This window comes from Leucopleurus acutus, assembly GCF_964270905.1.
Source record: "Leucopleurus acutus genome assembly, chromosome: 3".
NCBI classification, from domain to species: Eukaryota; Metazoa; Chordata; class Mammalia; order Artiodactyla; family Delphinidae; genus Leucopleurus; species Leucopleurus acutus.
The window spans coordinates 10061968-10134056 of NC_139145.1; the positions used below are offsets into that span (position 1 = coordinate 10061968).

At 40.1% G+C, this 72089-nt stretch overlaps 1 long non-coding RNA gene across 1 annotated transcript; it reads right to left on the reverse strand.

The window, feature by feature from the left end:
* Positions 1-23958: 23958 nt before the first annotated feature.
* Positions 23959-40757, reverse strand: LOC309958823. Its single transcript, XR_014326058.1, has 4 exons — positions 40688-40757; positions 27007-27133; positions 26747-26807; positions 23959-26366 (listed from the first exon to the last, which is right to left on the reverse strand). It is a non-coding gene; the product is annotated as an uncharacterized lncRNA (long non-coding RNA).
* Between the last annotated feature and the right edge of the window lie 31332 nt (positions 40758-72089).

Here is a 72089-nt window from a genome sequence, read left to right on the forward strand (position 1 = left end):
TGCCAACTTTTAAGAATAATATTCTTTTCCCATTCTTGGCATTGTGTTTGAAAACCAGTTGACCACAGACGGATGGGTTTATTTATGAAATCTCATTCTATTCCAATGATTTATATGTCCATCCCTGTGTCATTACCACACTACCTTCATTACCATTGTTCAGCAGAAAGTTTTGAAATAAGGAAATGTGAGTCCTCCTACTTGATTTTTGCTTTCATTGTTTTGGTTATTCTGGATACCTTGCAATTCTATCTGAATTTTTGAAACAGTTTAACAATTTCTATAAAGAAGTCAGTTGGGATTCTGACAGAGATTGCACTCGATCTGTGGATCATTTGGAGGAGTATTGCCATCTCAAAATATTGTCTTCCAATGTATGTACATGGGAGGTTATACCATGTAATTAGATCTTTAACTTTGCTCAATGTTTTGTGGACTTTGGAGTTTTTGCTTGGTATCTCTTTTGTTAAATTTAGTCCTAACTATTTTATTCATTTTTATTGCGGTACAGTTGATTTACAATGTTGTGTTAGTTTCAGGTGTACAGCAAAGTGAATCAGTTATACACATACATATATCCACTCTCTTTTTAGATTATTTTCCCATATAGGCCATCACAGAGTATTGAGCAGAGTTTCCTGTGCTATACAGTAGGCTTTTATTAGCCATCTATTTTATACATAGTAGCATTTAAATGTCAATCCCAATCTCCCAATTTATCCCTCTCCCCTATTTTATTCATTTTTATGCTCTTGTGAATGGATTTGTTTTTTAAATTTCATTTTCAGATTTTTTTGTTGCAAGTGATTAGAAATAGAATGTATTTTTATATATTGATCTTGTACCCTACAACCTTGCCAAACTCGATTATCATTTCTAATATTTTTTTTTAAAAAGTGGATTCCTTATAGAGTTTTCTATTTACAGGATACATCATCTACATGTAGAGACAGCATTACTTTCTCTTATCCAACCTGGATTCATTTTATTTCCTTTTCATTCATTTTTTTTTTTTGCTGTACGCGGGCCTCTCACTGTTGCGGCCTCTCACTGTTGCAGCCTCTCCCGTTGCGGAGCACAGGCTCCGGACGCGCAGGCTCAGCGGCCACGGCTCACGGGCCCAGCCGCTCCGCGGCATGTGGGACCCTCCCGGACCGGGGCACGAACCCGTGTCCCCTGCATCGGCAGGCGGACTCTCAACCACTGTGCCACCAGGGAAGCCCCCTTTTCATTCATTTATTCATTGCACCCTGGCTAAAACCCCCAGGGTATTGTCAAATAGAAATGATAAGAGCAGATATCATTGTTTCCTTCCTGATATTCAGGGGAAAGCATCCAGTTTTTCACCAATTAAATATAGTATCAGCTGTGATGTTTTTCATCGATGCTCATTTTCATGTGAAGGAAATTTCTATCAATACCTGGTTTGCTGAGGGTTTTTATCATGAGAGGGTGCTGTAGGTTGTCAACTACAGCTGACCCTTGAACAATGCAGGGGTTAGAGGTGCTGTCCCCAGGCAATCAAAAATCTACATATAACTATTGACTCCCCCAAAACTTTATTAATAGACTACTGTTGACCAGATAACATAAACAGCTGATTAGCACATATTTCGTATGTAATATGACTGTATACTGTATTATTACAAGAAAGTAAGCAAGAGAAAATAAAATATTATTAAGAAACTCATAAGGAAAATACATTTACAGTACTGTACTGTATTTATCAATACCATAAGTTTGTCTTCTGTTTACAAGATGAATTGTCTATCAGTACTCCATCAATATTGTCTTATATGATACAAAACGCTGTGATGTTATATGTATTACTAACACGACATCAAAAATGAAAAGATAATGTGAAAAAGAAATTCATAATTATAATGATTCATGCACTGATAATGAAGAAATGGCAATATGATTGCTTTATGGTAGCCTCGTGTAATGGATACAGTTGCTTCATGGTATCCTAGCCTATAACTAATGAATGAATCATTATAAAATTTTTATCATGTATTATGGTCATATTCATAATACAGTATTGAAAACATTGTTCCATTTTTTGAAAAAACCACTTACCTGTGATCATAGGCTGATACGCAGTTTCTCCAGTTACGAGAGAGAAGCATACTGTATGGTAATGTAATTCTTTGAAAGCAAAGTTATAAAACAGTAATAAAATTTACACATCACTAATTTTATATTAAATATCACTCACTTTATACCTAGGTAAGGATAGGTTTTCCACTTCCTTACAAGTCTTGCAGATGATAATAATTAAGAGATGATGACAATAATGACACAAAAACACCTCATAGAGTTCTTGCCACACAGTTATTAGATTTTCACATGAAGTCATTCACACATATATACAATAAAGTTGATTAACTGTACAGTATGATGAATATTTACTATTCATTAAGTAGAAGTGAATCATCATAAAGGGTCTTCATCCTTGTCTCCACATTGAGTAGACTGAATAGGAGGGGGTGGTCTAGCTCTCTGAGGGATGGCAAAGGTGGAAGAGGTGGAGAAGGTGGAAGGGAAGGCAGGAGAGGTGTAATTTTATGGAAATACACTATAATTTCTGTCTGACTCTTTTGCTTATTCATTTCTCTAAAAATGTTTCATTTCTCTAAAAATATTTCATTCATTTCTAAAAAAATGTTTCTATAGTACCAGTTCTTCTTCCACCATTTGCTTTAGTTTCAGTGCCTGTATCATAGAAAGGTCCATGTCAAAAAGAAGTCAAAAGCAGTCTTTTTTTTTTTTTTTTTGGCTGCGTTGGGTATTTGTTGCTGAGCGTGGGCTTTTCTCTGGTTGTGGCGAGCAGGGGCTACTCTTCATTGCCGTGCGTGGGCTTCTCAATGCAATGGCTTCTCTTGTTTTAGAGCATGGGCTCTAGGCACGGGGGCTTCAGTAGTTGTGGCGTGCAGGCTTAGCTGCTCTGCAGCATGTGGGATCTTCCCAGACCAGGGATTGAATCCGTGCCCCCTGCATTGGCAGGAGGATTCTTAAGCACTGCACCACCAAGGAAGTCCAAAAGTAGTCTTGAATAACTGAAACTCTTTGATTGTCTAATGTCAGTTTGTTTCTGGCACTGCTTCTATATCTTCATCGTCTGGCAATGATTTGGAAGCACTCATCTCCATCAATTTATCTGTTAATTCCTCTGGTGTGGTGTCTACTAGATCTCGAATTTCTCCAAAATCCATATCTTGAAACCCTTCACCCCCCCCACCGAATTTTTTTTGCCATACCCACAATCTCTTTCATGATTTCCTTGATTTGCTCTGTCGTAAATCTTGTGGGGTCATGCACAACATCTGGACACAGTTTTCTCCAGCAGGAATTTATTGTTTGGGATTTCACAGCTTTTTCTATAACAATGATGGCATCTTTGATGGTGCAATACTTCCAAGCTTTCATTATGTTCTCTCTTTTGGAGTTCTCTTCCATAGCATTGACAATCCTTTTCATAGAGTGGTGTGTATAATGAGACTTAAAGGTCCTTATGGGGACTTTCCTGGTGGTCCAGTGGCTAAGACTCCGTGCTCCCAATGCAGGGGGCCTGGGTTCGATCCCTGGTCAGGGAACTAGATCCCACATGCCACAGCTAAAGATCCTGCAGGCCGTAACTAAAAGACACTGCATGCTGCTATGAAGATCCTGCGTGCCGGAACTAAGACCTGGCACAGCCAAATAAATAAATAGACATTAAAAAAAAAAGTCCTTATGACTGCCTGATCTAGAGGCTGAATTAGAGACCTTGTGTTTGGGGGCTAGTAGACCACTTTGATGCCCTCAGTGTTGAACTCGTGGGGTTCTGGGTCATCAGGGGCATTCTCCAATACCAAAAGAACTTTAAAAGGCAGTCTTGGGACTTCCCTGGTGGCACAGTGGTTAAGAATCCACCTGCCAATGCAGGGGACATGGGTTCGAGCCTTGGTCTGGGAAGATCTCACATGCTGCGGAGCAACTAAGCTCGTGCGCCACAACTACTGAGGCTGAGTGCCACAACTACTGAAGCCCACGTGCCTAGAGCCTGTGCTCTGCAACAAGAGAAGCTACTGCAGTGAGAAGCCCATGAACGGCAACAAAGAGTAGCCCCTGCTCGCCACAACCAGAGAAAAGCCCACGCGCAGCAACAAAGACCCAATGCAGCCAAAAAATAAAATAAAATACAATAAAATAAATAAAAAAAAAAGTATTTCATAAAATGTGCAAGATTTCCATACCTGCTGGCATAGTGGCAGCAATGGCTTAAGGAATACCCTTCTCTCTTTTTTTTTTTTACTATGGTCCTTATGTTGGACTCATTTATCCTGAAATGGAAAGCAACTGCAGCTACAGACCTAAATTACAATATATATCAAGCAATTCAACTTTTTCTTGTAATGTCATGATATAATAGGGAAGAACAAATCTGACTCCATATTGGATCTGTTTCTTTTACTTTTACCTTGCTATTCTGTTGCTTTTGCTACAAGTTAATCACTAAAGGGATGTTGCCTACAAGCTTAAAGTATACATAATGGTCCATCTCTGGGAACCCTGCCTCCCATGTAATGAGTATTAAGCTAAAATACCTTTGTTTAGCTCACAGAAAACATCCTGGCAAGGCTTACCTGTGAATGGATGCAGGGAGGAAGAAGTTAACACATTCCCTTCAGAGTCTGACTGGAACCAGGAAACGTTTGAATTTATCCCCTTCCCTTTTCGTGTAAAAGAAGCCTGAATTCTAACTCAGAGAAGATGGTTCTTTGGGACACTAGTCCACCATCTTCTTGGTCTGCTGGCTTCCAAAATAAAGTAGCTATTCCTTGCCCCCACAACTAATCTCTTGATTTGTTGGCCTGTCGTTTAGCAAGCAGTATGAGCTTGGACTTGTTAACAGTGACTTTTCTCTGCTTCTTGGGAGCACTTCCAGCATCATTAGTGGCACTTTCCATGGGTCCCATGTTATTATTCAAGGTTTACAGTATTGCACTGAACATGATGAAAAATACTCAAGAACCAAAAAAGAACACTTTTTACTGCCATATGCAATTCACTGGAGAGACAAACTGCACATGTGGAGATGATTAGCATAAGTTTTTTTATTTTTGGCTGCACCATGCGGCTTGTGAGATCTCAGTTCCCTGACCAGGGATTGAACCCAGACCACGGGTTCAATTCGTTGCAGTGTAAGCAACGAATCCTAACTACTAGACCACCAGGGAACTAGCATCGCATGACATTTTATGGATACTCACATCACTTGAGCTCACCAAAATAGCATCAGGAGGTGGCTACAAAATTATTCAAATAGTATATACTACAGTTAATTTTATGTAGTTTTAATATGGCATGTTTCTGTTTGTTTACATTTCTCTCAATTGCAAATGGTGCTATGTATGGTCTGTGTGTGCATAAGGTTTTTTTTTTTTTGTATTACTAGTCTTTTTAAAAAAATTTATTGGAGTATGGTTGATTTACAATGTTGTGTTAGTTTCAGGCATACTGCATAAGTTTTGATAAGTTTTAACATTTTATAATAGATGTGTGTATATTTTGTGGTAGTAAATGATAAAATAGACTAGTATCTACATTTAATAGATTCGTGACATACGTAGCTTTTCCTTAATTTTTTCAATATTTCCAGGCTACATGGTTCATCTGCAAGTTTTTTCAAATTGTTGCAAATCTCCAAAGTTTTTTCCAATATATTTTTTGGAAAAGATCTGCATATAAGTGGACCTGTGCAGTTCAAACCTATGTTGTTCAAGGGTCAACTGTACTTTCTATGAGTCTACTGAGGTGATCATGACATTTCTGCTTATTACGGTATTAATACATTATATTGCCTAAGTTGATTTTGAGATATTAACTCAACCTAGCATCCCTAAAGTAAATCCAACTTAGTCACGCTGTATATTTGTGGTTAGATGATGCTGAATTGGGTTTTCTAGTATGGTTGATTTTTTTGGCATCCATTTTCACAAGGAAAATTGGTTTCTTCATTTTTTAATAATACCTTTGGTTTTAAAGTAAGAGTAATACTGGTCTGATAGAATGAGTTTGAAGTGTTGTGTTGATTCTATTTGTGGGGAGGGTTTCTGAAGAATCATATTAAACCTATGAATGATTCGGAGAATTCTATGGTGAAGCCATTTGGGCCTGGGCTTTCCTTTGGGGTAGTTTTTGCTTAGTAATTCAACCACGTCACTCGTATAGTCAGAAACTCTATTTTTTTCTTGAGTTATTTTCTGCAGGATGTATATTTCTAGGAGTTTGTCTATTTCATCTAAATTATCTAATTTGTTGCCATACTGTTTATTGAATTCCTTTATAATCCTTTTTATTGCTGTAAGGTTGGTGGAATAGTCTTTCCTTCTGTCCAATTTTCGGAATTTGAGTCTTCTTTTTCTTTCAGTCAGTTTAGCTAAAGATTTGTCAATTTTATTAATTTTTTTCAAACACCTCACTTTTGATTTCACTGATTTCTATATGCTGTTTTCTATTCTCTATTTTCTGCTCTTTTTTATTTCCTTCATCTCATTGGGGGAGGGTGTGTTGGTGCCCATCCTTTCAAGTGTGATAAGGTGGAAGGTGAGATTATTGGTTTGAGACATTTCCTCACTTCTGTATGGATTTCTTCTTTGACACATTGGTTATTTATGAGTATTTTTTTTCATATTTGTGAATTTCTCCAGTTTTTCCTAAGTTATTGATTTCTAATTTCATTCCATTGTTGTCACAGACCATAAAAGTATTTATTCTTAGTATTTTAAATTTAGTGAAGTTTATGTCCTAGCATTTGTTCTACCCTGGAGGTTTCATATGCACTTCTGAAGAATATATATTCTGTTGTTGTTGGGTGCAGTGTTCTGTAGACACGTAAGGTGTACTTAATTTATAGTGTTTTACAAGTCTTTTATTTCTGTGTTGATATTTTGCCTAGTTGTGTATATAATATTCAAAGTGAGATACTGGAGTCTCCATTTACTGTTGTTTTTCCCTTCTTTTCTCTTTTGCTTCATTTATTTTGGCACTCTGTTATTAAATGCACATATAAATGTTATAGCTTCCTGATGAATTGACCTTTTTCATGATACAGCCTTCTATATCTCTAGTAATATTTTTTCTTTTAAAGTCTTTTTCCCTCCTGGTATTAGGAGAGTCTCTCCAGCTTTCTGGTGGGTGTATTTACATATATATCTTTTTCTGATCCTTTTACTTTCTATCTTTTTGCATCTTTGAATTTAAAAGCATTTCCTATGGAGAGCATATAGTTGCCTCTTTTTTTTTTTTGTCTTAAACATACGGTGATAAATTCTGACTTTTTTTTCTGACTCTTGATTGGATTATTTTACCCATTATATGAGTATTTATATTACACCTGCATTTTACCTTTTTCCCCCCAACAGTTCTCATGACATTTCAGTCCCAACTTCGCTTCTTTATTGATTTCTTTTCCATTAGGTTGAATATGTTGAATGTAGTATTTTGCTTTTTAAAATAAATTTTTCATAAACAAACAATAGGACAGGCTTCACATAGTCCCTGAGGCTTAGGCCAGTGAGTGGGGTTGCAAGGTCTGGAGAGAAGAGGTGAGGAGGTAGGTAAGCCAAGCCTGAGGACCAAGTCTAGAGACAGCCTTAGAGTCAAAGGCACTGCTTTGGAAAAGGTCCTTTATGAACACAGGAAAATGGACAGATTTAGTGCTGTAAACAAGGAGGAAAGAAGCTTAGGGCTTTGTGGCATTTTAGGGTCCAATGGGGTCTGTGCAGTCCTGTGGATTTTCCCCCATGTTTTATTATTGTGGTAAAACACACATAACATAAAATTTACCATCTTAACCATTTTCAAGTATATAGTTTATTGGCATTTACATTTATACTGCTGTACCACTATCACTACAGATCTCCAGAACTCTTTTCATCTTCCAAGATTGAAATTCTATGTCCAGTAAACAACTACCCCCTCCATTCTGCTCGCTCCCCTGCAAACCACCATTCTACTCTCAATCTCTATGCATTTGACTTCTTTAGGTACCTCACATAAGTGGTATCATACAGTATTTGTCTTCATATGAATGGCTTACTTCACTTAAAATAATGTCCTCAAGCTTTATCCATGTTGTAGCATATGTTGGAATTTCCTTATTTTTTAATGTTGAATAATATCCCATTGTATGTATATACTACCTTTGATCATCCATTCATAAATCTATGTACATTTGAGTTGCTTCCACCATTTGCCTAGTGTGAATAAATGATGCTAAAAAGATAGGTTTACAAGTATATCTTAGAGATTCTGCTTTCAACTGTTTTGGGTATATACCCAGAAGTGAATTTGCTAGATTATATGGTGATTCTGTTTTTAATTTTTTGAGGAACTACTTATCTTTTTCCATACTGATTGTACCATTTTTATATTCCTACCAACAGTGCACAAGTGTTCTAATTTCTCCACATTCTTTCCAACACTTCTTATTTTCTGTTTTAGTGTTTTCTTATATTACTTATCTTAATGTGTGTGAATACACCTTTATTTTAATAGGAATCATTACTGTTGCCCTCACAAATGCTGGATGCTGTCTGTATCACACCTACTATTTATATTCATACCTGAGCAATTCCTGAAACAGTGTTAATTTAATTTGTATTAGATGGTGGCAACATAAATAATTCCTGATGACATCCTTAATCATGGAGACCTCTACCCTCCATAGAGGAAATACAAAACACACCTCTGGTTCCCCTGTTATCTTACATTCATTGTGAACTTTCCTTCAAAGCTCTTATTTCTGATTGACTGACTGATTGATTGGACGCTGTTTTTTTCTTTCCTTTATTATGCTTCCGTGAAAGGGAGAGCAATAGATACAAATAAGGCCATGTCTATAAAGCTAAAGACAAATTGAACTGGCTCCAAAAATTCATTTTAATGACATTGCAACAGAGTCAGATGTTCAATGGGGCCATAACAGTCCATCTACATGTTTTCATAAGGTTTTTGCCCAGGGCTTGAAATGGGAGAAAGAAAATATCACTGGTTTTAACAATAAATCTCCTCCAAAAGTAACTTTTTTTAAAAATTAATTAATTAGGTTGCATCAGGTCTTAGTTACAGCAGGTGGGCTCCCTTGTTGCGGCTTGCCAGCTCTTTAGTTGTGGTATGCAAACTCTTAGTTGTGGCATGCATGTGGGATCTAGTTCTCTGACCAGGGATCAAACCCCAGCCCCCTGCGTTGGGAGCACGGAGTCTTAACCACTGTGCCACCAGGGAAGTCCCACAAATGCAAGCTCTAATTCCCTCTCTTTTTTTTTTTTGCGGTACACGGGCCTCTCACTGTTGTGGCCTCTCCCGTTGCGGAGCACAGGCTTCGGACGCGCAGACCCAGCGGCCACGGCCCATGGGCCTAGCCGCTCCGCAGCATGTGGGATCTTCCTGGACTGGGGCATGGACCCGTGTCCCCTGCATCGGCAGGCAGACCCTCAACCACTGCGCCACCAGGGAAGCCGTAATTCCCTCTTTTAAGTAGCAAAAGGTATTATCTCCTTTTACTTTCTACTCCTAACCAAAAATATCTAAACAAGTCGTAATTACTGATAACCCCAACTGTATCATGCAGACAGACAATGCAATGACAAAATCCCAGCATCCACAGAAGCTTCTGAGCAAACCAGGTTCTTCCTCACCCTTAAATATACACAGACCCTCACAAGATGTTGCCAAATGTCAAACGTTATATGGGAGTCAGAGTATGTTACTTTCAAATAGGAAAAGAGATGAGGCAAAATATTAAAAATGAATATTGTATGTGGGGATACTGAATCTTTTAATATCTTACTTCTGATTTATAAACTAAATTTTATTGTTTGTTAACAGTATTTCTTTCCCCACAAACCTAAAAGCACCAGAATTGTAAGAACTTGTTTCATGCTACTATATCCAGACCATAGAGTGCCTTGATTAATTCTGTGCTTAATTACATAAGTTTTGACGCTAGAGTGCTGGGTAGAAGAGGGATGGTCAAAAGTTAACATTAAAGACTAGGTCCCTCAGCACTGGACAGCTACATGTAAAACAATGAGATTAGAACATTTCCTCATACCATATACAAAAATAAACACAAAATGGATTAAAGACCTACATTTAAGATCTGAAACCATGAAACTCCTAGAAGAGAACATAGGCAAAAACTCTCTGACATAAATTGTAGATATATGTATTTTTGGATTTGTCTCTCAAGGTAAAAGAAATAAAAACAAAAATAAACAAATGGAACCTAATTAAACTTAAAAGCTTTTGCAGAGGAAAGGAAACCACCAACAAAATGAAAAGACAACCTACTGAATGGAAGAAAATATTTGCAAATGATATGACCAACAAGAGGTTAATATTCCAAATATATAAACAGCTCATACAACTCAGTATCAAAAAAACCCAAACAACCCAATCAAAAAATGGGCAGAGGAACTAAATAGACATTTCTCCAAAGAAGACATACAGATGGCCAAAGGCACATGAAAATATGCTCAACACCAGTAATTATTAGAGAATGCAAATCAAAACTACAATGAGGTACCACCTCACACCAGTCAGAATGGCCATCATTAAAAAGTCTACAATAACAAATGATGGAGAGGGTGTGGAGAAAAGGGAGCCCTCCTACACTGTTGGTGGGAATGTAAGTTGGTGCAGCCACTATGGAAAATCGTATGGAGGTTCCTTAAAAAACTAAAAAGAGAGCTACCATATGATTCAGCAATCCCACTCCTGGGCATATATCCAGAGAAAACTCTAATTTGAAATGACACACATACCCCAATGTTCATAGAAGCACTATTTACAATAGCCATGACATGGAAATAACCTACATATCCATCAACAGATGAATGGATAAAGAAGATGTGGTACATATATACAATGGAATACTACTCAGCCATAAAAAATGAAATAATGCCATTTGCAGCAACATGGGTGGACCTAGAGATTATCATACTATGTGAAGAAAGTCAGAAAGAGAAAAACAAATACCATATGATATCACTCATATGTGGAATCTAAAATATGACACAAATGAACTTACCTGAAATAGAAACAGATTCACAGACATAGAGAAAAAACTTGTGGTTGCCAAGGGGGATGGGGGTGTGGAGGAGGGATGGATTGGGAGTTTGGGATTCGCAGATGCAAACTATTATATATAGAATGGATAAACAACAAGGTTCTACTGTATAGCATGGGGAACTATATTCAATATGCTATGATAAACCATAATGGAAAAGAATATCAAAAAGAATATATATATATATATATATATATATATATATGACTGATTCACTTTTGACTTTTGGTGATCTCAGCAGAAATTAACACAACATTGTAACTCAACTATACTTCAATTAAAAAACCCCCCAAAAAACAAAACCCCCAAAGAAACAGCCTGCTTTCCTCAGCTACCGCTAAGGTGGCTCAGCCCTTCAGAGGAAGCTAAGGTCCGCATTGGGGACCAGCAACTAGCATCACGCCAGGCAGTACCACACCTAGCACTCACTTGCACTGTGGCCTCCACTGCCTTGTAGCCCACCTGCACCTACTCCTGCACCTACTCAGCCCTCATCCTGCATGACAATGAGGTGAAGATCACGGAGGATAAGATCAATGCCCTCAATAAAGCAGCCGATGTAAATGTTGAACCTTTCTGGCCAGGCTTGTTTGCACAGGTTCTGACGCATGTCAACATGGTGAGCCTCATCTGCAATGTAGGGGCTAGTGGACCTGCCCCCTCCACCACTGCCACCCCAGCTGAGGAGAAGAAAGTGGAAGCAAAGAAAGAATAATGTGAGGAGTCTGATGATGACATGGGCTTTGGTCTTTTTGACTAAACCTCTTTCGTAACATGCTCAATAAAAAGCTGAACTCTTAGAAAACAACAAAAACAGCACAATCAAAAAATGGGCAGAAGACCTGAACAGACATTTTCCCAAAGACATACAGATGGCTAACAGGCACATGAAAAGATGCTCAGTATCCCTATTTATTAGATAAATGCAAATCAAAACCAAAATGAGATAGCACATCATACCTGTCAGAATGGCTATTGTCAAAAAGTCTACAAATAACAAATAGGATGTAAAGAAAAGGGAACCCTTGTACACCGTTGGTGGGAATGTAAATTGGTGCAGCCATCATGGAAAACAGTATGGAGGTTCCTCAAAAAATTAAAAACAGAGTTGCTATATGATCCAACAATTCCACTCCTGGGTATATATCCAGAAAAGACAAAAACACTATTTTGAAAAGATACATGCACCCCAATGTTACAGTAGCACTGTTTAAAGTATGGAAGCAAGCCAAGTGTCCATCAACAGACGTATGGATAAAAAAGATGTGATATATATATATATATATATATATATATATATATATATATATATATATGGAATATTACTCAGCCATAAAAAGAATGAAATTCTGCCATTTGCAGAAATATGGATGGACCTAGAGAATATTATGCTTAGTGAAATAAGTCAGATAAAGACATATACTGTATGATATCACTTATGTGTGGAATCTAAAAAATAATACAAATGAACGTATATAGCAAAACAGAAACAGACTCACAAATGTGGAAAACAAACTAGTGGTTACCAGAGGGGGAGGAGAGGGGGTAGGGGCAACTTAGGGGTATGGAATTGAAAGATACAAACTACTATGTATAAAATAGATAAGCAAAAAGTATGTATTACATAGCGGAGGGAATTATAGACATTATCTTATAATAACTTTTAATGGAATATATACTATAAAAATATTAAATCACGATGCTGTACACCTGAAACTAATGTAATATTGTAAATCAACTATACCTTAAAAAAAAAACACTAGGTCCCTCAGCAAGAAAGGCCTGATTTGAACAGTGGTCAGTCTTTGTCCCTTGCTAGCACATATGTCTGACATTTAATCTAAACGCATACACCTCAGTTGACTAAATGTGTTAAAATAATCAAAGAGAAGAGTTTAGTTGATCTAAGCAAATTTATTTCATACATCATGAAGCAGGTGGTCTCTACTCTCAAGAGTCCAGAGAACTGCAAACCAAGGAACAGGGCTGCAAGCTTTTGTAGAGAAAGGCATTCAGGGAATAAGGAAAGAGTATGTGTGTTCAGTTCATTGGCGGGGGTTGCATATCTGAACTTATATGGAACAAAGTAATTGTTATAGATTCTTGGCAGTTAGAGATTGGCTGGCTGGCTGTACTGCATTTCCAGTCAGGTAGTGCATTTACAGGGACAGGAAAGTTATCTCAGTCTTGGTTTATGTTTTGAGGTGGCAGCTCCAAATTGGGCCTAGAAATTTACTTCCACAAAACATAATGAAAGCACTATGGAGTCTGCTAAGGAGTGAATTTGTATATTATGACAAAGCTACTGTTTGGAAACAGTTAAAAAGCATCAACTACACAGTAAGAAACGTCTAAATGTTTAGATAACATGTAAGAAAGGAAAAACAGCACTGGACTGGCCCACTCAACAGTAAATCAAGTCTTACTCTGTTGAAGGGAAAAAAGTCACAAACCTCCACCATCAGACAATGCTGTTGTGTGACCATGCTTGATAAAACAAGATCAAGGAAACTTTATAATCATTTCTCTAAAATGGTAAAAGAGAACATAGTATCTACAACAAAGATGACCAAATTCTCAACGATTATGATCACCAATCACAGAATTACATTTACCTTCTCACAGCATCCAATAGAGAGCAACGTCTTGCTTCATCAAACATCAAATCACTAACACTAGTCCAAATGCTATAAGGGTGCTCAAGGCACCCTCTTACCTGTAAGCCCAGTCATTTATCGGTTGTGGTCATGCCTATTACTACAAGTCAACACATAACTCTCTGTGACTACAGGTGTGTCCTGGTTTTCTTTGGCAAGAGGGTACTGACAGAAACGTGTCTGTGATATTATGAGTGAATGAGAAGTTAGGTTAATCACAAAAATTTAAACTATATAAGAACAAAAATAAATTTTCCTGAGAATAAATTTCCCGAACTTGTATTACATGCTAGTATTGACTCAGAATGTATAATGATTAAATGAAGAAAATTAGAGTGGATCTTAAAATCCATAATTGAAGGGGGATATTTCAACATATGCTCCCAGTAAGTGAAAAATAAAGATAACATTTGTTAGTATACAGTAATTTGTAAACACAGCTAATAGAATATTTATAAGAAACATCCACATACGGTTTTGACCAAAAAATTGCATGTTGTTATTGGTGTTTTTTACAGTATGAGAGGTAAGTTGAATTATTCTTATGATTTTGAATTTTGTCCCAGGCTTTTTAAAAGTTTTTTCTTGCATTTTTACTTATTTATTTATTTACTTTTACTTTTTTTTTTTTTTTTTTGGCCACACTGTGTGGCATGTGGGATCTTAGTTCCCCAACCAGGGGTTGAACCCATGCCCCCTGCAGTGGAAGTGCAGGGTCCTAACCACTGGACCACCAGGGAAGTCCCTAAGGCTTTTATTTTTGCACCTTATCTGCTTATAACATTTGAAGCAGATATTCATTTTCTCTTCAAATGCAGATGTACATATAAAATGTCTATCTTTAATGCTCAGATCCAACACTTACCTGTCTTCTGGTTGAAATTCCAAGGTTCGGATAATGTCTGATCAGGGAACTTGAAATTTGAATACTGTTTATGGAAAATAAGATGAATATGGTTTATGGAAAAATGAAACCAAAACAATTTTAACAAAGTGAAACCAAAATGTTTATGTTTCATGTAAAAATGAAACAAAAACAATTTTAACAAAAAAGTGAAACCAGGGAGCACATGTTATTTAATTTCCACGTTTCTCAATTTTCACAAGATATGAGGTAAATAGGCCTTCAGTGTGACATTCTTTTTTTTTTAAAATAAATTTATTTATTTATTTATTTTTGACTGCGTTGGGTCGTCATTGCTGCGTGCAGGCCCTCTCTAGTTGCAGCGAGCGGGGGCTACTCTTTGTTGCAGTGTGCAGGCTTCTCATTGTGGTGGCTTCTCTTGTTGTGGAGCACAGGCTTGGTTGCTCCATGGCATGTGGGATCTTCCCGGCCCAGGGCCCGAACCCGTGTCCCCTGCATCGGCAGGCGGATTCTTAACCACTGCGCCATCAGGGAAGCCCCCAGTGTGACATTTCTTAAATAGGAATTTTAATGTTTGCCCTAGCTGTAGGTTGGGGGCTTTAATATCCTCCAGTGTCCTTGTGTTTTTCTCCCCTGCTGTGTCTGGGTATCTCTAGAAACTCATTAGTAAGTAGAGTCTGGGTCTTGCATCTGTTTTTTTAATCCACTGTTTTTCTACTGGAGCCTTGTTGATATGGTGGGAAGGTATGCGGGTGGGAAAAGGTTCTTCTATGTTAGGATTAAATCTGTAATGTTTTGGTGGGACAGAATCCCTGGACTATGAACTTCAGAACAGGCTCTTAGCATGTATTCCTCCTTTTTGTCAGAGAAGAAACCTGAAGGGTCAGGGAGTTGTCTGACTGCTCTTTCTCCAATCAGATTAGGCACTGGCAAATCAGTTTCCTTTGAGGAACCACATAAGTTACAGAGAATGGAACGCTTTGTGAGTATATCAAAATGCTTCCCTCCAATTCCTGCATGAGACAATTTTTGCCAATCTTCTCAGGAGAACCTATTTGGACTCCTGCAAGAAAAATTCACAAACTTTGTGTGGGGGGTAGTGGTCCCTTAACTTCCTCCTCTTAGAGCTCAAGCTAGTTCATATTGTGTCCATCAATTTATCTATTACAGTTTATATGTTCCCAGAGGATGCTGGCTCCAGTGGCTTCTCTTCTCAGTAACATAATTCTCTATATCCACCAATCACTTGTTTTTGGAGCACTGGTTTGCCATATAACCTCAAATATCTCATGGATATATGAAGAGGTGTTGATTTTCAGTTTCTTCAGCATTTTTTCTTGTTCTAAAGATGAGAATGTTGACTCCAAGGTCTTTACTTATCAGAACAGAAACCATCCATTCACTTGTGTTGCTCTGTATTTTTCTCTTGTGAGATGATACCATTTTCACATAGACTGTACTGCAAGTGACCATGTAGGTGGTTTCCTTGTGAGCAATGCATTCAAAAACATTATCACACTGGGATCTCTGCATTTGGATGTCTTATCCTCATCTTCTCGAAATTCCCTCTCCTGTCACCTCTGCATCAATAAAGACATTTTCCATGGGTTACCTTCCGTTTTACCATTGCCCTTTTGGGGGTCAGGATTAATACCCTACTGAAAATGTCACCACATGCATCAAGGTAATAGAAATATGTTTACTACTCAAAGGTACTTACTAAGGAGAGTAGGGCAAGGGTAAGTGGGTTGAGGTGACTTGTGCAAAGGTTAATGGCTTGGCCCTTTAAGGTGTATAGGGGTAGAGGCTACAGGTCTTCACAGTTTGACCCTCGTACCCACTTACACAAAAATAAAAGGGGCATGGGTCACCTTTCCTAATTTGTTTACCCCTTGTGGGCCAAGCAGGGTGAGCAGGTATCTGGAGCCAATTAAGAGTCAAACAACAAAAATGAGGTCAGGGTCTTTATTAAAGTTCACTCTTAGCTTTGTTGACTGAATGATGCCACATCTCATTTAAATGATTTCGAATCTGAATATTAATTAAAAGTACATTAATATGTACTTGTATAAAGCACAAGTACATATTACAATTAAGATGACAAAACTTCAAAAGAACATTTGAATCCAGTTGTCCCAGTGTACTGGAGAGATCCAGTAAAGTGTTCAAGTATGATTCCAGAACTACATTCAACTATTTTCATAAGGTTATTTAATTTGTCTCATTTGTTATTAGTGGCACCTTGCCAGTGTAGCCAACATACACACTGCAAGCAGCCCTTTTAGGGCAACAGAATTCTCTGGCTAATAAACAGTCCAAAGCCAAGTGTTCATCAGCTACCATGGCTGCCAGAGAGCTGTCCTTCATGGAAAACATCTCAAACATTACCTGTATGCTACATGTATTTTGAATAAGTTTTGGACATTTCACGATTGGCATTAACAATGTATTTGATATCATGTGTGCATAGGTCAGTACCAGTGACTCCCATGACATTGAGCATGTGAGTACAAATGGTAGGAAAACAGCACATCTGTGTTGGATGGGCCAGAGTAGTTTTAAAGGAGTGCACCTAAAATGAAATACTGACCTGCAGGGTACATGATACAGGTGATGCTGGGAGTGGGATATAAATGTGGTGGCCAGGGTACACTATTACAATAAAACAAAGACAGAAATGTCTAGTATAGAAGGGCCTCTACTTCTCTACTTATAAGGTGCCAGTAGATTTAATGATCAGAATGAAGTAGTTGGCTCCAAAGACTTGGGATTGAATGTAACTAAAGCCTAGCGCAGCAGAAAGACCTATTTAGAAGTAAGATTTGTCTCTGTAAACTATTAGGCCATCTTCTGAGGGTTGTAGCTGGGGATCTTAAGAGAGGTACAAGGTCCACTGAATACTTTTTTCAAGAGTCCAGTGCTTTGTATTTTGAAAAAATGAGTTGATACTATCAGTATTTTCTAGAGTGTCTTGGTGAGTCCTTAGGTTTTGGCTTCAGCAGGTTATTTATAATAGAATGAATAATTTGTCTATATACAGTTTCTTAAATGGTCCCATCATAGCAAGTAGTCCAGCAGAGGGGGTAAGGGGCCCTACAGAGTCTATTTGCTGTCAGCTGTAGGGAACACTTCCTCAGCCTGGACAGTAGATGCATCAAAATTATATTAGCAGTGGTGCCTTTTCTTTTCTTTTATTGAAGTAGAGTTGATTTATAAGGCTGTGCCAATCTGCTGTGCAGCAAAGTGTCAGCAGTGGTGACTTTTCCTACATCAGGCGCATTAGTCAGTCACTAAGTTAGCCACGGCAAAGGAGGGAAGTCCCTTGAATTTTTATTTATTTAATTTATTTATTTTTGGCTGCATTGGGTCTTCACTGCTGCACAAAGGCTTTCTCTAGTTCTGGTGCGTGGGCTTCTCCTTGTGGTGGCTTCTCTTACTGCGGAGCATGGGCTCTAGGGACGCGGGCTTCCGTAGTTTTCACTCGCAGGCTCTAGGTGCGCAGGCTCAGTAGCTGTGGTGCACGGGCTTAGTTGCTCCGCGGCATGTGGAATCTTCCCCGACCAGGGATCGAACCCAGGTCCCCTGCACTGGCGGGCGGACTCCTAACTGCTGCGCCACTAGGGAAGTCCCGTCCCTTGAATCTTGCTTAAACTTTATGCTAGAGACCTCTAAATCGTTACTGATTACAGGAGCTCACAGGGCCAAGATTAATACTGTAAGATCTCAGGTGTAGGTATGTGTCTCAGAAATATGAGTCAATTTGTCATCCTGAACAATGAAATGAGCCTCTGCAGACTGAGGCAGTATGTGTAGCGTAAGCAGTGACCTTGATTTGTACTTAGGTATTTGAGGTGATACAGTCTCAGAGTTCTTTTGCTCAAGAGGGTGACCTTGGATAAGTTGTTGCTATTGGATGGATGAGACAGCTAGATCATTGTCAATGGCCAAAGAATCTGTAATAATGTGCAGATGAGTTTGATTCTTGGCCAGGGAATTCTCTAGTGCTAGTGCAATGGCCTGGAGCTTGACTAATCCATCTGATGCTTGGGCCCAGTTTTTGATCACAGGTGCCTCTTTGATCTAAAGACAGAACACAGCATCTCTGTAGTAGACTCCATCAGATTTGGTGGCAGCACAATGTCCATAAAAATATGAACTCCATGGTAACTCATGTGCTTCTGACTGATTCTCAAAGACACCAGTATATCTAGAAAGGTGACATCTTCCAGAATGGATTACATCAATCAGAGGACAGGGGAACACACATCCTCTTCAGGTGGGATTATGTTGGAGGTGCCAATTTTGGCTCTGTTTTGTAAGTACCAGTTTATGTTCAGTGAAGAGGCTTCTGGTTAGAAAGCATGAGGGGTCCTGCATTTATGACCCAAGGACAAGTGAAAAGCTGACTTTGGAGGATCAACTCCGTTTACAAAAAGACTCTGTCAGTTGCTAGTAGTGGCTTCTGTACTTGTGTGCAGCAATGGCTGAGAATAGTTTCTGGTACAAGAATGCCTCTGGCAATTTAAATCCACCATGGGTGATTTAAAGACTCTTAGATACATAACAGGAGGCTGCAAAAGCCTCTATGGTAAAGGAGTGTGGGGAGGGAGACAGGAATGAACTGTTAAGTTTGAAAAATACTAGAGCCATTTATTTCCCAACTGTAAGTGTTTGTGAACAAGTAAGCAAGCATATCTGATAAACATGTGATGCCTGTGGTCTCTGTGGCTGATGGAATGTGCCCATGACATGGGTTCTGCCAATTGCTTCTGTCACCCTCTCAACTCACAGCCCCAGGTATTGTCTCAGATAAATTTTCCAGAGTGGAATACGCATGGATTTCTAAAGATGTTTCCAAGTAAGCAGGCACAAGTAGGCTTGAGTTGGGAAACAATGATCTGGAAACGGTCTATGGATGGCCAAGGAAGGAAATCATGCTGGTTTACACGAATGAGGATGTCCCCAGGCAGATCCCACTTGGGACACACCTTTATGTTTCAGAACCACAGTATTTCCAAAGATCTGTCTGAGGAATCTGACTTACTCAAAGATAGATGTGGGAGCCCTCTCTCTTCACTCTTAGTTATGTGATGAGGTGATGAGAGGAGGACGGGTGCAGCCCTAGTGGGTGTTAAGACAGGGTTGTAAGAAAGGCCTGTTGTGGCCCATGTCCTTCTTCCCCAGCCCTTCAATTCTTCCTGGAAGGATCCCAGAATGGTGGGAAAAAAGGCTGAACACATAATCAAAGTTCAGGAGAGTTTAACCATCTCCTAGCATATGAAGGCATTTGTGTTATTCATTTCCTCCCTCCCTCCCATCTATCAATCTATCTATTTTACATATCACAGCTATTACTTTTTTAAAATTGAGGTATAGTTGATTTGCAATGCCGTGTCAATCTCTGCTGTACAGCAAAGTGACCCAGTTATACACATATAGACATTCTTTTCCATCATGGTTTATCACAGGATATTGAATATAGTTAGGACCTTGTTGTTTATCCATTCTAAATGTAATAGTTTGCCATCTATGAACCCCAAACTCCCAGTCCATCCTCACAGCTATTACTTTTGTCTCCTACTCTTACACAACACATGCTGGAAGTCTAAGCATATGGAAATGAAACCTCTGAATAGCAAAATGGGCCAATGGATCACTGATACACAAGACTTCCAACCACTCCTGCAATAAAAAGACATTGGAAAATTTCTCATTTCTCCTTTTATACTAAATTAGGATATTACCCAAAATAATACCCCCTCGCTACAGCTCACCTCAATTATTCCTTGGATGACTGTCTCTAAACATCCACAGCTTTTTTTCATGTTTCCACTCTGAAACCACAGCAGACTTGCACAGTTATCACTCTACTCATAGGATAAAGTCAGGATGGGCTAGAACAGTGCAGATGAATGTGTTTCCCTCAATGGGAGGAACTCCATGATTTAATGGGGTAAACATTGTGTTGCTTAGTGTGTAAAGGAACAAAATGAAAATGCCAAATACTGTAACATTTTAGAAAATGTAAAGGTAAATGAAAGTTCCCTCAAATGACATGGCCCAAATCAATAGGAAGTCCCAAGATCCAGGTGACAATGTCCAAACTCATGAGCACATATTCTATAAACAAAATGTTTAACAGTTGCAAAAACAAAGATGAACCATGTCTGTATCTTTATCTTTATGGGGAATCTTTACTGTGAATCACAGGAATACAGGATTTCTATACTGGTGCAATCTATTTAATTATACAGCCAAGCAGTTCCTGAAAGAGTGTTTAAGATGTATTATATGGTAGAAATTCAGTGATCAATAATGACATCATCATTCACTGAGGCACCTACCCTCAGAGAAAAGATATATACACACCGCAGGTTCCCTATTTTCTCACATTATTGCCTTACATTCCATCAAAGCCCTTATTTCCATCTATAAACCAAAGCTTTACCATATCTCTTTTCCCACAAAAATATAAGCACCAGGAATGCAAGAACCTGTTTGTCTCATGCTGCTGTATCCAAATCCTACAGTGCCTTGATTATTTGTGCTAAATGGGGTATACTGACTCTAAAGTGCATGGCAATGAGGGATGTTGAAACATTAGCATTAAGAGTATAGTCGACCCAGCAATTCCACTACTGCACATATACCCTGAGAAAACCATAATTCAAAAAGACTCATGTACCACAATGTTCATTGCAGCTCTATTTACAATAGCCAGGATATGGAAGCAACCTAAGTGTCCATCAACAGATGAATGGATAAAGAAGATGTGGCACATATATACAATGGAATATTACTCAGCCATAAAAAGAAACGAAATTGAGTTATTTGTAGTGAGGTGGATGGACCTAGAGTCTGTCATACAGAGTGAAGTAAGTCAGAAAGAGAAAAACAAATACCGTATGCTAACACATATATATGGAATCTAAGAAAAAAAAAAGGTCATGAGGGACCTAGGGGAAAGACGGGAATAAAGACGCAGACCTACTAGAGAATGGACTTGAGGATATGGAGAGGGGGAAGGCTAAGCTGGGACTAAGTGAGAGAGTGGCATGGACATATATATGCTACCAAATGTAAAATAAATAGCTAGTGGGAAGCAGCCACATAGCACAGGGAGATCAGCTCGGTGGTTTGTGACCACCTAGAGGGGTGGGATAGGGAGGGTGGGAAGGAGGGAGATGCAAGAGGGAAGAGATATGGGGATATATGTATAGGTATAACTGATTCACTTTGTTATAAAGCAGAAACTAACACACCATTGTAAAGCAATTATACTCCAATAAAGATGTTAAAAAAAAAAAGAGTATAGTCTCTGAGAAAAAAAGGCTTGATTGCAACAGTGGTCCTGTCTTTCTCTCTTGCTAGGTATGTGTTCTCTCACAAATTACCTAAACTTACAAAGTTGAGTCATAAATGAGGTATTAAAAGAGACTTGAACTTTATAGTAAAGGGTGTCTAATACACTGTAGGAAGTACATCAGTGTTTGGATAACAAGTAGGAAAGGAAAAGCTGTTCCAGAGGACAGGGAACTGGCCTGCATTCTTTGCAAGGCCAAGTCTTTTCCCGGTGAAGAGAAAAATGTCACACACCACCTTCATCAAAGGTATTTGTTGACTATGATGGACCAAGACAAAAATTAGGGTATTTTGTAACCATATCTCTAAAATTGATAAAAGATAAAGCTCCAAATAATAAAAATGACCAGTATAGCCCTCTTCTTTCTAATGTAACTGGGGCTTCTTACGAATTAAGTTTAGCTCCACTACACTGTTTTTGCCTTCTAGAAAACAAGGATTATGATAACCAACGAAAGAATAAAGTTACCCTCCTCACGGCATCCAATACAGAAAAACATCTTGCTTTCTTGGGTAGCAGTCAAATCCTCTAAAGCCAAACTCCTATAAGAAGAAGTCCTTCTGAGCATCCTGTACTATTATACCTCACATCACTTAATGGTTTGTGCTCATTCTTATTAGAATTCATTACATTCCTCTCTTTGACTACAAGTGCAATCCTGTAGGTCATTGACAAGAAGGCGCTTTAAAAAAAAACCATGATTTAAGTATCTGGTACTAAGAATAAATGAGAAATTAATTTCATAATAAATATCGTAACTACAAAAGAATAAAAAGTAAAATTTGCCTGAGGAAAACATACCTGAACTTGTATGTACATAAAATTGACTTAAAATATAAATGATTAAGTGAAAGAAAATTGCAAAGTTTATCTGAAAATACATAATTATAAGGGTATATTTTAATATATCCTGTCAGGAAATGAAATGCACAATAATATTTGTTAGCATTGGACAGCTTAGAAAATAGTTAATAATATATTTCCATGAAAGAACTATAGAAGCATTCCTGTAACAAAAAAATATACATAGTTTAATCACATACAATCAAACAAAATTGAAAACACTGAGGTATTACATTGAGCTCCAAGAAACAAGAAAAACTCAGTCTCCTGACAGGAGAAAGGTTCTTATTCTCACATGAAAAGACCAAGTGAAGGCAGCCAGTGAACACTGCAGTAGAGAAAAAACTCCCATGTCATTCTTTTTGATTACACCATTGCAGATGTCATGGTGAATCATGAAAACATACTCACTAGGACTGTTAACAGCACAAGGTGTTTCCTACACAAATCAGACCTTATATGGATATAATCTAGAGAAGAGGGGAATCAAAGAATACTCCCAATCACGACAATCTGATTAGTTTCCTGGTGGACAAGAGACCCTGGAGAAGCTGGATTTTTGATGTGGATCTTGGGAAGACATCAGTTGAAACCAGAGCTCTCAGAAAAATTGATATCATACAGTTATTTGTGGTTTTGAGGATACTCTTGACTGGAAGGGCAAAAAATATGGAAAATGGGCTGGAAGATGGTATACCTGAAGCTCCTGTGCATCTGTCTCTCTATATGTAAAATCTGACTACTGCCTTCCTCACTTCTGCCTTCCAAATCTCATGCAAGTCAGACTACTGGTGGATTCTAACAAGGAACCACAAAAGGGATGAGTTCTGGAAAATCTAGTTCCTAACATTACCTACAGGGGGAATAACTCCAGCTCTAGATTTTATTGTCCTATCAGGCCTCTCTTCTTAATTCAAAGTCTATTCACCAAATTATAGTCAGAAGGAAGGACATAAAGCAAAGACCCAAATATGAAAATAATAATTCACATGGAAACTATATTCTTTTATAAGTGAGGCATACATAAATATTTATTCAACTGTTTATTAGTATGGAAGATGGAAAAAGGCTCTTATACTCTTCACCCCCAAAAAGGAGCTTTGTCGGTAAGAAAGATAAATATATATTCTGGACTAGGATATCCAAGAACTGCCACAAGGCCATTAGGAAAATCCAAATACCAAACTGTCATTTTTCAGTGGCCCCTTAACACAGAACAAATAAAACATTATAAAACAATGTTAACCTAATTGCATTATTAGAAATACGCTTCAATTCACCTATGATCCAACAGGTTTCAAACAGGAAAGAGAAAATATTAACTGATTTAAAGAAAAAGCACTACCTATTAATCTTATGTACTGCTGTGGAAACATATGACTTATAAAATCATCTCACCTTGTATTCATTTCTGAGAGTAATTACTAGAAATCCACCATCCAATGGTGCACTCTAAGAAAAGAGGCTTGATAAAGACAACACATTTACAACTTTAATAACAACTCTTTCCTATTTTCTGGAATGTTATACATAGATTAGTTTCCATCAAGCTTTCTCATGTTACTTACATTTATATTCTTTTTCATATGTAAAGATGTGGGCTCACTGAAATCTCTCCCAGGCTGTTTAACTCAAGAGTTTTTGTCCAGTGAGTCCTTTCATCCTTTCAGAACTGGGATGACAAGGCTTTCCAACATTCTTTACATTTATATGGTGTCTCTCCAGTGTGTGTTCTCACACGTCTTCAAATGGTTTGTGACAAATGAAGGGTTTACCACATTCCCTCCACTCTGATCTTTTGCACATCTTCAAAAAAAAAAAACTCTGATAACATCTGAAGGCTTTTCCACATTCCTTACAGTCACAGGGTTTCTCTTCACTATGAGCTCTTTTGTGCGTTTCTAATGAAGTGTAATCTCTGCAGGATTTACCACATACCACATTGCTTACAAGGTTTCTCTTTTATGGGAGTCCTTTCATGTGTTTTCAAGCTTTGAAAATACCTGAAGGCTTTCCCGTCTTGTTTACACTGACAAGCTTTCTCTCCAGTGTGGCTTCTTTCATGTTTTCAAAGTGAAGTTGATCAACTAAAGGCTTTTCCATATTCCTTATTCACAGAATTTCTTCTCAGTATGAACTCTTTTGTGCTTTTGGAAGGAAGTGTAATATCTGAAAGCTCTACCACATTGTTCACATTCATAGGGTTTCTCTCCAGTGTGCAGTCTCATGTGTACTCTTAAGGTCTGGTGATGGGAGAGGGCTTTCCCACATTCCTTGCATTCATAGGGTTTCTCTCCAGTATGAGTTCTTCCATGTGACTGTAAGGAATTGTAATAACTGAAAGCTTTACCACATTGTTCACATTCGAAGGGTTTCCCTCCAGTATGAATTTGTTTGTGTTTATGAAAGGAAGGGTAATATCTGAAGGCTTTACCACATTGTTTACATTCATAGGGTTTCTCTCCAGTGTGCAGTCTCATGTGTATTTTTAAGGTTTGGTGATGGGAGAGGGCCTTCCCACATTCCTTGCATTCATAGGGTTTCTCTCCAGTATGAGTTCTTCTGTGTGATTGTAAGGAATTATAGTAACTGAAGGCTTTACCACATTGTTTACATTCATAGGGTTTCTCTCCAGTGTGAATCCTTTGATGTATTCGAAAAGAACTAGGAGAAATGAAGGCTCTCTCACATTCCTTACATTTATAAGGTCCATCTCCAGTGTGAGTGATCATGTGCGCTCGAAGGCTTGAGAGACCTCTGAAGGCTCTCCCACATTCCTTACATTCATAAGGCTTTTCCCCAGTATGAATTCTTTCATGTTTTCGAAAAGAACTGGGACAACTGAAGGCTTTACCACACTGCTTACATTCATAGGGTTTCTCTCCTGTATGAGTCCTTTCATGTGTTCGAAAAGTATGATAATATCTAAGGAATTTCCCACATTGTTTACACTGATAGGGTTTCTCTTCACTGTGAGTTGTTTCATGTGTTCGCAATGAAGAGGAACAATTAAAAGCTTTCCCGCATTCCTTACATGTATATGGAGCATCTCCAGTGTGTGTTACCATGTGTCTTCGAAACGCTGTGCTCCACATGAAAGCTTCCCCACATTCCTTACATTCATAGGGTTTTTCTCCTGTGTGAATCCTTTCATGTGTTTGAAAGGATGCGCGGGAATGGAACGCTTTTCCACATTCCTTACATTTATATTTTTTCTCTCGATTGTGATTTTTTTCATGCGTCTCCAAAAACTGGAGATAGCTAAAGGCTTTACCACATTCCTTACATTTATATGGCTTCTCTCCATGTTTCTGATACTCATATGGTTTACGTTCAGTGTGACAGCTCATGTGTCTCTTAAGGGATGAATGACGCGTAAAGACTTTTCCACATATACTGCATTCACGTGGTTTCACTCCAGTAGTTTTCTTGTTCAGATTGAGATTTGGAATAAGGCTGAAGTTTTCTCCACATTGACTACCCTCTTTACTTTCACAGAGTCTCTCTACCACATGACTTCTGTAAAAACAAGGAGTATATTATCAATGAGGTCTTTATTAACAATTTTATACTCAATAGTAGGATATTTGAAGTACATTTTTATCACTTATAGCAATAGTGTAGGTTTTATGCCTTGTCTGAATTGTTTCAAGTTAAATATAAGAAATACTCTTGCAATCATCAAAACAGTGACATTCATATAGAGTTTAACTATAGTGTTGAACTAGTTTGCAAACACTGAACATCTATGTCATATAAGAAAGTAATTTTGGTGAAAATTTTCTAAGAATAACTAAATTTGGAGCATGCATTATTTCTTTTATTTCCTTCTTTTAAAACTGCATAACATAACAAGATACTCACATGAGGCACTATTTTATATTGTGAGTGTGACTTACCTTAGTTTTCTCCCCTGGTTTTTGTACTGATCTTCAATGTCATGATCTTCCCATTTTTCTCCTAAATTGCAGACCAAGAAAAATGATTCCAAGATATTAGAAGTTATAGAAAAACTATCTAAGTCCATTGTTGGCTGTGACCATGCCTAGTTTATTTAGCAACATCCTGCATTTCCACATTCAACATCTTGGAACAATGTTAATGAGCAAGAGACATGTGTTCTCTAATTGACAAAGTAAAGGTAAGTTGTCATCCTCACCTACTGAGGCCAGGTTCCTCAACGTTTCCCGCATCACATCTCTGTAGAGTTTCTTCTGTGAAGGATCCAGTAAAGCCCACTCCTCCAGGGTGAAGCTCACAGCCACATCCTCAAAGGTCACTGAGTCCTAAAACATCCCAGATATGTGTATAGTAGGATGTGTGAGACTAACAGCACTGGACATCTGTACACCATTTATACGAAGGTTATGTATGATTCTGTCATCTCCAAACATTTATTCTATGACTTGGTCATCAGAAACTTACTCTCTGTCCACACTTCCTAATAAGTTTAACAGCATCGTGAAAACATGCAAATTATTTACATAGTTTTATTGTGATTTCGTCACATCTTATTTCTCTCTAATTGCAGGGTCCAGAGCATGTTGGGAAATGACAGAAATGCTACACACATGAAACAAATATCATTTTAAGATCATGGATTCCTCGTGAGGAAAACTCTTTCCTTGCCCTTCTTATTACCCACCATGAACCAAAGGGTCAAATCTGCATAAGATTTTACTAAATAAAAACATAGTGAAAACTAAAAGCTTTTACTTCTATTCCTATCACCAAACATGAGAATCCAGAACACCTGTAGAAGTCCAGCTTTTAATAAGGTCCAGCTGGCTATTTCGTCCCTAAGTACTCCAGGCCTTTAGAAGTAGTGTGGTATGATGTAGCTGGTGGAATGAAAATATCCTTGTCAGGAAGTATTGTTTTTAACTTGTGTAATACTTACCACAGGCTCAGTTTTCCCTTTCTCTCTCTGGTTTGATGGAATAGAAAGTTATTTGGAACTTAGAGTTCAGATACTAGGAAGAAGATGTCACAACTTAGACCACAAAGTCCCTATACTTGTGCGCCTTGGGGCTGCTTAGAGGCACACAAAGTGCTGTAGTATGCCAGAAGAGCTCTTTATGGCAGAACCAGAACACTGGGCCCTGTGCCTTGTTGACCTTGAGGAACAGCTGCAGACTGCAAGTGTGTTCACTGAAAATCACAATGGATTCATGGCTAATATGCCCATAAAATATATGAAGGATTCAGCAGTGCTTTCCTCCAAACAACTCTAAAATCTCCATTTTCAAACAGCAGGAAGAAGTGTTTCCCAACCAGCCATTCTAGAGGTTCTTCTCCCAATTTCTCTAATTCCCAAGCTCCTATCTGGTCTACAGAAGTATGATGGCTTGACCACTGAGCATACGAATTCCTTAGTTGATGACACCACATACTACCAATAGTGAATGAAAGGGTTTACTTCCATAATTGAGGTCTCTGGGGAAAGTAAGGCATACTTCTCCAGCTGCCATGAAATGGCTTGAGAGAGAAACAAAAGGTGCCTGGACTTTTTTTTTTTTAATTGAGGTTAGGGGGTGGGTTTAGGTGAGGGTTCACACACAAGAACAGGATCTTATGAGGACTGACTGTTTTGCTACTGCCAAAGGAAGGAGCACCAAGGCACTCTTATCACTTTGTATAGATGTGGGTCAAAGAGAAATGAGGGGGGATGAGACTTTAAGGTTGTCAGCAGCCAGTCATCAAAAACTGGAGTCAGAGAACTCTGGTTTCTCATTTTGGATGCCATCATTCCCAACCTCATAGAAAAAAGTGAAAACACTTGAAATCAACAACTCTTCTTAGTTCCATCAGAGCTCTGAAGTCACAGGAAACCACTGGTTTCAAAATTGGGAAACAGAAAATAAAGATACAAGGCCTATACTGAAAACAATCTATTTCACCAGAAGCTAGTTCAAAGACAAAAAAGAGCAAACAATGCAGAACACAATATCCATGAACTGTAGGACAATGACAGAATGTTTAAAATACACACAATGGAAATACCTGAAGGAAAAGAAAGACAGAAAGGAACAGAAGAAATAAGTGAAATAATAACAGATTTTTTTCAAAAATTAATCATTGATGGCAAACCACAGATCCAGGAAGCTCAGAGAACACAAAATGAAAATGCTAAAAAATGTACATCCACGATGCAGTGGTTAAGAATCTGCCTGCCAGTGCAGGGGACACGGGTTCAAGCCCTGGTCCAGGAAGATCCCATATGCCGCGGAGCAACTAAGTCCGTGCACCACAACTACTGAATCCTGAGTGCCTAGAGCCCGTGCTCTGCAACTAGAGAAGCCACTGCAAAGAGAAGCCCACGCACCGCAACGAAGAGTAGCCCCCACTCGCCACAGCTAGAGAAAGCCCGCACAGAGCAACAAAGACCCAATGCAGTAAAAAAAAAATAAAATTAATTTTAAAAAAAGCACACCCAAGTATATCATATGCAAACTGAAGAAAAAGAATATATTGAAAAGAGCTAGCAGAAGAAACACCTTAGTGAGCTGAGAAAAAAAGATTAAAACTTTTTTTATTTTATTGAAGTATAGTTGATTTACAATGTTGTGTTTTTCTTTTAAAGACTAGTCCTTTGTTTTATAAATTTATTTATTTAGTTTTTCTGTGTTGGGTCTTCATTTCTGTGCGAGGGCTTTCTCTAGTTGTGGCAAGCGGGGGCCACTCTTCATCACGGTGCGTGGGCCTCTCACTATCATAGCCTCTCTTGTTGTGGAGCACAGGCTCCAGACGAGAAGGCTCAGTAGTTGTGGCTCACGGGCCTAGTTGCTCCGCGGCATGTGGGATCCTTCCCAGACCAGGGCTCGAACCCATGTCCCCTGCATTAGCAGGCAGATTCTCAACCACTGTGCCACCAGGGAAGCCCAATGTTGTGGTTTAAAAAATATATATATATTTATTATTTATTTTATTTGTTTACTTATTTAGGCTGCACCGGGTTTTAGCTGTGGCATGCATGCAGGATCTAGTTCCCTGACAAGGGATCAAACCCGAGACACCTGCATTGGGAGCTCAGAGTCTTACCCACTGGACCACCAGGGAAGTCCCTACAATGTTGTGTTAATTTCTGCTGTACAGCAAAGTGAATCAGTTATACATATATATTCTTTTTCATATTCCTTTCCATTATGGTTTATTACAGGATATTGATTATAGTTCTGTGCTATACAGTAGGACCTTGTTGTTTATCCATTCTATATATAATAGTTTGCATCTGCTAATCCCAAACTCCCAATCCATCCGTCCCCCACTCCCTCTTGGTAGCACTAGTCTGTTCTCTATATCTGTGAGTCTGTTTCTGTTTTGTAGATAAGTTCATTTGTGTCATATTTTAGGTTCCACATATAAGTGATATCATATGGTATTTGTCTTTCTCGTTCTGACTTACTTCACTTAGTATGATAATCTTTAGGTCCATCCATGTTGCTGCACATGGCATTATTTTATTCTTTTTTATGACTGAGTAGTATTCCTGTTTGTTTTTTTTGGTATGTGTGTGTGTGTATATATATATATATGTATATATGTGTGTGTGTGTGTATATATATATATATATACCAATCTTCTTCATTCATCTATTGATGGACATTTAGATTGTGAATAGTGGCTTGGCTATTGTGAATAGTGCTGCTATGAACATAGGGGTGCATGTATCTTTTCTAATTATAGTTTTGTCTATATGTCCAGGACTGGGATTGCTGGCTCATATGGCAACTCTATTTTTAGTTTTTTAAGGAACCTCCATACTGTTTTCCATAGTGGCTGTATCAATTTACATTCCCACCAACAGTGTAGGAGGGTTCCCTTTTCTCCACACCCTTTCCAGCATTTGTTATTTGTAGACTCTTTAATGATGGCCATTCTGACCAGTGTCAGGTAGTACCTAATTGTAGTTTTGATTTGCATAGAGAAAAAAAAGACTTGAATTAAATCAGACTTGTTTTCAGAAACAACACAAGGAAGAAGAGAGTGGAGTGAAATACTGTACAGGCAGGCGTACTTCATTTCATTGTGCTTCACTGTATTGTACTTTGCAGATTTTGTGTATTTTATATATTAAAAGTTTGTGGCAACCCTACATTGCCAGATGATAGTTAACACTTTTTAGCAATAAAGTTTTAAAACTGAGCTATGTAGATTGTTTTTTAGACATAATGCTATTGCATACTTAATAGGCTACAATATAGTATAAACATAACTTTTATATATACTGGGAAACCAAAAATAAGTGTGACTCACTTTATTGTGGTGGTCCTGAACAGAACCCCCAATCTCTGAGGTATCCCTGTATTTAAAGTTTTGGGAAAAAAAAACACTCTCTTGGGACTTCCCTGGTGGTGCAGTGGTTAAGAATCTGCCTGCCAATGCAGGGGACACAGGTTCGAGCCCTGGTCCGGGAGGGTCCCATATGCCATGGAGCGACTAAGCCCATGCACCACAACTACTGAGCCTGCGCTCTAGAGCCCGCGAGCCACAATTACTGGGCCCGTGTGCCACAACTAATGAAACTCGCGCGTCTAGAGCCCATGCTCCACAACAAGAGAGGCCACTGCAATGAGAAACCTGTGCACCGCAACAAGGGGTAGCCCCCACTTGCTGCAACTAGAGAAGCCCACATGCAGCAACGAAGACCCAACATAGTGAACAATAAATAAATAAAATAAATAAATTTTAAAAAAGAAAGAATAAAGTATGGTTCTTTAAAAAAAAACCCAAGACTCTTAGTTTTCAAATCCCAAAGCTAGTCCTTTGAAAATATTAATTTAATAAAATTGATAAACATCTAATCAAGACAACTGAGAAAAGAAGAAAAACAGAAATTACTAAATCAGAAATAAAAGGAGGAGGAAATAACCATGAAAAAAGATTTGACACCATCCAACATCCATTTATGATAACAAACTAGAAATTGAGCGGAAGGCTCTCTTCTTAAAAAAGAACAACTACACAACACCTGTAGGTAAGATCATACTGAGTCGTGAGAAGCTGGATGCTTTACTATTAAGAGGGGAATAGGGCAAGGAAGTTTCCTTTCACTGCTCCTATTAAACAATGTACTGGAAGCCCTAGCCAATGCAGTAAGGTAAGAAAAAGAAATAAAAGGTATACAGAGTGGGAAACAACAAATAAAACTTTGTTCCTTAAGATATGATTGTTTATGCAAAACATCTGATAGCATCCACAACAACAGAGATAACCCCTGGAATTAGTAACAGTGTATAGCAAGGTTGAAGGATACACAAGTCAATTGGTTTCCTATAGACCCAAGCAAATACAGTCAATTGATCTTTGACAAAGGAGTAAAGGCAATTCAACAGAAAAAGTAAAGTCTTTTCAACAGTGCTATAAATAATGGATATTCACATAGAAACACACATGAGCATAAACAAAATGAAAGTCGACACACACCTTACACCTTTCACAAAAATTAACTTAAAACAAATCATATATCTAAATGTAAAATGAAAAGGCAAAAACATTCTAGAAGATAACATATGAGAAACTACAGGTGACCTTGGGTTCAGTAATAAATTTTTCAATAAGACACACACACAAAAATCCCCAAAAGAGAAAAAATGCTAAGTTTCACTTCATTAAAATGAAAAACTCCCGTTCTGGAAGAAGTGTTTAGAGAATGAAAAGGCAAGTCACACACCAGGAGAAAATCCTTTGTAAAACACTTATCTGATAAATGACTGATACCCAAAACAACTAAAGAACTCTTAAAGCACAACAATAAGATTACAGATACTCCAAATAAAAATGGGCAAAAGATGTGAACAGACAAGTCACCAAAGAAAGACAGATGGAAAATAAGGAATTTGAAAACATGCTCAACATATGTCACTGGGGGATTACAAATAAAACAATGAGCTATCACTACATACTTATTAAACGCCAAAAATTTTGAAACACTCAGAACACCAGCCATTGGTGAAGACATGAAGCTATAGATAATCCTTATTCATTGTTGGTGGGAATGAAATTTGATATGCCTGTATTGGAAGACAGAATATTCTGTCAAAACTAAATACACTCTTACTTCTCATACTAAGATCCAACAATCACACTTGTTGGTATTGACCTAAATGAGTTGAACTCACGATCTCACATTTTCACAAAACCCTACATATGAATGTTTGTAGGCACTTTATTCATACTTGGCAAGGGTTAAGAGTTAAGCAAGATATCTTTCAAGAGTCAAATGGATAAATCAGTGGTATATCCTTACAATGAAACACTGTTCAGTGATAAAAGGAAATGAGGTATCAAGCCATGAAAACACATGGAGGAACCTTAAAAGTATACTGCTAAGTGAAAGAAGCCAATCTCACAAGGCTACACACTGTATGATTCCAAGTGAGTAACACCCTGGAAAAGACAAAACTATGGGCCAGTAAAAAGATCTCAGGCTGTGAAGGATTTGAGGGTTGGAGGGAGGGATGAATGAATAGGTGGGGCATAAAAGATGTTTAGGGAAGTGAAACTACTGTATGTGATACAGAAATGAAGGACACAGGTCATTAAACATTTGCCAAACCCACAGATCTTATAATGCAGAGTCAATGCTAATGTAAACCATGCAATTTACTGTATCAGTGTTTGCTGAGCAATTTTAACAAATGTACCAGTTAAACAAGAATTAAAAAATAGTGCAAACTGTGGATGCAGAGGGGTTATGTGGAAATTCTCTATACTTTCTGTAAACCTAAAACTACCCTAAAACAACTGAAGTGTATTAGAAAAAAAAAGATGAAGACAAACGAATTACAATTCACCCCTGATTTGACTGACTGATGACTGAAACAGGACACCTTTCATTCAACTGACTTGAACTTATTCAATAAGGCAGTATGGTGCTCCATGAGCCTAAGACCAGTAAGAGAGGTAAAACTTCCACTGAATGCCATATTGAAGAGAACTGCACTGCATATTCTGAGAAGTGCCACGGTTACTATCAATAGTGTCTAGAACTCCAACATGGATGAGGATTGTTCTGGCAAGACCGTGTGTTCTGGACCTAGGGCATGTCAGACGAGATTTACCTTGATTTATATTTTTGGTATCTCTTGAGTTCAAAGGTTCCTAAAATTCTTTTACCACAAAGGGGAAACTCTTAGACAATCGTCCAAAAGTCTGTGATTACAAGTAGATGAGGCCAGTTTTGGTCAGTAGTAAGACGACTGCCTGATGTTTGGTTTGTGTGACCCTGGGGTTTGGTCATTCATCAGGGATATCACAATTAAGGGATGAAGAGCAGCAACTCTCCACAGAGCTCATCATGTAGGAATGCATATTGTCATCCTTAAAGTCTGTGCACTCCCAAAAGCTGTGCATTCCATCAATCCCAGGGAAGCCTCCATCTGGGAAAGTGGTGACCTTTTCCAACACCAAAGCAACTTTCAAGGGACTGAATAGGGAAGAGGCCACCCTCCTGCAGGAGGCATAGGCCAGGACAAGTTTGACTCCATCATGTCACATGGAGGTGTTGGTAGGCATGCCGACTCGATGGGGTGCTATTTCCAAGGTTAAAGGCATAATGGGCAGCTCAGCAGAGGATCGCATGCTCAGCACTTGTGAGAGCCTCTATTTTCAACAGAGCGCAGTACATGGTGATAATTGAAGTTCTAAGGCAGTTCCTTGCACCAGAAGCCTATAGATAACTTAAGGCCATCATGGGTAATTCCAGGAGGCATTAGCCTCTATACTGAGGGAGACTCCAAAGGAACTAACAGGAATGCCTGTTGTATGGCCATTTAAACATAGTCCAGAGTCTTCTGTAGTAGGGGTGCCCTCAAGGTAGGGGCCAATTTCCAAGTAATAGTAAAAATGGGCTCAAGTAAAATTCGTAAATAAGGAATATGCTGTCTCCCCAACACCAAAAGAACCTAGTAGATCTTGTAGGTGCTGAGAGGGATTACAGATATTTCTTCACATTGTCAGGGAGGGAAAAGCTGTCTAATTACCAAAAAACATTCAGAAACTTAACCAAGGGCCTCACATATGTGTGGGGTCAATGGCCCATACACTTTTCGCAAGCTCCTTTTTTCAGTAATTGTATGTTCTGAATGAATAAGAAATGAATGTCCTCAGAGGAGGATGTCGTTAGTGTGATGTCATACCTGTGCTCCTGGAACAAAGTGCATGCAGTTCAGATCTTCCTGCAGAGACTGTGGGATGGCCACGCTGCTGAGGTTCCCTGAGGGTAACCAGGTAAACGTGTATCATGTCCCTTCAGAGGTGAAGGCAACTGCAGCTGAGAGGGTGTTGAAATAGGCACTGAACGGAACAGACTTATCAAATCTGTGAGAGCCGGGTATTTACCAGCTGCTGATTGGATGGAGTAAGTAATTTCCACAACGTTGGAGACTAGGAATAGGGGCTAATTTGATGCAACCACAACTCGGGTTGCTGTAATCCACTATGAGGTGTCATTCATCCTTTCCAGGTTTAAGGGCAGACCAAATAAGGCTATTAAAGAAGAAAATTGGCGGTAAACACTTCTCCCTAAATACATTTCTTATAATGGTTTTCAATAATTCAAGGCTTTGTTTAATTTAAATCAGGCCATATTAACTAATTTAACTGATAGTTAAGGTCTCTCTCTGGGGTCTCATTTTGTCTAGCCAATTTGGAAGTAGAAGACAATTTAATTTTACTTAATGAACCATGGGTTCAGAGCTTTCCTGCTCACTATGGAATATTTTGGGACAATGGGCGATATGACTATGAGAAATTTAGGCAACATGAGAGTTCTGCTGCTGAAGGCAAATTATACCTATTTGTCCTTTATATTATATTTAATTCTTCCTAAGATGATGAGGTAAATTGTTTAAACTTAGTGGGATCCCCAGGTATACCTGTAATTTGAAACCTAGTTTGATTAATTACATGAAGTTTTGTGAATTAGTGCAGTACAGGAGATGTTAATATTAAATCAAACCCGTATTACAGAGGACCAAAAGCTAAGCAGGCCCCTTCCATCTTTTGATATGCAAATTTTTAGCATAATTGCAAATTATGCAAAATGCAAATTTTTTCCACAGTTGAGTGAAATTGTGTTCCTTTATTTCAGTACCTTTCTTCTCTTGCTCCCTCCCTCCAGTTCTTCCTTGTTTTGCATCTTAGGTCACTGGATATACTCTGGGGGAGAGGGTGTCCTCTCTTCTCTTGTATTGATAATTTTTTTCCTCCAGAGAGCCTCACCCCAGTGCCATCAGGGTCAGAGGCCTCCTTCATGATAACTGGTTACTTTATAGAAATTAAGCACCCTGGGCTTCCCTGGTGGCGCAGTGGTTGGGAGTCCACCTGCCGATGCAGGGGATGCAGATTCGTGCCCCGGTCTGGGAGGATCCCACGTGCCGCGGAGCGGCTGGGCCCGTGAGCTGTGCCACTGAGCTTGCGCTTCCGGAGCCTGTGCTCCGCGGCCCGCGTACCGCAAATAAAAAAAAAGAAATTAAGCACCCTAGGCTTAAACTGTTTTAAATTAATCCCTTTACTGTGCCACAGTGAGGCTATGGGTTTTGTCCACCATAACTCAGAGGGTCAGGATCTTTGTTGCAGTAGAGGCAGGGGCAGCAGCAGCAGAGGTACTTAAGGGGCCTGGTGAGCCCTCTGGTATTAGGAGCGGACTCAGCCTGGCACCTACTGGCTACCTTTATCCTCTCTTCTCTTTCTCTCTGGAATAATTGTTCTTTTTGGCGTGACCATCCAAGGGGCTCACCTCATTCACAGGGTATAATCATCCGAGTACTCCCCAAAGATCACCCCCCGCCCCAAGGTCTGGGTGAACCCAGCCTCAGTCACACCTTCACTCCAAACACAAATAGGTTCCATCCACGCCATGGACTCAGGACCACTATAAGGAGGGCCCCAGGGCTCCTGCTCCCAAAAGACAAGGAATTACCAAAACTGCCTCTGTATATAGAGCCCAGGCTTGGTGGATCAGCAACGCCACACAGGGCAGCACAGCGCACAGGAGGAGACCCCAGCAAACAGCAGCTCACAGGGCAGAAGCCTCCAGGCTTTCTTATCAGCCTGTTCTGATAAGAAGCACTAGGGGAAAAGGGAGAGGTGAGGCTTACCTTTCAGTAGTCAAACATCAAATATGTGGATCCTGACTACTCATTATAAGAACAAACCCAGGGCTTCCCTGGTGGCGCAGCGGTTGAGAGTCCACCTGCCGATGCAGGGGACACGGGTTCATGCCCCGCTCGGGGAAGATCCCACATGCCGTGGAGCGGCTAGGCCCGCTGAACCTGCGCGTCCGGAGCCTGTTGCCCCCGCAACGGGAGAGGCCACAACAGTGGGAGGCCCGAAAAGAACAAACCCAAGTAAGAGAAACACGCATTCGTACTAGCTTCTTTTTATATAAAGAAACATTAACAGGATGATCAAGAAGTAATCAAAAACTGGTATTTTGAGAGTGGGTGGAGTAAGAGTACAGGAGTGGAGGAGGATATGTAGGTAGGGAGTCTTCTTAAGTTTCTTATTTTAGGAATATTTTTTAACCCTCATGTGCATCATTTATTTAAAATCAGGAGAGAAATTGATATGCGTCATATTTTCCCATGCTTAATCATTATTTTAAATTAATTTTTGTTTTTTAAAATTAATTTTAACTTTTCTACATAGGAAACCACTCCAAGATTTAATCCTTTAAATGCTAACAGATATAAAACTGCACACCGTCAAAGATTTACAAATCCCCTTCTAACTGAAAGGACAAGAACATTATAGTTTGTCCCTCCACTACATTTCACGCTGGGGATATTTTCAGGAATGAGTGGCATAATGAAAAATATTAGGGGTTTGCAATTAAACCCTGAAATAGACTAGGAATTTAAAAGATGTATATAAGCTTTAAGGTGTTTTCTTCATATCAACAGAAATATAATATCATATATTATATCTTCATATCAACAGAAATTATAATTTTTTCCTCACATCCATTAAAATAAGACTTTATTTGCTTTAGGAGTAGCATGACCTTTTTAAATGTCAAAGTTCCCTAGGGACAGGAGAGCATTACGCTAAATGAAATAAGTCAGAGAAAGATAAATACTTAATAATTGTAAATGGAGTATAACCTTTAAAAATTGTATAATAAATAAATAAATTTTTTAATGGAAAAAGCACCTGAGCACTTAAATACACCCATCTCATGTTGAAGTTCTTTTGTCTAAATGGAACAAAATTCTAATTGGTTCCACAATTTTCTTGCTTTACTCACATCGTATCTCTCAATCAACTTACACACTAAAAGCCCCAAAGCTAATGGAAACTAGAGTCAAAGAACTGCAATCTTCAGTTGAGAAAGAAATCCAAAGAAAGAAACACATATTTGAAATGACTGTGTGATTTTGAGGATTCCAGTATTTATGTGAAAAATTTAACAATTTTTGCAAAGTACTTGGAAATTGATATTGGCTTATTAAACCTCCTTAAGGTAGAATTTTAAAGCTTTGTACGCATTGGAACTCTACCTGGTTTTGGACCAACCCCAGAACAAAACAGAGCCACCTCTTATACACACACACACACACACACACACACACACACACACACACACACACACACACACGACTGCAATAAACCTGGAGAACTTGCATGAGGGAACTCACCTTAAAAGGAGAAATTGTATAGTTTTTAAAATTGTATAAAATAAAATCGTTTGCTCTGCTATAAATCACCATTAAAAATCACAGTGTTTCAATTTGGTACTCAAATACCATTTTTGGATTAAAAATTGTCACGGAAGTAATAAATGATTCCAACAACAACAACAACAAAAGAAACACAAATACTGGAATCAACACAGATAAGCAGCCTTCTAGCTACAGTTCAGAAGAAAAACCCACTTTCAGAAAGATGACCAAATTCCCAGACTTGGGGTCTAAGATATAACCCCTAGAGTGGGTTAGTCGCTGGAGAAGGAGGGTAGGGACAGCTGAGGAGCCACATGAATGAATTCTGGGAGCTCACACGCCCTCCCTCGTCCTGTAAGCATGGAAGTGCTACCTACACTAGGTTCTAGTCTCACAAGTGAGGAAACTCTCAGCCTCATTCAGTTTAAGGTTCTGACCCAAATTTATAAACCCTTTGTCCACAAGACAGAGGATGTGATCGTAACAGACTCTCTCAATGTGCACAAATTACACTGAGTGTACCTACACTGTGGATGTACAACTCAAACATGACGTCTAGAAATGTCTAGGCCTATGGAACCACAACTACAACCTCAGAAAGGGAATCAATCCCACCTCCTTGCAGGTGCACCCCCAGCTTTCCAGGGCTCTGTAGCTTCTCTCAGCATAAGTCTCCTTCTGTGATGGGTGTAAGCAGGTAGGACACCTGCAGGGGAGGCTCCCCAGGAAGAACAACTGGGCCTGCAAGTCCTTCTCTTTACAGGCTCAAGGAAGCGTGGATCACTGACTATAGGCCTCTGCTCTGCACTGGAGCTGTTTTGGAACATGGTTGATGTTTTAACTGACACAAACCTGGTGTTTGAACAATCCAGCAAAATAATTTAAACCCATCGTTTATGTGGAAAGGAGATAAGAAAATTGTAAGCCACTGTTACTAGTTCAACCAGGAAATACAAAATATCTACTCATTTCAGAAGAAAAGATGTCAGTTAATGATTATTTCCAAAGCAAGAAACTGGTTTGAAAATAATTAATCGCACTTGAACACTTGGTCTGCAAGTCTCAGCAGACAGCACACAATCTGAGAATTTCATTTGAAATCACCCAAAAGTAAAGAATAGTCCTCAGAAACTTACTACACACGCTTGGGGGAAGAAAAAAAGCAAAACAAGAATTTGTAAATGGAATGTAATCCTGGAATATTTTATTTTTTCTGAGATTCACCACTTCTGCTTCTTTGGAAATATTTTATACTACTGTCTTTGAAGCTGTATTGATTAAATACATTTTATCTGATTGAAAAACGATGCTTAAATACATGAATAAATCTTTTAAAGGTGACAATCCCAGGGAGGGCCAACGCTGACAGCACATATCACCCAGGAAAGTTTTAAAGAGGAACCTCCACCCATAGGATGTCTGTGCCCAGGAATGAGGCTGGGAGGAGAGGCACAAGGATTTTGAACAACCTAATTCCAGGAGGTTATTCTTTGCTTTCTTCTCATGGAAAATACCCACAGACAAAAGTAAACTGAAAAAAAAGGGCCATCCAGGGCTCTGGGGGAAAATGATAAAGTTAAAATACTGGGTCTGTTTGAAAGGTACCACGGAGGACAAATAGTTGATAATGATGCTGTGAATCAGAGAAGGAAAGATGGCTTTGGGAATGTGGGGTGGATTGTGAAAATTTAGGGGTTTATTACCAGCCCTAGAAAGAGCTAGGCTGAGGGGACAGGGTCGTGGACTTGAGACTCTGCTACCCAAATAATTGGAAAACTCAAAGAGAAAACGGGTGCCCCCTGGGAGAAAGTAAGGACTGGGGACCCCCCAGACCACAGCTCTTCTCACGCACGAACCACGGAGACCGAGTCACGATGGTCCCCTGATGACCCTCCCGGTGGTCACCACACAATCTGGGGCGGACGTGGGGCTGCGGGGCCGGGGCCGAAGCCGCGGCTTGCAGTGACGGGACAGGACACCGGGGTCCCGGCTGCCGGCCCCGCCCCCACGCTGCCGGACGGAGGGCACCGAGGTCCGAGCGGCGCCACTCGCGTCCTCAAGACTCCGGAGTTGACAGCGGGGAGGCCCGGTACCATCACAGCTGGTTCGGATCAATTCCAACCAACGCCTCCTTCCCTCCTGCTCCAACTCCGCACCCTGGTGACCCACACTCACCATTTCTAGGTTTCCTGGGTCTCTCTGAATCCTTCCTACGACTCCCACGACCACCGCAGGTCACAGCGCGACAGACTCTGAGGCACTGCCACCTCCGTCATTGAAGGATAGGAAACCGGATCGCTAGCCTGGCCTGAGGGAGTGAAAACGCCCGAGCTAGAGCAGTGCGTCGCCCCACCCACCTGCCCAAGAGGCGCCCCTGATTGGACAGTTTGCAAGGCCGCATCCCCCAGTGCTTGAGTGACAGCTGGGCGGGAGGACGTGTGACTCCTGGAAACTAGCTTCCGCCCCGCCCCTGCCCCGACCCGTGCTGAGGGCAGCGGGTGGGGCGGAAACCTGACCCAGCCTGATTCCTTTGCGTTGAAACAGAACTTTTTCGTCCAGCTCTATATGAACACATGAGCGCAGGGAATTTCTGACTGAGTTTCCCAATGGAGCAACTAAGCACAGAGCATGAGGGTAGCCCAGGCAGGTGTATGACCAGGCCACCCAAGATGGCTGTTCTCTTGCTCTCTGTACATCCCCTGCTCTACCAGGCCCTGCTTCACCTACACCCTATTCACATGACTGATCCTCCCTCTTAATCTTAGAGCCTAATCAGTAAATGCTTAGGTACTTGCCCCTGGCTACTGATTGTTCTAATCTTCACATCAGACTATCTCCACTTTCACAGCTTATCGAAGGGGTGGTGAGGTTTCATGGTAACTGATGAGCCAATCTGAGGTCAGTTTCCTCCGTTATTGGTAACTCCCACCCAACGAAGACGGTTCTGCCTGACATCTGCTGTCTACAGTGGGGTGTAGCTCCAGGGGCCTTCTGCTTCGGACATGTAAGATCCCCTATCCGTTAAACCACTGATTTCTCTACAGCTGATTCCGGGCTCTTTCTTTGGTCTTGAGACTGGGCAGTTAATGGGTTTGCAAACCTGCAGGGTGCAACCCAACACCTGGCCACACTGGAAAAGAGGGTCTTGTGTTCTCTAGGGGCCAAGGGTGTCGACCAAAATAAAATTCACCACCTAGAAGTTGAGAGTTATGTTTTATTCGGCAGACATACTGAGGACTTCAAGCCTGGGAGGCAGCATTTTAAGCAACCCTGAGAAGATTGCTCTGAGGAGGTGAGGGGGTAGCTAGGATATATAGGAGTTTTGCAACAAAGGGCAGGTAGTAGGAACAAAAGATTACTGTTAATAAAAGAAAACTAGATATCTCAAGTTAAGGAATTTAGCACTTTTCTATCTATGGGAAGATGCAAGAGTGTGAACGCACTGAAATCATTCCTTTGATGTGTACCTCAGCTACAGTATCCTACGTTTTCACATCCTGAGTTTCTTCAGGGCTCACCACTGTTGGGAGTGGCTGCAGTCTGATGGCTGCTAGATGGCAGGTATTCTTTGTTTCCTTCCTGAGTTCCCGCAGGGCTCCCCGGCTCACTGCAGTTGCTGATAAATGTAACATCCTTTGTTTACTGACATGGCAGGCAGGCAGTATTTTATTTCTCAAGGGTTTGGTGTAAGGCTGGGAGGCCACTCATGGAACTGTGACCCTTTTTCAGAAACTGAAATGTGACCTCACCATCTGTAATAAAGAATCTGGCTTCATCTTAATCTTCAGTTTTAAGTTATTTTTTATTTTTTTAAAATTTGGCTGCGCTGCGCAGCTTGCGGGATCTTAGTTCCCTGACCAGGGATTGAACCTGCACCCTCGGCAGTGAAAGTATGGAGTCCTAACCACTGGACAGCCAGGGAATTCCATCCATTTTAATCTTTGATCCTTGACAGTGCTGAGCCTTCGTCCATTCATCCGTGGTCCAACCCCACTCATTTGGTACTTAAGAGACGGAATCCCAAGCACTTGGCTCTGGTGGGAAGTTTGAACCCTACAGTCCCAGTTGGGCTCAAGGACTCTTTTCAGTCTAAGCATAGGGTGTGAGATGTATTCATTAAATTCTCAGGTAAGGAAATTTATTTTAGATTAGTTTTTGCCTTTGTCCCTAGAGAACTTGAAATGTAAGTGACTATAATATCCCTAAGACAACTGATTCCTATTTCACTAATATAAGAAAACAATAAATCGTTATGTAAATTTGAGATGCACCTAGAACCTCTTCCCCCGCCCCCAGATTTGTTGAGGTATAATTGATTAATAAAATTGTCTATATTTAAAGATTACAATGTGATGATTTTCTGATCTACATATACTATATTGTACATTTGTTAAGACAGTGGATTAAGAATTCTCACCACACATACACACAAACAATGTGAGGTGATGGACGTGTTAACCTGGAAACTCCAAGATGCTGAAGAGACTGGATTGCAAAACTCTTGCATTGCAAAGTGCTTAATGCATTTACTTACTTATTTCAACAGCTTTATTATGATATAATGTACATACTATACACTGCACCACTTTAAAGTGTATAATTCAGTGGTTTTTGGTATATTTACAGATAAATGCAATCATCACCACAATTTTTGAACACTTGGGTCACATCAAACAGAAAACTGTCTCCCCTTTATCTGTCACCCCCAATTGTCCCATCTTCCTCCTCCAAACCCCAGCCTTAGGCAACGCCTAATTTACGTTCTGTCTCTATAAATTTCCCTTTTCAGGGTTTTCATATGAAAAGAATCCTAGTATCTAGGGTTTTTGTGACTGACTTCATTGATGTAGCATAATTTTTTTAAAAGGGACAACCGTGTTCTAGCAGGTATCAATTGTTCATTCATTTTTGTGGCTGAAATATATTCCATTGGATGGATAAAACATGTTTTGTTTATATATTTGTCTGTTCATGGATATTTGGTATGTTTTCACCTTCTGGCTACTATGAATAACATTGCTATAAATTTCATGTACAAGTTTTTGTTCCAACATGTATTTTTCTTGGGCATATACCTAGGAGAAGAACTAATGGATCATATGATAATGCTAGGTTTAATATTTGAGGAACTCCAAGACTGCTTTACAGAGTGGCTACACCAGTTTATATTCACACCATCAGTTTATAAGGGTCAGATTTCCCCCCATAAACCTGAAATTTGTTATCTCACTTTTTGATTCCAGCCATCTTAGTGGGTTTTTTTGGTTTGTTTTTAATAAATTTATTTATTTATTTATTTTTGGCTGCGTTGGGTCTTCGTTGCTGCACGCGGGCTTTCTCTAGTTGCGGTGCACCGGCTTCTCATTGCGGTGGCTTCTCTTGTTGTGGAGCACAGGCTCTAGGTGCACGGGCTCTAGGTGCACGGGCTTCAGTATTTGTGGCGCGCGGGCTTAGTTGTTCCATGGCATGTGGGATCTTCCCGGACCAGGGCTCGAGCCCGTGTCTCCTGCATTGGCAGGTGGATTCTCAACCACTGTGCCAACAGGGAAGCCCCCTAGTGGTTTTGAAGTGGTATCTCCCTGGGGTTTTGATTTTCATTTCCTTGATAACTAATGATGTCCAGCACCTTTTCATATACTCTGGGCCATCTTTGTATATCCTCCTTGGAAAAATGTGTGTATTCAATCCTTTGCCACTTTTAAATTGACTCATTTGACTTTTTATAATTAAGTTATAAGAGGTATTTAGATATTTTCGAGACAAGTTTCTTATCAGATATATGACTTGCAGACTTTTCCTCCATTCTGTGGGTTGTGTTTCCATTCTCCTGCTTTAAAATTTTTGCTTTTAATTCTGGTAATGTACACATGCCATAAAGTTTACATTTTCAACATTTTAAAACTGTACAGTTCAGTGGTGGGAAGTAAATTGACATTGTGAAACTAATCTCCAACTATTTTCATCTTGCAAAACTGAAACTCTTTTCCCATTAGAAAAAAACCCTCTTCATTATCCCGTTACCCCAGCCCCTGGTAGCGGCCGTGGCTCACGGGCCCAGCCGCTCCGTGGCATGTGGGATCCTCCCAGACCGGGGCACGAACCCGTGTCCCCTGCATCGGCAGGCGGACTCTCAACCAGTGTGCCACCAGGGAAGCCCACAACCACTCTTTTTATTTCTATAAATCTGACGACTCTAGGTCCTCATACAAATGGAATCATACAGGGTTTAACCTTTTTTGACAGGCTGATTTCACTTAGCATAATGCTCGTAAAGTTCATCCATGTTGTAGCACGTCTGAATTTGCTTTCTTTTTAAAGCCAAGTAACACTCCATGGAATGTTAAGTGCCACGTTTTTTTTTTTTTAATTTTTAAAAAATTTTACTTTCTTTAGGCTGTGTTGGTTCTTCGCTGTGGCGCGCGGGCTTCTCACTGCGGTGGCATCGCTTGTTGCAGAGCATGGGCTCTAGGCATGCGGGCTGCAGTAGCTGTGGCACTTGGGCTCAGTAGTTGTGGTTCGTCGGTTCCAGAGCGCAGGCTCAGTAGTTGTGGCGCACGGGCTTAGTTGCTCCGTGGCATGTGGGATCTTCCTGGACCAGGGCTCAAACCCGTGTCCCCTGCATTTGGCAGGCGGATTCTTAACCACTGTGCCACCGGGGAAGCCCCAGTGCCAAGTTTTTTTGATCCATTCATCTGTTGATGGACATTTGGGTTACTTCCACCTTTTGGCTATTGTGAATAATGCTAATAGACACACGAGTGGACATATATCTTTTTGAGTTACTGCTTTTAATTCTTTTGAGTACTTACCCAGAAGTAGAGTTGCTAGATCAAACTGTAACTCAGTTCCAAATTGTTGATGAACTGCCGTGTTGTTTTTCATCCTGGAGACACAATTTAATAGCCTTAGCAATAGCACACAAGGATTCCTAAGGATGTTTTCACTTTCTGGTGTCCTTTTTCTTTCTTTGGCCGAGCGGCATGCGGATCTTAGTTCCCCAACGAGGGATCAAACCTGTGCTCCCTGCAGTGGAAGATCGGAGTCCTAACCACTGGATGAGCAGGGAATTCCTTGATGGTGTCCTTTGAAGCACAAAAGTCATTAATTTGATGAAGTCCAATTTACCTATTTTTCCTATTCCTACCTACTATTTCCTATTTCCTACCTATTATTGCTTTTGGTGTCATATCTAACAGTATTTTGCCAAATCCAAGGTCATAAAGTTTTCCCTATGTTTTATCAAAGTATGTTATATATTTATTTTTTAACATCTTTATTGGTATTATATTGTTTTATGTTTAGGTCTTTGATCTTTTTTGGTAAATTACTGATTATGGTATGATGTAACGGTACAACCTCTTTCTTTGCATATGGCTGTCTAGTTGGCCCAGCAGCAATTTATGAAAAGAATATTCTTTCCCCATTTTTGGTACCTTTGTCAAAGATCAGTTGACCACAGATATAGGGGCTTATTTCTCAGTTCTCAATCTGTTCCATAAATCTTTATGGTCTAGCCTTGTGTCAATTTCATACTATCTTGATTACTTTTGCTTAGTATAATGCTTTTGTAACAGGGTAGAGCCAAATCTGACTACACGTGGGATCTATTTCTTTTACTTTAACCTTTGTTTTCCTCTGCTTTTGTTCACTAAAAGGATACTGTCTATACATAATGGCCTGCCTTGGGGAACCCTGCCCCTCTGCCTGAATGTTGAACCAAGGTGCCTTTGTTCAGGGAAACATCTGGAACCTGTCCACCTGTGGATGGCTACAAGAAAGAAGAAATTAACACATCCCCTCCGAGGCTGGCTATTCCAGGTGATATTTGCAAAACTTATGGCCTTTTTACTTTACTTCCTCATCTCCACCCCCTCTCTGTGTTATAAAAGAAACTGGCATCCAAACCCCAATAAAATGGTTATATTGAGACTTTGGTCTGCCATCTTCTCCATCGGCCGGCTTTCCTTGTCTCGACACCTCGTCTCCGATTCATTGGCTGTCGTGCGGCGAGCAGAGCGAGAGCTCGGGCTCGGTAACACTTTGATGTCAGGAAATGTTAATACTACTACTTTGTTTTCCCTTCTTTTTTTTTTTTTAGGCCGCACTGAGCAGCTTGCGGAATCTTATTTCCCTGATGAGGGATTGAACCCAGGCCCTTGGCAATGGAATCTCGGAGTCCTAACCATCGGACCACCAGGGAATTTCCTGTTTATCTTTCTCAAGATTGGTCTGGCTAATCTAGTTCCCTTGAAATTCCACATAAATTTATGAAACAGCTTGCCAATATCTATAAAGATTACAGCTGGGATTATGATAGGTATTGTGTTGAATCTCTAGATCATTTTGTGGAGTAGCAGCAATTCAACAATGTGAAGTCTTCTGAACCATGAAATTGGGAGTTTTCCCATTTATTTATACATTTCTTAATTTCTTTTACCATGTTTTGTAGTTTTCAGAGGATTTGTTTTGTACTTTGAGTTTAGTTTGTTGTTCTTTTTCTAGTTCCCTGAGGTGTTAGGTTGTTAATTTGATATCTTTCTTTCTTAATATAGATGTTTATCACTATAAACTTCCCTTTTACTACTACTTATACTGCATACGAGTGTCCTGTTTGGGTATCCCTAGAAAGCCTATCTTAAGTAGCCTGTGTCTAGCAACTCTCTGTTTCAATTCACTCTTTATACTGGAGCCCTGTTGATATGGTGGGAAGGTATTTGGGTGGGAAAACGTTCTTTTATGTTATGATTAAACTTGTAATGTTTTGGTGGGACAAAATCCCTTGACTATAAACTTCAGAACAGTTTCTTAGCAAAAGATTTATTCCTCATCTTTTGTAGAGAGGAAATTTGAAGGGTCTGGGAGTTATCCTCTTTCCCCAATAAGATAAGGTTTTAGCAAATAAGTTTTCTTTAAGGAATGGTCTAAGTTACAGAGAACAGAATGCTTTGTGTGTTTATCATTTTCTGCATGAAGAATGAGGTCATTTTTTTCCATTCTTCAAGGTGAGAACCTGCTTCGGATCCTGCAGGAAAAATTGATGAGTTTGTGGGGTTCCTTAAGACTGAACTCACTAAAGCTTTTAACTCTCAAGCAAGTCCAATCTGGGTCTCCAGTAAATTCATTGTTAACAGTTTCTGTGCTCCTAGAGTTTGTGGACTCCAGTTGTTTCTCCTCCAGGTAAGTGGTTATTCTCTGTATTCACCTGTCTCTCATTTTTGGGAGCATTGTTATGCCATGTAATCTCAAATCTCTCTTAAATCTAAGAACAGGTATTGCTTTTCAGGTTCATCAGGTATTTTCTTGTTGTGAAGACAAGAATGATCACTCTGAGTTTTTATATATTGGAACAGAAACCATCCATTCACTTGTGTTGCTCACTTGTGAGACTACAGCCTTTTTACTTATTCATTCTACTGCTAGAGCCACGTAGGAAGCTTCAAAGGTTTTCTTTTGTGACCAATGCATCTAAAAAATTATCATACGTGGATATCTGTATTTGGATTTCTTTTCCTCGTCTTATAAAAATCCCCTACCCTGAATGTGTGTTTATAACCCCAAAGACATGTTCCATTGTAACCACTTTCTGTTTTATCACTGCCCTTTGGAGGCAGGATCAACCCCCTACCTAAAATGAATCAGATGTTAAGACTGCTGTCGCCACATGCATCAAGCAAAGTTTTAAAAAAGTATTACACAAAGGTACTTTCTAAGGAATGTAGGGTAAGTGGTTTGAGGTGGCTTGAGCAAAGGAGAATGGGTTGGTCCTTTAATGTGTACAGGGGTAGAGGCTGTAGGTTTTCAAGTTTGGATCATACTACCTGCTGACACAAAAAAGACAGGGGCATACGTCAACCTTCCTAACTTGTTTACCCATTGTGGGCCGGGCAGGGTGAGCAGTTGTCTCAAGCAGATTGAGTCAGATATGAAAAATGAAGTCAGTGTCTTTTCTAATGTTTACTCCTTAGGTTTACTGACTGAATGATGACACATCTCTGTAAAAAATTAACAAATAGAAACCACAATTAAAATAGAGTTGAGAGACCAGAAGGGGGAGTTCTCACACTCTAGGACATAGCCAAGCCCAACAGGGAAAAAAAAAGACTCCTCTTGGTTCCTGGCAAGGACTCATTCAATGAAAAGCCATGGACTCTTTGTTTCCTACAGCCCTCCCATCTTCCTTTCCCTCTCTCTGAAAGTGTTCTGTCCTTGCTGTGTGGGGACTTGCCTATGGCTTGCCATAGTTCCAGACCCTGAATTGTGGTCCTCTGCTGATCCCAAATAGACCCATCTTTGCTGCAGAAATATGTAGCACAAGCAACATAATTCAGATGACAATGCCTGAAGAAAAGATTTGAATTCAGTCATCCCAGGGTGTTGGAGAGAGCCAGGAAAGTGTCAGTATACTTCCAGAATTTGTTCATATATTTTAGTAATGTAATTACTTATTTTGTTTTTTGCCCTTTAAAAGTTTTTTTTATTTTACATTAGAGTACAGTTGATTTACAATGTTGTGTTAGGTTCAGGTATCAGCAAAGTGATTCGTTTATACATATACATATATCCATTATTTTTCAGATTATTTTCCCATATAAGCTATTACAGAATATTGAGTAGAGTTCCCTGCGCTATACAGTAGGTCCTTGTTGATTACTTTATATATAGTAGTGTGTATTTGTTAATCCCAAACCCCTAATTTATCCCTTCCCCCCCGTTTCCACTTTAGTAACCATAAATTTGTTTTCAAAGTCTGTGAGTCTTTCTGTTTTGCAAATAAGTTCATTTGTATCACTTTTTTAAGATTTCACATATAAACGATATCATATGATGTTTGTTTTTGTCTGGTTTACTTCACTTAGTATGATAATCTCTAGGTCAATCCATGTTGCTTCAAATAGCATTATTTCATTCTTTTTTATGGCTGATTAATATTCCATTGTGTGTGTGTGTGTATATATATATATATATACCACATCTTCTTCTTCCATTCCTCTGTCAATGGACATCTAGGTTGCTTCCGTGTCTTGGCTATTGTAGATAGTGCTGCAATGAACACTGGGGTGCATATATCATTTTGAAGTATGGTTTTCTCCGGATATATGCCCAGGAGTGGGATTGCTGGATAATACAGTACTTCTATTTTCAGTTTTTTAAGGAACCTCCATACTGTTCTCCATAGTGGTTGTACTAATTTACATTCCCACCAACAGTGTAAGACGGTTCCCTTTTCTCCACACCCTCTCCAGCATTTACTGTTTGTAGACTTTTTGATGATGGCCATTCTGACCAGTGTGAGGTGATATCTCATTGTAGTTTTGATTTGCATTTCTCTAATAATTAGTGATGCTGAGGATCTCTTCATGTGCTTCTTGGCCATCTGTATGTCTTCTTTGGATTTAGATCTTCTGCCCATTTTTTGGTTGGTTTTTTTTTTTTCAATATAGAGCTGCATGAGCTGTTTGTGTATTTTAGAGATTAACCTCTTGTCAGTTGCTTCGTTTTGCAATTACTTATCTTAATTTGTTGTCTCATTTGTTGTGTTCCTGGGGCACCTTGCTAGTGGAGCCTACCCACATGCAGCCAATAACGCTTTTAGGGGAACAGAACTCTCTCTGATGGCTAATAGTCAAAAGCCAAGTGGTCATCAGCTACCATGACTGCCAAGGAGTTTTCCTTCAAGGAAAACGTCTGAAGTATTAGCTGTCTGCCACCTATAATTAGAGTGTTTTGGACATTTCACGATTGGTATTAAAGGTGTGTTTGTTGAATGATATCATGTGTGACCAGGTCAGTGCCAGTGACTTTCAGTACAACGAGCACCTGAGTGCAAATGGTAGGAAAACAGCACATTCATGTGGGATGAGCTGGAGGGATTTTGAAGGAGGGTGCCCAAAATGAAATACTGACGTGCAGGGTACACAGATTACAGGTGATGTTAGGAAGAAGAGCAGGGAGTGAGATAAAACAGTGGTGGCCAGGGTGCACCATGACCATCAACTGAAGACCTGCATGAGTGACCAGTCTGACAGAAATGTCTGGTATAGAAAGGCCTCTACTTATAAGGTGCCAGTAAGTTTGATGATCAGACCAAGTTATTGGTCCCAAAGACTGGGGGAGTGAATCTAAGTAATGCCTCAAGCAGCAGGAAGACCTAACTCTAAGAAAGCAAGGTTTAAGTGGGCATTAGGATAACCTATGAGGGCTGTATACTAGGGTTGTAAGAGAGGTACAAGGTCTACCAAATGCCTTTTTCAAGAACCCAGTGTTTTGTTTTTCATAATTCAGTTGATAATATCAATACTATATAGAGTGTCTTGGTGAGTCATTTCATTTCGGTTTCAGTAGGTTCACGTATGACAGAAAGAGTAATTACTCTATATAAGTATCTACCATAGTCAGAGCATAGCAAGTAGTCAGTAGAGGGGGTGAGGGGCCCTAGAAAGTCTGTTTGACTTTCTGACTTCCCTGGTGGCGCAGTGGTTAAGAATCCGCCTGCCAATGCAGGGGACATGGTTTCGAGCCCTGGTCCGGGAAGATCCCACAAGCTGCGGAGCAACTAAGCCTGTGCGCCACAACTACTGAGCCTGCCCTCTGGAGCCCGTGAGCCAAAACTACTGAGCCCACGCGTCACAACTACTGAAGCCCGCACGCCTAGAGCCCGTGCTCCGCAACAAGAAGCCACCGCAATGAGAAGCCCGTGCACCGCAACGAAGCCGCAACTAGAGAAAGCCCACGTGCAGCAATGAAGACCCAACGCAGCCAAAAGTAAATAAATAAAATAAATTTATAAAAACAAAACAAAAAAGCAATGGATCTCCATTTCCTTAAAAAAAAAGAAAGTCTGTTTGCCATCAGCTGTAGGGACCCTTTCCTTGGTCAGGAAAGTTATGTCCCTTGATTATATTATCAGTGTTTTGTTTGTTCACATCAAGTGTATCATTGGTCGGTCACTAAGTTAGCCATGGCAGAAAAGGGAAGTCCTTTGTTTCTTGTTTTTTTTTTTAACATCTTTATTGCGGTATAATTGCTTTACAATGGTGTGTTAGTTTCTGCTTTATAACAAAGTGAATCAGCTATACATATACATATGTTCCCATATCTCTTCTCTCTTGCGTCTCCCTCCCTCCCATCCTCCCTATCCCACCCCTCCAGGTGGTCACAAGGGAAGTCCTTTGAATTTTGCTTAAACTTTAGAAGTCTCTACATGGTTATGGATTACAGGGGCTCACAGGGCCAAGGTTAATACCATCAGATCTCAGGTGCAATGATATGAGCCTCTGCAGACTGAGGTTTAATATGTGCAGTATAAGCAGTGGCATTGATTTGTACTTCGGTATTGTGAGGCAAATTATTCTCAGAGTTCTTAATGCCAAAGGGGGCGACCTTGTTTTTATTGGTGAGACCAGACAGGTAGATCATGGGCAATGGCCAAGTGATCTGTAACACTGTGCAGGTGAGCTAGATTGATTCTTGGGCAGCGACTTATCTATTGCTAGCATAGTTGCCTGGATTGTGACCAGTCTCATGCCTGGGTCCAGTCTTAATCATGGATGGCCCGTTTGATCTCGGGACAGAATGCAGCATCTCTGCAATGGAACCCATCAGAATTGGTTATGGCACATTGTCCATAAAAAATATCAACTTCCTGGTCATTCATCTGCTCCCAAGTGACTCCCAAAGTGGATAATGTGCCTAGAAAGTTGGCCTCTTCCAGAATGGATTGCATCAGACAATACGGGAACACACTTTCTTGTCTCGGTGGGATATGCCAGAGGTGCCATTTTTGACTCTATTCTATATGCACCAATGGATATTTAAAGAGGAGACCTTTGGTTGGAAAGCCTGAAGGGTCCTGCATTCATGACCAGCCCCAAGACCACTGCAGCCCCGCAGCCTTCTGTGGCAGGACACAGCCCACTCACTAGCAGGCTGGCACCAGCCCCAGGACTCCCTGGGCCCCGGCCCTGCCCACCAGAAGGTCAACACCAGCTTTGAGCCACTTTGGGCCCCTCAGCCAGCTGCCACGGGATCCAGTCCCACCCACCAGCAGGCTGACACAAGTTTTGGAGCACCCTGAGCCCTGCAGCCAGCTATGTGAGGAACCAGCGCTGCCCATCAGCAGGCTAACACCAGCTCCAGGACCCTCAGAGCTCTGCAGGCAGAATTCCCAGGATAGGGCTCTACCCACCAGTGAGCCAGCACTGGCCCCAGAAACCCTTGGGCCTTGGCCCTACCTACCAATAGGCTGACACCAGCTCTGGGACCCCTGGACCCTTCAGCCAGAGACTCCAGGATGAGCTCTGCCTGCCAGTGGTCCAGCACCAGCCCTAGGACCTGATTTCACCCCCCCCAGTGGATGGGCACCAGCCCCAGGATCTCCTGGGCACTAACCCTGCCCACCGGCGGGTAGACACTAGCACAGAACTACCATAGTCCTACAACATGCTGTAGCAGGGCCCAGCCCACCCACCGGCAGGCCAGCACCAGCTCTGAGACACCTCAGGTCCCTAAGCCACCTGCCCAGGGATCTGGTCCCACCACAAGCTGGCTGACACAAGCTTTGGGAAACCCCAGACACTGCAGCCAGCTGTGCCACCAACTGGTCCTGCCTACCAGTGGGCCAACACCAGCTCTAGGATCCCCAGGGCCCTGCAACCAGAGATCCTGGGACCTGGCTCTACCCATCAGTGAGCCAGCAGTAGCCACGGGACACCCATAACTATATCTACTTGCTTTAGACTGTCGTATAAAGTCAAACATATTCTAAAAGATGTATTAATACATTTTTTACTGCCCTCCTCCACATTTTGTGATTTTGATGTCCTATTTTACATCTTCATGTTTACCCTTTTGCTGTTGATTGTAGTCATAATTGCTTTTACAAAAGTTTTTTGATTGTTTTTTAATCTACGTACTGGCTTATTAAATGACCTTCAATCCCTTTGTATATTTGCCTTTCCTATGGTGATTTTCCCTTTCCTATAGATTCATGCTACTTTTCTATTTAGAAAAGACCTTTCAATATTTCTTTTAGGTTAGGTTTAGTGTTGCTGTATTCTTTTAGTTTTTGCTTGTCTAAGAAATTCTTTATTTCTCCTTCTATTCTAAATGGTAATCTTGCTGGGTAGAGTATCCTACGTTACAGGTTTTTCCTTTTCAGGATTTTGAATATATCATGCCACTCCTTCCTGGACTGCAAAGTGTCTGCAGAGAAATCAACTGATAGCCTTATGCAGGGTCCCTTGTAACTGACTCTTCGTTTTTCTCTTGCTGCCTTTAGAATCCTCTATCTTTAACTTTTGCCATTTTAATTATGATATGTCTTGGTATGGGTCTGTTTGGGTTCATCTTGTTTAGGACCCTCTGTGCTTCCTATACCTGGACATCTATTTCCTTCTTTAGGTTTGCGAAGTTGGCAGCCATAATTTCTTCAAATACATTTTTCAATCCCCGCTCTCTCTTTCTTCTGGAACCCCTATGATGCACAGGTCGGCATGCTTCATATTATCCCATAGATCTCATATGTTGCTTTCATTTTTTAAAATTTGTCTTTCTGTCTGCTGTTACGATTGGGTGATTTCCATTATTCCATCTTTCAGATCACTTATTCGTTCTACTGTGTTATTTACTCTGCTATTCATTGCTTCCAGATTGGTTTTTATCTCAGCAATTGAGTTGTCTAATTTTGACTGTTTCCTCTTTACAGTTTCTAGTTCCTTGCTACAGTTATATGCATTTCTATAAGTAATCTTTCTTAATTCCTTTAGCATTTTTATTACCTCCTTTTTGAACTTGGGGTCTAGTAGACTAGTGAGATCTGTTTCATTCTTTTTTCTTTTTTTTCTTTTTTTTTTTTTTTTTGCGGTATGCGGGCCTCTCACTGTTGTGGCCTCTCCCGTTGCGGAGCACAGGCTCCAGACGCGCAGGCTCAGTGGCCATGGCCCACGGGCCCAGCCACTCTGCGGCACATGGGATCTTCTCAGGCCGGGGCACGAACCCGTGTCCCCTGCATCGGCAGGCGGACTCCCAGCCACTGCGACACCAGGGGAGCCCCATGTTTATTGTTTTTGCAGTTTATCTCTTTACAGTGTTTGAAGCATAAAGAAACCTATTTTTTATTCAATTACTCAGCCATAAAAAGGAACAAAATTGGGTCATTTGTAGAGATGTGGATGGACGTAGAGTCTGTCATACAAAGTGAAGTAAGCCAGAAAGAGAAAAACAAATATCTCATATTAACGCATATATGTGGAATCTAGAACAATGGTACAGATGAACCTATTTGAGGGCAGGAATAGAGACGCAGACATAGAGAACGGACATGTGGACATGGTGGGGAAGGGGAGGGTGGGATGCATTGGGAGATTAGGATGGACATATATACACTACCATGAATAAAATAGATAGCTAGTGGGAACAAGCTATAAAGCACAGGAAGCTCAGCTCCGTGCCCTGTGATGACCTAGATGGGTGGGATGGGGGTGGGGAGGGAGGTCCAAGAAGGAGGGGATATAGGTATCCATATAGCTGATTCACTTCATTGTACAGCAGAAGTTAACACAACATTGTAAAGCAATTATACTCCAAGTAAAAAAAAACTATTTTATGTTGTCTTCAAATGTGCATGTACATGGAAAGATATCTATCTCTCCTGCTCTCAAATCCAACATTTACCTGTTTTCTGCTTGAAATTCCCGTTGGCTAATACCTGACCAGGGACCACAAGACTATGGAAAATATTCAAAATGCTTGCTTATGGAAAAATTAAACCAAAACAATTTTAGCCAAGAAGTGAAACCAGGAAGCACATATGTTATATAAATTCCAGGACTTCCCTGGTGGCACAATGGTTAAGAATCCTCCTGCCAATGCAGGGGAGAGCCACAGCTACTGAGCCTGTGCTCTAGAGCCCGCGAGCCACAGCTACTGAAGCCTGCGTGCCTAGAGCCTGTGCTCCACAACAAGAGAAGCCACAGCAATAAGAAGCCCGCGCACCGCAACAAAGAGTAGCCCCCGCTCGCCGCAGCTAGAGAAAGCCTGTGTGCAGCAACGAAGACCCAACACAGCCAAAAATAAATAAATAAATTCCAAATACTATGAGTTTTCACAATAAGAGCTGAGGTAAATAGGCCTTTAATGTGATGTTTCATGTTTCCTTGACTACGAATTAGACTGTTTTGTGTTTTTGCTTGTGTGTTGTTTGCAGGATGTTCCCCAACCAGGGATTGAACCCAGGCCACGGCAGTGAGAGCACCGAGTCCTAACCACTAGGCCACCAGGGAACTCCAGAATTAGACTATGTTTAATATTTGCTGTAGTGGTAAGTGTCAGGGGCTTCAATATCCTCTAGTATCCTTGTATTTTTCTCTGCTACTGTGTTTGGGTATCCCTAGAAATTCATTTATAGGTAGAGTCTGTGTCTGGTATTTGTTTTAATCCACTCTTTTTATACTGGAACCCTGTTGATATGGTGGTCAGGTGTGTGATGGGAAAATGTTCTCATGTTATGATTAAACCTGTTATGTTTTGCGGGGAGAGAATCCCTGGACTTTGTATGTCAGAGAGGTTCCTGGCTTTTATTCCTCACCTTTTGTTAGATCAAAAACCTGAAGGGTCAGGAAGTGGTGTGGCTGCCCTTTCCCCAGTCAGATAAGACTTCAGCAAATTAGTTTTCCTTGAGGGATGACCTCAGTTACAGAGAACAGAATGCTTTGTGTGTGTATCAAAACGTTTTCCCCCCATTTCCTGCATGAAGCGTGAGTCAATTTTTCCCAATCTTCCCACTGAGAACTTGCTTGGGCTCCTGTAGGAAAAACTAATGAATTTTGGGGGTCTCCAGAAGACTGGCTCCTCTTAGAGCTTTTAACTCTCAAGCTAGTCTATACTGTGTATCCAGCAATTCTTCTGTTAAACTTTATGACTTCCTAGAAGTTGCTGGCTCCAGTGGCTTCCGCTTTCAGTAGTTCTCTATACTCAACCAACTCTCGTTTGGGGGGCACTGGTTTACCATATAACCTCAAGTATCTTATGGAGGGAATTCCCTGGTGGTCCGGTGGTTACGACTCCACGCTTCCACAGCTGGGGGCATGAGTTCGATCCCTGTCAGGGAACTAAGACCCCACATGCCATGCGGCATGGCCAAAAAAAAAAAAAATCTTATGGATCTAAGAAGGGGTGTGGATTTCTGGTTTGTTCAGTACTTTTTTTGTTCTAAAAAGGAGAAGCATGAACAGAATCCATCTACTCACCTCTGTTGCTCTATATTTTTCCCTTTTGAGACTAAATCATTTTCACTTATTGATTCTACTGCTAGTGCCCATGCAGTTGGTTTCAAAGTTTTTCTTTTGTGACCAATGACAAAACAATATCATTGGGATCTTTCTATTTGGGTTTCTCTCCTCATCTTATAAAAATTCCCTACACTGAACACCTGTTTGTCACCCAAAAGACATTATCCATTGGTTACTTTCTGTGTTACCACTGCAGTATTTGGGGGCAGGATTAACACCCTACCTGAACTGGGATCTGTTGTCCATAGTAATGTTGTCACATTCATCAGAAAACAGAAAAAGGTTTATTACTCGAGTACTTTCAAAGGAGAGTAGGGCAAGGGTAAGTGGGTTCAGATGGCTTGTGCAAAGGAGAATGGGCTGGCCCTTTAATGCGTGTAGGGGTAGAAGCTGCAGGTTTTCAATGTTTGGCCCTCTTACCTGTTGCCACAAAAATAAAAGGCTCATGTGTCAACCTTTGTAAATATTTAACTCACTGTGAGCCAGGCAGGGTGAGCAGGTATCTGAAGCAATTAAGACTCCAATATCAAGTTGAGGCCAATGTCTTTTATTAAAGTTCACTCCTGAGGTTTATTGACTGAATGATGAAACATCTCACTTAAATAAATTAGAATATTAATTGAAAAGCCATGTGTAAGGCACAAGAACATATTACAATTAAGATGACAAAGCCTCGGGAATTCCCTGGTGGTCCAGTGGTTAGGTCTCTGTGCTCTCAGTGCTGAGAGCCTGGGTTTGATTCCTGGTTGGGGAACTAAGATCCCACAAGCCATGTGGCGCGGCTAGAAAAAAAAAAAAAAAAGATGACGAATCCTCAAAAAAAAAAAATTGAGTCTAGTCATCGCAGGGTGTAGTAGAGATACAGGGATGTGTCAGTAGGACCCCAGAATTCTGTTCATATATTTTCAAAATGTTATTTTTTAATTTGTTGTCTCATTTGTTGTGTAATAGGTGGCACCTTGACAGTGTAGCCTACCCACGTGCAGCAAACATCTCTTTTACAGGAACAGAACTCTCCCTGGCTGGCTAATAAATAGTCCAAAGCCAAGTGAACATCAGCTACCATGGCTGCCAGGGAGTTGGTCTTCATGGAAAACATCTAAGACATTAGCTGTCTGCTACATGTATTTTGAGTGTCTTGGACATTTCATGATTGGCATTAATGATGTGCTCGTTGAATGACATCATGTGCGCACAGTTCGGTGTCTGCGTCTCCTATGATAATGAGCATGTGAGTGCAAATGGTAGAAAAACGGCACATTTGTGTTGGGTGGGCCAGGAGGGTTTTGAAGGAGGGTGCCCCAAATGAAATATTGACACACAGGTTGCACAGACTATGGGTGATGGTAGGAGGGGGACCAGGGAGTTGGATATAACAGTGGTGTCCAGAGTGCACTATGACAATAAACCAAAGACCTGTAGAGGTGATCATTCTGATAGAAATGGCTAGTATAGAAGGGCTTCTACTTATAAGGTGCACGTAAGCCTGATGACCAGAACAAAGTAATAGGCTCCAAAGACTGGTGATTGAATCTAATTAATGGCTCCAACAGGAGGAAGACCCATCTATAAGAAAGCAAGGTGGGGGCTTCCCTGGTGGCACAGTGGTTAAGAATCCGCCTGCCAATGCAGGGGACATGGGTTCGAGCCCTGGTCTGGGAAGATCCCACATGCTGCAGAGCAACTAAGCCCGTGCACCACAACTACTGAGCCTGTGCTCTAGAGCCCACGAGCCACAACTACTGAGCCCGTGTGCCACAATTACTGAGCCCGCACGCCTAGAGCCCGTGCTCTGCAACAAGAGAGCCACTGCAATGAGAAGCCCGTGCACCGCAACAAAGAGTAGCCCCTGCTCGCCGCAACTAGAGAAAGCCCACGCGCGGCAAAGAAGAACAAACGCAGCCAAAAATTAAAAAAGAAAGAAAGAAAGGTGGGACTTCATGGCGGTCCAGTGGTTAGGACTCCATGCTTCCACTGCAGGGGGCACGGGTTCAATCCCTGGTCGGGGAACTGAGATCCCACAGTGTGGCAAAAAAAAAAAAAGAAAAAAGAAAAAGAAGAAAGCAAGGTATAAGTAAGCCATTAGGCCACTATGAGTGTTATAACCTGAGGTCATTAGGAGAGGTCCTCTGAATGTCTTTTTCAAGAGCCCAGTGTTGTGTATTCCCAGAATTCAGTTGATAATATCAATAATTTCTAGGGTGTCTTGGTGGCTCCTTGTATCTTGGGTCGTGGTGAGAGCATAACAAGTAGCCAACAGAGAGCATGAGGGGCCTCATCAAGTCTGTTTGTCAAAAGCTGTAAGAACCCCTTCCTTGCTCTGTAAAGTAAGTCCATCAGTTATATTACCAGTGGTTATGTTTTTCCACCTCAGGTGCATTGGTCAGTCACTAAGTTAGCTGTGGTAGAGGAGGGAAGTCCCTTGAATTTTGCCTAACCTTTAGATTAGAGGCCACTTGGAACTTCCCTGGTGATCCAGTGGTTAAGACTGTGCACTTCCACTGCAGGGGGCACGGGTTCGATACCTGGTTGGGGAACTAAGATCTCGCATGCTGTGCAACGCAGCTGAAAAAAAAAAAAGATTAGAGGCCACTAAATGGTTATAGATTACCATTTACTCACAGGTCAAATTTAATACCATTAGAGCTCAGGCACAAGTATGTGGTCTTAAAGTTGAGTAAATTTATTACCCTGAACAGTGAAATGAGCCTCTTCAGATTAGGGTTTAATATGTGAAGAGTAAGGATGCCACTGGTTTGTACATGGATTTTGTGAGGCAAGTTAATCTCAGAGTTCTTTATGCCAAAGGGGGAAACCTTGGATAAGGAGTTGTTATTGGTGTAATCAAACAGGTGGATCATGGGCAATGGCCAAAGGATCTGTAACAATGTGCAGATGAGTTTGATTCTTGGCAAGGGAATTCTCTACTGCTAGCATGATTGCCTGGAGTTTGACTAATCCATCTGATGCCTGGGTCCAATCTTCCGTCTCGGATGGCCTGTTTGACCTAGAGACAAAATGCAGCATCTCTGCAGTGGACCCCGTCAGGTGTGGTGACGGCACACTCTAGATAAAGTATGTGAGCTACCTGGTCACTAATGTGATCCCAAGTGACTCGCCAAATGGCCAATGTGTCTAGAAAATAAGTGACCTACTTCAAAACAGATGGCATCCATCAGAGAACAGGGCAACACACTTCCTCCTCTGGATGGGATATGCCAGCAGCACCATGTTTGGCTCTATTCTGTAAATACCAATATATGTTCAAAGAGAAGGCCTCTGGTTAGAAAGCCTGAGGGGCCCTGCATTTATGACCCAATGCCAAACGGGAAGCTGACTTTAAGCGATCATCAGCTCGGGCCCTGGGAGGTCCTCCATTACACAAAGACTCTCAGCTGCCGGCAGTGGGGTCTGTATTTGTGCGCAGTAACAGCTAAGAATAGTTTCTGGCATAAGAATGCCTTAGGTAACTTATGTCCACCATGGAATGTTTAAAGACTCTTGGATGCATAACAGTAGGCTGCTAAAGCCTCTATAATAAAGCAATGTGGGGAGATAATGTTGAGTGTTATTTCGAAAAATACTACAGCTGCTTGTTTCCCACTTCGAGGCCAGTTACTTTTTAGTGTTGTACGAGTAAGTAAGCAAGCAGATCTGGTAAACATGTGATGGCCTGTGGTCTCAGTGGCTGATGGAATGTGCCTGTGACATGGGTTCTGCCAATTGCTTCTGTCACCCTTGCAACTCACAGCTCCCTGGTGTTGCCTCAGAAGAATATTCCAGAGTGAGACGTGTGTGAATTTCTAAAGATGTTTCCACGTAAGTAAGCACAGAGTAGGCTTGAGAGGGGGAAAGGGTCTATGGATGGCCGTGAAGGAAATGATGCTGATGCACACAAATGAGGATGTCCCCAGGCAGATCCCACTTGGGACACACCTTTCTGTTTCAGAACCACGGTATTTCAATAGATCTGTCCGAGGAACCCGATTTAAACTCAAAAGAGATCTGGGAACCCTCCCACTTCACTCCTAGTTATATGCATGAGGCGACGGCAGGTGTAGCCCTAGAGGGTGTTTTTTCAATTAAGACAGGGTTGTAAGAAAGGCCTCTTGTGGCCCATGTCCTTTCTTCCTAAGCAAGATCCCACAGTGGTGGAAAAAAAGAGTTGAACACATAATCAAAGTTCAGGAGAGTTTAACATTCTCCTAGCATATGAAAACGTTTGTTATATAATTTTAAGTATACTTGTTGAGTTTTCACAAATGTATAGTAATACTGTCATCAAAAGATGGAAAATATCCATCACCCCAGAAAGAACACTCTTGTGGTACCCATTTTAATGAAACCCCTTCAATACATAAGGTAACATTTTTTTTAAAAAAAGGAAAAGGTTGAATTTCCTTCACTGTTTTAAACTGCACAGCTGTTACTGTTGTTTCCCACCTGTGAATAGCAAAACAGGCTATGGATTGTGGATCACTGAAACAAAAGAACCCGAGCCACCCGTGCGATGGAAAGACATTGAAAATTTCCCACTTCTCCTTTTAGACTCATTTAGGGAATTACTTAAAATGATATGCTCTCTCTCTCTGCAGGTCATCTCAATTATACCTTGAATGATTTCCTCTAAAGAAGCACAGCTCTTTTTGGTGTTTCCACTGAGAAGTACAGTGGAAACCTACTCATAGAATAAACTCAGGATGGGCTACAATGGTGCAGATATATATAACTCTTTCTCCAATTGAGAAGAACTCCACAGCTTAACGGGGTATACACTGTGTTAGTCTGTACAGCAGTAAAAGGAAAATGCCAAATAGTACAATATTTTGAATATTTATATAAAAGTGAAAGTCCTCTCAAATGATATTAAACACAACCCTAACCCTAACCCTAACCTAGACCGAATGGTGGAAGTATCTGTGCCCAAATCAACAGGAAGTCTCCAGTCCCAGATAACAATGTCCACACTCATGACCACATATTATACAAACAAAATTTGTAATGACTGCAAAAATGAACCACATCCATATCTTTATCTTTATGGGGAATCTTTATGTTAGTCAAGGAAAGCAGGATGTTCTATGTTGCCCCCTCTACTTCCACACTCAAGCAGTTCCCGAAGAGTGTTTAATATGTATTACACGGCAGAAACATAAGTGATTAGTAAGGACATCTTCATTCACTGAGCCCCATACCAGGATAGAAGAGACACGTATACACCTCAGCCTTTTATATCACATGTCATTTTTCACTTTCCTTCAAAGCCCTTATTTCCATCTTATAAACCAAAGCTTTACCATTTGTTAACCATCTCTCTTTTCCCATAAAAATATAAGCAACAGGACTGCAAGAAGTTGTTTGTCTCACACAGCTATAACCAAATCATACAGTGCCTTGATTATCTATGCTAAATGAGGCACCTTGACTCTAAACTGCATGGCAATGAGGGATGTTGAAACATTAGCATCAAAAGTATAGTCTCTGAAAGAAAAATACCATATGATATCACTTATATGTAGAATCTAAAATATGACAAATGCACTTATCTACAAAACAGAAACAGACTCACAGATACAGAGAACAGACTTGTGGTTGCCAAGGGGGAGGGGGTCGGTGAGAAGGGAAGGATTGGTGTTTGGGATTAGCAGATGCAAACTATTATATAGAGAATAGATAAACAACAAGGACCTACTGTATAGCACAGGGAACTATACTCAATAACCTGTGATAAACTATAATGGAAAAGAATATGAAAAAGAATGTCTGTGTGTATACATATATATGTATATATGCAAATAACTTTCCCGTACAGCAGAAATTAACACACTGTAAATTAACTATACTTCAATAAAATAAATTCAAAAAGTAAAATTTCCTTAGTATATGAAAATAAAAAAAGAGTACAGTCTCTGAGAAAGAAAGACACGATTGGAACAGAGGTCCTGTCTTTCTCACCTTCTAGATTTATGTTCTCACAATTTAACTAAACTTATAGATCTTAGTTGAGTCATAAAGGAGATATTAAAAATATTATGTGGTATACTAAGAAGTGAATTCATGTGTTTTAACTGAGGTGCTTTATAGTAAATGGTGTGTAATACACTGTGGGAAACACATCAATATTTAGATAACAAGTAGGAAAGGCAGAAACTGTTCCATAGGACCGGGAGTTGGCCTGCATTCACTGCAAGGTCCAGTCTTATCCTGTTGAAGAGATAAGGTACACAGTGACCATGACAAATCAAGACAAGAATAAGGGTGTTTTGTAACCATGTCTCTAAAAATGATAAAGGTGACAATTCCAAATTATAGAAATGACCAATATATCCCTCTTCTTACTAATATGACTAATTAGGGCTTCTCATGAATTAAGTTTAGTTCCACTACATTGTTTTTGTCTTCTAGAAAGGTTTACGATTACCAATGACAAAATAAGTTTACCTCCTCATAGCACACAGTACACAAAAACATCTTGGTACCTTGAATAGCAATCGAATCATCCAATATGAGCCAAAATCCTTCAAAACTCCCAGCAACCTTTTATGTTACACCCCGCAGTCATGTGTACTTGTGGTCATTCTGCTTATTAGAATTCATTACACCCGCCTCTTTGACTTTAAGTATGATTCTGAGGATCAATGGAAGGATGACACCGAAAAAACCCATGATCTATGTTTTTGGTATTAAGAATGAACGAGAAATTAGTTTCATGATAAAATTAACTAGAAAAGAATAAAAAATAAAATTTGCCTGAGGGAAAAAATACCTGAACTTATATGTAAACAATAATATTGACTCAATGTATAATGATTAAATGAAGAAAACTGCAAAGATCATTTGAAAACCTATAATTAAAATGAGATATATTAATATATCCTCTCAGGAAATGAAAATTTGTTAGCATATGATGGTTTAGAAAAGTTTCATTTACTGAGAGGATATATTAATATATCTCATTTTACATATGTTTGGCATTTGTTCGACAAAAAAATGTACATACTCTTAATCACATACAATCAAACACAACTGAAAACATATTGAGGGATTATATTTAGCTATAAGTAACAGAAAACACCCAGTCTTCTCCATATGAGAAAGATGCTTATTCTCACACTGAAGGATTGAGTCAAGGCAGCCACTGCACAATGCAGCAGAGAAACAAACTCCCATGTTGCTCTTTTTGGCTGCACCATTGTGAATGTCATGGTGAATCAGGAAAATATACTCACTAGCACTGTTAACAACATAAGGTGTTTCCTATACAAGTTAGACTTTCCACAGACATAGTCTAGAGGACAGGGTAAATACTCCCAACCATGAAAGCCTGAATTAGTTTCCTGGTGGATACATGAGGCCTTACAAAAAAAATCCAAACTCTCATGAATCTTTGAGGTGGAACTAGTGAAGACATCAGTGGAAAGCTACACCTCTAGGAAAATGGAAATGAAATAGCTGGTCATCGTTTTGAGTACACTCTTCACTGGAAGGAAAAAGAATCTGGAAAATGGGCTAGAAGATTGCTTTCTCAAAGCTCCTATGTATCTGTCTCTCCCTCTGCTGGCTACAAAGTCTGAGTAATGCCTTCTTTGCTTCTGCCTTTCAAATCTCACGCAAGTAAGGCTATTGGGAAATTCTGACAAGGAACCATTAAGAGGATGGATTCTGGAAAATCTAGTTCCTTAAATTACTCTGGATATCTCCAACTCCAGATTCTTTGTCCCATCACAGGCCCTCTTCTTTTTTTTTCTTTGCCATGCTGCATGGCTTGTGGGATCTTAGTTCCCTGACCAGGGATTGAACCCAGGACCATGCCTGGGTTCACTCAGTGAAAGTGCCGAGTCCTAACCACTGGAGCACCAGGGAATTCCCACAGGCCACTCTTCTTAATTCAAAGTCTATTCACCAAATTATAGTCAGAAGGAAAGATATAAAGCAAAGGCCCAAATATGAAAATAATAATTCACAGGAAACTATATTCTTCATAAATGAGGCATACATAAATATTTATTCAACTGTTTACTAGTATGGAAAATGGAAAAACACTCTTATACCTGTCACCCTAAAAAAGGAGCTTTTCAGTAAGAAAGGTAGACTATACCTAATAAACTAGAGACATCAAGGAACTTTCACAAGGCCAGTAGGAAAATCCCAACAAATACCACACTGTCATTTTTCAGTGGCCACTTAACACTGAACAAATAAAATGTTATTAAAAAATTAAATCTAACTGCATATTGGAAATACACTTCAATTTACTCATCAGTTCAAGAGGCTTCAAAATACAAAGAGAAAATATCATTAACTCATTTAACAAAAAAGAACTACCTATTAATCTTATGTATTACTATTGAAAGGCAACTCACAGAATTACCTCACCTCAATCACCATTTCTAAAAGTATTTGGTAGGCAGGTATAAAATAAGCTACAAGGATATATGGTACAAACAAGGAATACAGTCAATATTTTATAATAACTACAAATGAAGTATAACCTTTAAGAATTGTGAATAACTATATTGTATGCCTGTAATGTATAATATTGTACAGCAACTATACTTCAATAAAAATAAAAATAAAATAATAAAAACAATAATTGGTAAAAATCCACAGTCCAATGATGTCCTTTAAGAAAGAGCCTTAGCAAACATATTTAAATTTTTATAATTCTTTCATATTGAAATTTTTCTTATGCTTTATACATAGATTAATTTCCAGCAAGTTTTCTAATGTTACCCACATTTTTTTTTCTTTTCCATGAGAGTTTTAACATGTAGGGATGGGGTCAAATGAAGTCTTTCCCACGTTGTTTACATTCAAGAGTATCCAGTGACTCCTTTCATGCCTTTGGGATGAACTGGGACCACTAGTCTTTCCCACATTCTTCACATCTGTATGGTTTCTCTCCAGTGTGAAGTCTCATATGTCTTTGAAAGTTTGTGTGATAAATGAAGGCTTTCCCACATTTATCACATTTAAAGGGTTTCTTTCAGGACTTCCCTGGTGGCACAGTGGTTAAGAATCCACCTGCCAATGCAGGGGACACGGGTTTGAGCCTTGGTCCAGGAGGATCCCACCTGCTGCGGAGCAACTAAGCCCGTGTGACACAGCTACTGAACCTGCACTCTAGAGCCCAAGAGCCACAACTACTGAAGCCCACACACCTAGAGCCCATGCTCTGCAACAAGAGAAGCCACTGCAATGAGAAACCCGTGCACTGCAACGAAGAGTAGCCCCCGCTCGCCACAACTAGAGAAAGCCCACGTGCAGTAACAAAGACCCAATGCAGTCAAAAATAAAAGAATAAAAATGTTTTAAAAAATAAATAAATTAAATAAAGGGTTTCTCTCTAGTATGAATTCTTTCATGTACTTGCACATAACTGGAACAACTGAAGGCTTTACCACATATTTTACATTCATAGGGTTTCTCTCCAGTGTGTCTCCTTTCATGTATTTGAAATGAACTGGGAGAAAAGAATGTTTTCTCACATTCCTTACATTTATAAGGTCCATCTCCACTGTGAATGATCATGTGTGCTCAGAAGCTAGAAAGAGAAAGGCTTTCCCACACTGCTTACATTCATAGGGTTTCTCTCCTTTGTGAGTCCTCTTGTGTGTATGTAAGGAACTCTGGTATCTGTAGGCTTTCCCACATGCCTTACATTGATAGGGTTTCTCTCCAGTATGAATTCTTCCATGTCTTTGAAGAGAAATGGGGCAGCTGAATGCTTTGGTACGTTTTTTACATTCATATGGTTTCTCGCCACTGTGATTTCTTTCATGTATTTTGAAACCTAGATGAGAATTGAAAACTTTACCACATTCGTTACATTTGTAGGGTTTCTCTCCAGTGTGATTTCTTTCATGTATTTTTAAACCTCAAAGGGAAATATAAGCCTTACTACATTGCTTACATTCATAGAACTGCTCTACTGTGCCAGTTCTGTCATGTGTTTGATATCTATAGGCTCTTCCAGAGTGTTTACAATGACAGGGTTTCTCTTCAGTGTGAGTTCTTTCATGCACTCAAAGTGTAACTGGAGGGCTTCCCTGGTGGCGCAGTGGTTGAGAGTCTGCCTGCCGATGCAGAGGACACGGGTTCGTGCCCCGGCCCGGGAGGATCCCACATGCCGTGGAGTGGCTGGGCCTGTGAGCCATGGCCGCTGAGCCTGCGCATCCGGAGCCTGTGCTCCGCAGCGGGAGAGGCCACAGCAGTGAGGGACCCGCATACCGCACACACACACACAAAAAAAGTGTAACTGGAACAACTGAGGGCTTTCCGACATTCCTTACATTTATAAGGAGCATCTCCAGTATGCGTTATCACGTGTCTTCGAAGGGTTTTGAGACACATAATAAAAGCTTTCCCACAGTCTTTACATTTATACATTTTCTCTCCATTGTGATTTTTCATGTTTTTTAAAACACTGCAGATAACTAAAGGCTTTCCCACATGCCTTACATTTATACGTCTTCTCTCCATATTTCTGATACTCATATGGTTTGTGTTCAGTGTGACATCTCATATGTCTATTAAGGGATGAATGACATGTAAAGATTTTTTCACCTGCACCGCATTCATGAGGTTTTACTCCAGTAGTTTTCTTGTTCAGACTGAGATTTGGAATAAGGCTGAAGTTTTCTCCACATGGACTACCCTCTTTATTTTCACAGAGTGCCTCAACCATATGACTTCTGTAAATAATGAGAAGCACACTGCTAATTATTTCTTTATTAATGATTTTATACTTACTATATTTATTATGATTTATAGGGATAGTGTAGAGTTTCTCCCTCGCCTGAATTGTTTGAAATTGAATATACTGAATGCTCTGCAAGAGAACTTCACCCTTGAGACTATTTAAACGGTAACATTCATAGGTAGGGTTTACTAATACTGTTTCCAAGAGAAATATTTTGCAAACAGTGAATGACTATGTCACATTTCAGACAGTATTTTGGGGAAATTTTTTCTTTCTTTTGTTTTTGTTTTTGAAAAATTTCTAATAAATACATTTAAAGCAGGGATTATTTGTTGTTTGCTTCTATTTATTTATTTATTTTTTTAACATCTTTATTGGAGTATAATTGCTTTACAATCGTGTGTTAGTTTCTGTGTTTACTTTTTTAAAAAATATCATAACATACTAGGATGCTCACATGAGATACTGCTTCTCATTGTGAGTGCAACTCAGCTTAGTTTTCTCTCCTGGTTTTTGTACTGATCTTCAATGACATGATCTTCCCATGTTTTCCCTAAAATGTAGACCCAGAAAAATAATTCCAAAGTATTAGAAGTTACAGAAAAACTATTAGAGTCTAGGTCCATGCCTAGAGCTGTGACCATGTCTAGTTTACTTACCAACATTCTTCCTTTTCCACATTCCACATCTTGGAACAACGTCGGTGGGCAAGAAAACTCATTCTCAAACTGACAAAGTCAAGGAATGTTGTCGTCCTTACCTATTCAGGCCAGGTTCCAGAAGATTTCCAGCATCACATCTCTGTAGTTTCTTCTGTGAAGGATCCAGTAAAGCCCACTCTTTCAGGGTGAAGTTCACAGCCACATCCTCAAAAGCTACTGAGTCCTAAAAATATCCCAAATAAATGTACAGTCAGATGCATGACACTGACAGCACTAGACATCTATACTCCATCTATAGGAGGGTTATGTGTGAGTCTGTCTTCTCCAAACATTTATCTATGACTTTTATCTAACTATGATCATCAAAATCTTACTCTCTGTCCACACTTACTCCTTCGTAAGTTTTTTGGGTTTTTTTTTCCCGCCATGCTGTGCAGCATGCAGGATCTTGGTTCCCCGACCAGGGATCAAACCCGGGCCCCCTGCAGTGGAAGCACAGGGTCCTAACCACTGGACCAATAGGGAAGTCCCACTCCTTTTTAGAGTTTAATGGCATCATGAGCACATGCAAATTATTTACACATTTTTACTGTGATCACATTTTTTCTCTCTAACATCTCATTTCTCTCTAACAGCATGGTGTGCAGCATGTTGGGAAATGGTTGGGAACTGCTATAGGAATGAAACAAATATTATCACTTTAAGACCACTAATTCCTTGTGAGAAAGATTCTTTCATCTTCTTCCTTACCACCCCACCATTCACAGCACTCCATTAGGCAAAGGGTCAAATCTGCATGAGGTTTCAATAAATAAAAACACAGTGAAGAACTGGAAGCTTTTTCTTCTAGTCCCATGACCCAACATGTGAGTCCAGGAGGCCTGTAGAAATCAAACTTGTAAAAAAGCCCAGCTGGTCACACTGTCCTAAAGTCATCCAGGCCATTAGAAGTAATCAGAAGCAGCTGCCTGAATGTAAATATTCCTGTGGGGAAGTGTTGCTTTTAACTTGTGTAATATTTGTCACAGACACAATTCTTCACTTTTTCCCCTGATTTGATAGGTTAAAACATTATTTGAAACTTAGAGCTCAGACATGAGGAAGAGGCATGACAACTTAGAATGAAAGAATCCCTAAACTCATGTGCCTCGGGGCTGCTTCCAGGCATTTTTTAGAACAGCTAATGAGATGATGTACCAAAAGGTCTCTTTCCAGTCAATCCTGAATGGTGCACCCTGGTCCTTGTTGCACTTGAGGAACAGGTTAAGAGCTGTAGATTGCAAGTTCACTGAAGTCCACAATGGCTTGATTGTAAATTAGTCCACGATTATAAAATATGTAAAAATGTCAGCAGTGCTTTCCTCCAAAAGAATATAAAATCTCCATCCTCCAATTTCAGGAAGAAGCTATTCCCAACCAGCCAATGTTGATGGTGTCCTGCTAACTTCCAGTCTGGAATTTAGGGAACTTAGAATATGTCATTCTCGGTCTCACTAGAAGAAAATGAAAGACCTTGAAATGAACAACCCTTGTTAGATCCATGTGTGCATTGAGGTCAAAGGGCAAGCCAGTGTCTCCAAAATTGGGAAAGAGAAAAGGAAGATGGAATTTTGAAATGTGCCCCAAATATTGTTCCTAATAAAGCCTACACTGACAAAAAAGTCTATTTATTTACTAGGCCAGAATCTAATACAAAGACAAAAAAAAAAAACCCCAAAAAAGACAGAATACAACATCCATGAACCCCAGGATAATGTTCTTGAACAGAATGCTTAAAATACACATAATGCTAATACCTGAAGGAAAAAACGGAAAGAAACAGAAAAAATAAGTGAATTAATAAACACCAAAATTTTGGACTTCCCTGTTGGTGCAGTGGTTAAGAAACTGCCTGCCAGTGCAGAGGACATGGGTTTGAGCCCTGGTCCGGGAAGATCCCACATGCAATGGAACAACTAAGCCAGTGTGCCACAACTACTGAGCCTGTGCTCTAGAGCCCACGAACCACAACTACTGAAGCCCGGGGACCTAGAGCCCGTGCTCCACAAGAGAAGCCACCGCAATGAGAAGTCCGCGCACTGCAACGAAGAGTAGCCCCCACTCCCCGCAACTAGAGAAAGCTCGAACTCAGCAACAAAGACCCAACGCAGCCAAAAAATTAATTAATTAATTAATTAATTAACCCAGAAAGAAACAACACCAAAATTTCCTAAAATTAATGACAGACTACAAACTGTAGATACAGAAACACTAAATATGAAAACATCAGAAGTGCACACCCAAGTACAGTAGACCCTTGAACAACATGGGTGTGAACTGTATGGGTCCACCTATATGTATATTTTTTCAATAAATATACAGTCAGCCCTCCATACTTATGGATGTGCATCCCATGAATACGGAAGGCCAACTATGGGACTTGAGCATTCATGGATTTCAGTATCCGTGGCAGATTCTGGAACCAATCCCTCAAGGGCACCAAGGGACGACTATATATCATATTCAAACTAGTGAAAAATCAAAGACAAAAAGGATGTATTGAAAGAAGCCAGAGGGGAAAACACTTCTTAGGTTCAGAGAAACAAAAATTTGAATTAATCAGACTTCTTTTCAGACGTTGTGCAAACAAGAACAGAATGGCACAAAATATTTAAAGTTTTGAAATTAAAAAAAACACTCTCCTAGAACTTTTAAAAATTAATTAATTAATTTCTGGCCGTGTTGGGTCTTCATTGCTGTGCGCGGGCTTTCTCTAGTTCCGGCAAGCGGGGGCTACCCTTCGTTGCGGTGCGCGGGCTTCTCATTGTGGTGGCTTCTCTTGTTGCGGAGCACAGCTCTAGGTGCATGGGCTTCAGTAGTTGTGGCACGCAGACTCAGTAGCTGTGGCTCGCAGGCTCTAGAGCACAGGCTCAGTAGCTGTGGCACACTGGCTTAGTTGTTCCATGGCATGTGGGATCTTCCTGGATCAGGGCTCAAACCCATGTCCGCTGCATTGGCAGGTGGATTCTTAACCACTGCACCACCAGGGAAGCCCACTCTCGTAGAATTGTGTCAAGCAAAATCATTCTTCAAAAATAAAGAAGAAATAAGGGGGACTTCCCTGGTGGTCCAGTGGCTAAGACTCCATGCTCCCAATGCAGGGGGTTTGGGTTCAATCCCTGGTCAGGGAACTAGATCCCACATGCTGCAACTAAGAGTTTGTATGCTGCAACTAAAGATCCTGCATGCCGCAACTAAAGATCCTGTATGCTGCAATGAAGATCCCATGTGCCGCAACTAAGAACCGACGCCAAGTAAATAAATATTTTTAAAAAAAGAATAAGGACCTTCTGAGACAAAAATTGAGGGAATTTGTCATTTGTACACCTACTTTGAATGAATGTTCAAAAATTCATCAGAAAAAATGTAAATGACAACAGTGGAGGATTATAAAAGGAATAAAGGATGGTAAAGTATCTTTGAGATTCACTGTCATTAATGTAACAGATGGTACTTTGTTTAAAATAATATTAGCAACAATGTATTTGGTAATAATAAGCTTATAGATAAGTGAAATAAATGACAGCAATATGACAAGGGACAGGGGAGGGGGAATTGGGAACAATGTGGTATGAGCTACCTGTACAACCAGTGAAATGGTATAATGGTACAGACACACCTTGAAGTTATTTTGGGCGTGGTTCCAGACCACCATGGTAAAATGAATATTGCAGTGAAGCCATTAACATGAATTTTTTGGTTTCCCAGTGCATATAAAAGTTATATAAACACTATACTGTAGGGAATTCCCTGTTGTCCAGTAGTTAGGACTTGGTGCTTTCACTGCCAAGGGCCCAGGTTTAATCTCTAGTCGGGTAACTAAGATCCCACAAGCTGCGTGGTGTAGCCAAACAAATGAAGAAATGAAAAACTATACTGTAATCTGT